Consider the following 72,089-nt stretch of genomic DNA (forward strand, 5'->3'; position numbering starts at 1 on the left):
TGATGATGATGATGATGATGATGATGATGAGGATGATGAGGATGATGAGGATGATGATGATGATAATGATGATGATGATGATGATGATGATGATGATGATGATGATGAGGAGGAGGAGGAGGAGGAGGATTTATATTTATTTATGGTACTACATCGAGTTGAAATGTAATTATGATTAACCGCTGCTATTGTCTTGATCTACTTGTTCTGCTCTTGAGTCGCAGAAGTGGTTCAATGGTGTTCCATACAAGTATTACTCTTTTCAACTTGTCCATCATGCAAGTGAAGAGAATGCAAAATTCCCACTACCATACAGCATGCATAACAGTCTATTTTCGAAAATGTGGATTGAATTTTCAACACTTTTTTCATAATTCGCTTTGAATACTCGATTGTACTAAGGAAACTTGAGCATAATGATAACACCAAAAAAAATGACATCCACATGTATATTAAACGGTTCTGTTGGTGATTACTTTTGTTTCACATCCACTTCCTTTTCTGTTCAATCCAGCCACCGCTGTAAAGGAAGATTTTAAGACCACAATCCTGAATTATTAAAACAAAAAGCGTTATTTGTGGTCTTCAGAATTATTCACATAAACGTATCTCAGAATTTATGACTGTGTATTAAATAAAAAGAAATCATGTGAACTACCAGGCTTATTGGATTAGCTTATGAGTTGTATAGAATTAACTTCATTCTGTGTTTCCGTCTAGCCAGTTTTACTTAGAGGTATGGATCCAAGCGAGGCTACATTGTATTATATATATGTTTGTCCAAAAGATTGTGCGGAGCGATCGAATCCAAGAGCTAATAATAAAAGAGTGATCTTCTTAATCCTTTAGGCCTAGTCCATCTAATTATTCACACACAAAAAAAGCACACAGAGAATTGCATGTGAGTGAGTGTGTGTGTGTGTATGTGTGTGTGTGTGAGTGTGTGTGCGTTATGGTACATGAATGTTGAAACATTATTCCATAAGTATTTGACATTTAGAATATTTACAATACTACAATTTACATCAATAATTTATAAATTTATGGAATTAACGATGAAAATAAAAGCACTCACTTTTTTATGTTTGTAGTTTGCAATTCACATATATCAACACATATCTCTTCCTGTATTTGATTATGAAATTGTTACTTATCAAACCATGAATTGTTAGCAATACAAGACTTACAATTCCTGAAACACCAGCATTTGAAACAGGTAATACTGCCGCTTCTTTTCTTACTTTTTGATGATGCGATCTGGGTTACGGTTATATGCGATCTTACTTTTATATCTGGCAACTTCCAGTAAAGTCGTATGACCAAGTGTTTAGAGTTTTCGGATGATCATAAATTTCTGGATTCAATTTTTTAAAAAAACCACAACTTGCATTTTGTCCTTAAGTAAGGCACTTCATTTCACGTTGTGATAGTCTCCTCAGCTAGGTTTCTGGGGGCAGACCTTTCTTCCTTCCTACAGTCCTCACTTCATGGATATTGTGTATGAGGAAGACTGGAGGATGTGTAGGTTAATACATAAGCCTCTAAAACAATTTGCTAACGTATGGTAAATATTACCAAGTCATATTCACACACGAGGTCAGGGAGCCTGTACTGTTCTAGATTCCAGTTCAGGGATCAAATTATCAAAGATTCTGCTATATTGTGGCAGGCTACGGACACTTCTAACAATATAATTTTTAAAATAATTGGATGAAATACATATACGACGAACTTTTACAGTTTCTGTCTACCAAATCCACTCACCAGGCCTTGGTCGGCCCGAGTCTATAGTAAAAGACACTTGCCCAAAGTGACACACAGTTGAACTGAACCCGGAACCATGTGGTTGAGAAGCAAGCTTCTTACCGCACAGCCGCTCCTGCGGCTATATGTTCAATTATTATAACTTGTAGCTCAAACTTTCCTGCCTATCATCCAATTGTTTTAGAAATTACATTATAAATTATATATATTACATCATATATAATATAATATATATATGTGTGTTTGTGTGTGTGTTCTCCAACATCGCTTGACAAACAACCGATGATGGCTTGTTTACGTCCCCGTGACTTAGCGGTTCGGCAAAAGAATAACTACTAGGCTTACAGGGAGTAAGTCCTGGGGTCGATTTGCTCGAATAAAGGCGGTACTCCAGCATGACCGTAGTCAAATGAATGAAACAAGTAAAAAAATAAAAGAACACTATTTCATATATGTGTCCGTGTATTTTCTATGTGTGTGTGTGTGTGTGTGTGTGTGTTCGTGTTTATGCGTTTTGGTGAAATATCACAGAAAGAAACTATGTAACGCAGTTCGTGCTTGAATATCTGTTGAGTGATGATATACTTTGCATTAAATAAAATGAATTTTTTTTTAATCCATAAATAAATGCTAGGTGGTTAGACTGTTTCAGCTGAACCAGCACCTAATACACTTCAACAAAATTTCTTGAAAAGGTTATTGTTAACCTAAGTTTACTCTTCCCATGACCTCAAAATCTACATGACTTAAATTACAGCTGATATATATGACAAAAAAATTAGTGCGTTTCAATACAGTGACATGATCAAAGATTTTATTCTGATTCTATATTTACTTGACGAGGGAAATATGATGACGTTATTGCTATGAGAAAATAAACTTTAGAAAACATCAGTTACCTGCATTCAGTCTTATATTCGACAAAATTTCACTTCATTACTGTCAAATGTTCAGCCCTATCAAAATCCTTCCTACTTACAGATTTTTCAGAAAATACATTTCGTCAACTTAATTCTTCATATGTCATATCGTGCTGTAAAAGCTAATACTAGTACTGAAGTCTGAAACAGAATTTTACTTGTGGCTATAATACATTAATAGTCTATACCGAGGTCATGAATACAAATGCACTAAACTTTTAACTGACAACTGAATGGGTTCTATATTCGGTTGTCAGGATATTTTCTAATTCCTCCCTTTACGTTTCTCCCTCTGTAAATCAGAAAAAAATTATGCAATAATGTAATAAGATTGATATTTACAAGAAGTGTCCGTTCTCCACATTTAACTGGATTAATAAAGAAACTAAATAAAATCTGAACTTTCATTTTCCTCGTTGATACTAAAAACTGAAATTGGTTTCAGTAGTTTTATGTTTATATTTGTTCAAAGCGAGCTTAATAACTTGCTACATTGAGCTGACGTCTTACAAAAACGGGAATGCTTAATACATAAATGGAGTTCATGTATTTATCACGCTGCTAGGAATAATGGATAGTCATTGTTAGAATGATTATCAAGGGAAATATAAAAATTCAGAGACAAAGAAGCAGCAGAAAAAGGGCAATAAGAATACGTACAGGTTGCAGTCAGGTAAGAACATAAATCTTACAAATGCAAATACACTAGCCGAACAAAGCATTCAAACTTACCATAAATCGAAACAAAATGATACACAGCAAACCAGATTTAAATCTCTTATCTATCTATAGGTTTATGTCTCAACACCAATTATGGTATACGCAGTGCAATGGTAGCAACGAGAATAAATCTCTAATTATATGACGCAAGAAACAGAGTAACGCTAGACAAAATAGTCAATTTACACGGATGATATAACTCACCGTATGCTTTAGTTATTCTCAATTGCAAAAAAACGCTTTTAAAATCTCCAAGGAGAACGAAAAAGACACTGACTCTGAAGTATCTTCCGGATTGCAAAGCTTATGCTGTATACAATAATGGCTTCAAATATTGGCACATAGCTAGCAATTGTAAGGGAGGGGCTACGTTGATTACATCGACCCCAGTGTTCAACCGGTACTTATTTTATCGACCCCGAAAAGATGAAAGGCAAATAATGCCGATAAGCATTTTGTCCGGTATGATGACAATTGTGTTGCCCCACCACCTTCTTCGTACAATAATTCCACATGGATATAAATAAGTCTTATGTTCAGCAACAGTAAGACTCATTTTATATTGCTTAATTATTTCTATGTGGATCATCAAGAGACATTCGTCTCATTTTTTGTCAAGTCAGGGTGGCGTTACGTTATATTTTGTAAGCATATTTTGTGGATCATCCGACGATTTAATAAACTTGTAGTTTACGGTCTAGATTGAGTAACGTTAAGTAGTTTGTTTCACGATGTTGAAGATGAGAATTCGTTGTTTAAAGTGACAGTATTTACTTACGAAGAAGCTACAAAGCTGCATTGTGATCAAATACGTAAAACTATCTCTATAAATTATCCCTCGTTTATATAAGAGGAAACGCATATTTCTAAATCTAAATCGTTGTAAATCACACGACGATGCAGATAGAATCACTAAGGCAATGATGATAAATTTCGCCTTACTAAATACGGCTGAAGCTGGCGCTATAAATCTTATAGTAACTATTACTAACGTTCAGGTTAGACATTGGATATAACGAGATAAAGAGGAAACCGATACACATCTGCTGAAAATAGCAGCTAAATATCCCTTTAGTCGTATTTTTCTAGCTTAAAAAAGGAAAGAGGACATTGAATAGTAATACGAATTCCCTGAAATTAAATATCATATAGTCATTATTAGGATGTATGAGATAACAGGTTATTTCGATCAGAGTTACTGAGGGGCTAAACATAAAGAACAATACAAAGGTACAGCAAGCACTGAAACAGATTAGTGTCTGCTCGTTATTCCCAGAAAAAATCAAGAAAAATGTGTTTATTGAACCAATAAATGCTATTTTACGTATCAAGAATTTAAATACTTTTGAAGTCACCATAAGTAGAAGGAATGAAATATAAACGATTAAACTCTAATTTATTAAATTAGAGTATGCGGGAAGTATAAGAAAACTGAACAAGCAAAAATCTCAAAGTTTAACGGGTATACCTTCTAAGTGAATGTACAACAATAGATATGAATGCATGTCATCTCATGATATAATGGATATTATTTCATTATATCATCTCATGATATAACGGATATTATTTCATTATATATTCTTTTATACATTTTACTGGTCTCTGTAATTTTTCAGCGACTATGTCAGACAAGACCATAAAACAATTATATCTGTATCAGGGTCTGTCTGTGTGGTGCAATCGGTTAGCACATTCGGCTGTTAACCGAAAGGTTGGTAGTTCAAGCCCACCCAGCGACTGCTGAAATTTAATGGCGGTGCCACCGCATGGCCACAGCTCGTGAGCTGAAAGTAGATGAAAAAGAAATTACTACACGCACGCGCGCGTACACAACACATACACATATGTTTGCTTATCGTTTTTTCGCCTTTACTTGGAATGGGCCACGGTTGGGCACTTCATTGAAGTGCTTAGTTAATCGACACCGCTAATTAATTTTTCAAAGCTTGTTACTTATTATATCGGTCTCTTTTCATGAACTGCTAAGTTGCAGTGATGTGAACAAAACAAGACCAGCTGTCAAGCGGTTGTCGATAAACACACAGGCATACACAGGGATACATACATACAAACACACCCACACCCACATAGCTATATATATATATATATATATATATATATATGTGAACATGCATGCATGTATATACAGAAACACATGTACACATATGTATAGTGTGTCTATATAGAGATAGACAGATGTGCACAAACACACACACATATATATTCTCCCGAGTAATTACATAAAACTCTGCATACTCTTTTTAATTCATTAATTGTTTCAGTCATTTGACTGCGGCCATGCTGGAGCAACACCTTTAGTCGAGCAAATCGACCCCGGGACTTATTCTTTGTAAGCCCAGTACTTATTCTATCGGTCTCTTTTGCCGAACCGCTAATTGACGGGGACGTAAACACACCAGCATCGGTTGTCAAGCAATGCTAGGGGGACAAACACACACACAAACATATACACACACACTTATATATATATATATACATATATACGACAGGCTTCTTTCAGTTTCCGTCTACCAAATCCACTCATTGGTCAGCCCGCGGCTATAGCAGAAGACACTTGCCCAAGATGCCACGCAGTGGGACTGAACCCGGAACTATGTGGTTGGTTAGCAAGCTACTTACCACACAGCCACTCCTGCGCCTATATGTTGAACTATCTTTTTTATCTATTCGTGGAAGTCATATTAGTATACCATATGCAGATTTTCATATATGTTCTCCAGAAGCCGAAGAACTTTGACAAATAATAAAAGAAAACATAAAGTTTTTGACAAGTGCTTTGCAGCAGAAATTAAGATGTCTCAATATGTTTATAAATATATATCTGAAAACGCATACTTATCTAATAGCAGTGTATTAACTTACATAAACGTAACACTGAAAGCAAAACTATCTCTTTTTCATTTTAGTTTGTTTTTTGACATTTGAAAATTGATACGCTGTGATCTGTTGGAATGTTGTATAACATAAACAAAGACAATATTTTATATAAAGGAGAGAACTATTATATTAAGTATACACATTAATAAATATATCCATCCCTGGGATATTGTAAAAGTAAATGATGTACCATTGAATAAATGTAACAGAAACAAATAATGTATGAATGTCAAGAAATGTTCGTACAAATTCGAGAAAGTGAAGCCTGTCAACTAATCTAGGCATCAAGTATTTGTAAGACGACATACCGCACAAAAGACAGTGTTAAGAAATATAGGCAAAAAGTTTGCTTACCATCACAGGAAGAATTGTCTTCTATGGCTGCTCTTAGAAAGATATATTTAAGAAGGGAAATTCGAGCGTTATTCTATAGAAGAGTTGAAGAGTGAAATTGCATTTCAATTACTAAAGAGCAGAATGTTTGACTGCTGGTGTACGTGTTCATCAGATAACTAAATTGCCATATCTTAGTAGGAGGTAGCTGTTAGAAGTGTAATGATATACAATGATATAGTGGCAAACGGCACGCGGATATTCTTCGAACTTCTATGAAAAATCACTCGTTTTATAAGATTGTCTTTGCCGAAATCTTAGCACAAACAATAAGACAGAGGATAGCCAAAATGAATCAACAACTTGGCATTTAGTTTCAGAGCCATTCATTTTCATATGCCCTTTGTTGTTTATATATATTATATATGTTTACTGGATCTATCTATCTTTCTGTGTGTGTTGGTGTGTGTGTGTGTGTGTGTGTGCGCGCATATGTGTGAATTTTGGCCGGCCGTCGCTTAGATTAGAGTTTTGAACTCATAATCATAAGATTGTGGTTTCGATTCTTTCATCGGTCAATGAGTCGTGTTCATGAGCAAAATATTTAATTTCACGTTGGTCCAGACCACTCGGCTGGTAAATGTCACATGTAGGGGAGATTAATATATACACCACAATCCGGAAAACCGAACTTTTAGGACTATGACCTTTGATGTGTTTAATATATACATACTTGTGTGTGTGTTTCTGTATGTGTATTTAAGTACGAATGTATATAAATACATACATTTATTTATTTGCACACACACATTTACATATATGCCTGCACACATGATAGGATTGTCTACGTTTCCACATTTCCTCTAAACGAAATGTTACCCACATGACATGGTGCCATCCGGTGCTAGACTAGAAGCCACTCTACCAATGTGCACTGCAGTGAGATCGAATCCAGAAACACGTGACATTACACTTAAGACTTCGGCTAATAATTTCAGTATCATGGCCTTTAGTTTAAAAATCGCGCAACTTCATTCGACTATCGTTACATACGTAGAAGCCACGTGTACGATAATTAAAATACGTTTTAAATTTCATTAGAATTATAAAGCATGTGCTGAATCCACTTAATGTTATCATGTCATGTGTTGCTTCTTTTCAAAAATGTGTTCATTTTCATTATGCGTTATTAATATTTCTTAGACAAAATGGAGAATATTCAGCATTAACTATGCATAATTTATTCGTGTGCAGAGGAGTTGTATTTGTAATGGATATTTCTTGGTGCAAATTAGATCATTAATGAACAAAAGCAGCCCTGCTAAAAATAATGTAACTAATTTGAGTCAATGTGGAATTTTTGCCAAGTGTGCTGATTATAGATTTCCATATCGTATTTTGTTTGAGTTACTGAATCGCTTATTAAATATATTATATCACATTTGCGTGTATAATGTATTCGTGTGTAGTTCTGTGGTATATTTAAGAATAATGTGTATAGTATACTTCCAACTTTCATTTGATTGAATAGTATACATCGGCAGCCCATTAAGTGCAACAATATTGATGAAAAACTACAAACTCTACTGTAGGTTTTCAACATTTTTCTTTCGATTGTAATATCAGAGGATGATTAATATAGCCTAGCAGTATTTGTATTCAAATGATATCAGTTTCAACGTAGGATCAGTTGACTCTCTTTGGTTGTAAATAAAACAGTCCATTATTTCATAAACTTAAAATGCCACGTATGATTTTCTGTGCATGACTCTTTTCTATTTGATTTGGCATTCCAGATCATCAGTAACATATAAAGATATGTACATCTATTTCTATTCATAAGATAGCTGAAATGTAATAAGAATATTCGAATATTGTCGCTACAGTGACCAATTAAAATTGCGATGCTGGTGGTTATAGATAAGTTATTTCTATAAGTTTACATCAAGAATTATTATCCTTTAGGATAATAAGAATTTAACTGGTCAAAACCAAAGTTTTCCATAGAAGTACGAAACGAACTGTCCAAATAATGATATATAAAACGTTGGTTGTGTTATTGTATGAGACGGACTCGTTTCTCTTTAATCAGTTTAAGTATAATCATCTTAGTTAAGAACACTCGCTTTTCAGGTAACGTTGATTGTGTTTGAAGATATCTTTAGACAGATACAACTATTTAAACTTGAACAGACAAACAGGGAAAGCAGAACGACGAAGAAGCAGGAGACTGTTGTCCAATTTGTAAGAAGTAAAAGCGATAGATTTTCAAGGCTTATGAAGGAAAATGTCACCGAATAAAAGAAATACTGTTATCAAATTAGGATTTCCATTTGGAAAATACTATTGTGATAAATACGTCAATAATGTATTTATAAATCTATAGATGGTTGCAGCAGGAGGCAGAAAGTCTAGACTTTAATACAACATACATTACATTTCTTTTCATTTTATATTGTTAGAGACATTTAACAAAGTTATGTAAATACTTTTGGCGTTAGAATTTAGAATGAATATTATGTTATTTACAGTACCACAATACGAACGTAAAAGTTTCTCGGTATATTATTTGTTTTATTTAAGTTGTGATAATTTCGAAATATATACAGTAAGTTTGCCACATACTATTAAGTATTTAATCATTCGCAGTCTCACGGCATCCCGAATGACGTGGAATTATGAGATAGATGATGTGTAACGTGCCTGGAACAGTAATTATAACGTGAACAATAATTACAACACGTAATCATACTCATTAGTTTTACGATTACCCAAGAAAGAAGATACCTCTTTCCAAACAAACACAACAATCATACAGATACGAAGACAAGATTCACACATATCCTCGCACAAAAGCAGAAACACACACGCGCGCGCACAAACACACAAACACGTGCGCACGCAAGTACGCGCTCGCATACTCATACTCTGACACATACAGACACACACACACAAACACACAAACACATATATAAACACATCGATGTACTGATTAATGCTTAATACTATAAACCGCAGTAGCATCCAGTGTAAATTGGTATTATTTTTTAATCATTGTCTGAAGAATTTGTTAGGAGATTCTATACATTTTTTCTACAAGAGTAAATTATAACGCCTCTCTTGGAAAAATAGCTTATGTTGGAACATAACGGGGTAGAGTAGCGAGTGCCTTCGTTTGCTGTGCAATATTCTAAAACAAGAATAGCAAAAATCAAAACTTTGTATTTGCGTTATTGTCATTCTCTTTTCAAATATTGTCTTATTTCCACAGACAATTTATATCAAATCTCACCTTTTAAATTATAACATTTAATTACAAAGAAACAGAAGAAAAGCAACGTTGAAAAGGAAATGAAAAAACTGTACGTAAAGCAGCTGAATATGGAGGGCTATGGAAAGATGGGCCACACATCCCAGAACAAATGACGAACCCATCCATGTTCCACGTCGCAGAATAGCTGCAGCAATCTCTCTTCCTCGTAGGGATCACTCCTCAGACAGGTCGCTGCTATACCGGTTTTGCGAAAGAAATCGATAGTATGGGGCCCGAGAAAACCTACCATCTCGACGGCAACCAGCTGAGACTGGTAGCAGTCAGATTATTCTCTCCGCATTACGTGTATCCACACCTCGAACTGCAGCCAATACAGCAAGTTTGGAGCCGGAGAGTGTGTCGCTGTCCGTCGTGTTCCTAACTAGGAATATATCTCCCTCAAATGGGAAGAGTGACGCTCACCTTCTCTGTGGTCGAGTCCTACTGGCTCCATTTGAGACAGTAAGCCAACAGCGTCGAGGTTCCTTCTAATTATGTCCTTCAGAGACACGTGTAGGGGAATGCAGGCCGAATTCACCTACTGCCGCTCGACAACAACATTTGTGCACCTCATGCATGCGGAGACCGAGACGTTGATCCACTCAAATACGAGTGACCTCATCATATAAAAAGGTAACGGTTGATGGGGAGGGCACGTCTGGACCTCTAAGGCGGTCTGTGAAAGTGTGTGATGATGCAGTGCATAGCGAGAAAAAGAGATTAGAGTGAGCAAAACAATCCCTCACGGGAAAGAGCGCCGGTGCGCGCCATTGAAGCGCAATCCCTTTGTCATCCTGAACAAGTCCGCAAGTTTTCGAGAGAACTGGGGAGCCGAGAACGCAAACTGCATCCCTTGGTGTCAGTCGGGCCCCTGCCAAAACAGATTGTATACTGAGTACAGCGTCCAGAATTGGGCCTCATCACAACTCATATTTATTACCTCCCGTTTTGATCTCAATCCCGAGAAGCTTTAGGACACGGATAATCTGTTGAAGGTCACTTTGCAGCCGACCCACCCAGGGTCGTGTCAGCCTATCTTTTCAGAAACACGTGCGTCTCATTACAAAATGTAAATACTCTGCAAACAGGAATTCACCAGAAAAGTAGACTAGTTTGTATAACTCCTTCAAAAGGAAGCATTCGTACATTTGAGTCATGAGGATACATCTTGGATTATAATCCCTTCGATGCATACGTACGCATACACACACAAACACACACAAAACAAACAATGTATCTATATATATATATATATATATATATATATATATATATATGTATATATATATGCGTGTGTATATATATGTATTTGTATATATGTTTGTATACATATATATATATATATATAATATATATATATATAAAACTGAAACCAAACTATTAGAACACATTTTCTTTGTCTCTTGAATTCTTGTTGATGTTTTGGGAGGGGGGGCGCTTATTTTCAATATGCTACCTTCTTTCTCTAGTAATTTCAAGGCAGCAGCTTTATTAATCATATATGAGTAAACGTATATTAATTCTTATTCTTCATCCGATTTTCCTTTATTTGTAGGAAAATTATTTCTATTAGGTCGTCAAGTATGAAATTTGTAGAAAAGAAAAAATTTGCTAATGTTTTATAAATACAAGGAATAGCTTTATTCATCAAATTATGTCCCCATATTTTCAATACGCTTTTGCCATTTTAGCAGTAGCTTGTGCAGCCCGGAACTGAAAATCCTGGCAATCTAGAGTCAATAAAATCTTGGCCGGCCTCTTTTACAGCCTTAGCGGAATTAAATTTTTTCCTATCAAAAAGTTATGCAAATTATGGAAGGCGTGTTAGTCAGTGGGGACAAGATCAGGTGAGTATGGTAGATGATGGAGAACTTCCGACTCCAACTCCTGTAGTTTCGCCATTGTCATGTTTGCGATGCGTGGTCTGGCATGGCTTTGCAATAAGATAGGAGTGGGTCTGTTGACTACTCTGGGTTGATTTTTGTAAGTTCCTGCATTATTTGGTCCAGCTGGCTGCAGTATACTTCAAACGTGATTGATGAATCAGCTTTAATGAAATCATAATGGATCACACCTGCACCAGACTATCAAGCACACAGTTTCTTTTGATGAATTTTGCTTTACGGACTGTGTTTTCGTGGCTCATATTTGTCCAACCATTGTGCTGAACGTTAACAGTTGTTGCGTTGGATCGATTTCTCATCACATATTACAATTCGATCCAAAAATGATTAATTTTGTGACGAGAAAGTAGTATAATGCAGCCTTCCAAATATTGCTGTTTCTGATTTTCATTGAGCTCATGTGGAACCCACTTATCCATCTTTTACACTTTACCGATTTGAACTAGTGAAGTCAATATCGTTTGCCTACTAACACCAAATAACAGCGATAATTCACCTTGAAATGGTTCTGTCTCGACGATGGCTTTCTGTTCGTTATCCACCTTTGTTTCTATTCATTTGTGAAGTAAAAATTACAAGAATGAAATTTTGCAAATTCTGCTGTGTAATAACATTAGAATGAAATACTCCATTAATATTCCGAGCTGTCTGTGATGCTGTATTTCCAAGAAGGGAAATCCATCTTTAAACAAAAATAGCAAACAACAATTTATAAATACTTTATAAAGCGCACAATGTGGTAGAATAAAAAATAGACGTATTAGGTTTCTAACAAAAAAAATATTGTCCAAATAAAATAATGGCGCAAAGTGAGCAGCTTTCACAGTTTACCATATACCTTACTACAAATTTCATACCTGACGACCTGATAATTCATTATTAGCTTCTCTGATAAGGGCACTACTTTTACCTTGAACAATATTCCGATAGATTGTGCATTCTTGAATTCTGATAAATGATATTTTTTTCAAATCTTTCTAAAACAATTATTTTGATCTAACGACTGCATACATGTTGCAACATCTTGTTTTATTTACTGCTGCTGTGCTGTAGTTTACTGACTATCGCGTGTGTTACGTTCCAAAACCTCCAAGACAAATAATTAAAATCTAAAAATTATAAATGCGTATTGGCTGCAGAAACCCGGATACACTGTAGAACCTGCGATATAAATTTATATATATTAGCCAGAAAAATCTGCGATGTACTGAGTGCGCGATAGATGAACCGCGATGTACTGAATGTGCCGTAGGTGAACTGTAATGTAGCGAGTGATTATTACTGTATCTAGAAAACCATTACCCAATATAGAATTCCTTTACTTTTAAGGAAGTATGTTGTGAGTGCACTAGCATGACTTAGACAATGGTATGTTATCATTAGCAGAAGCATTTTTATTATGGTTTATAACCGTTTTTGTATCGGCATTTCTTATAGAATTCCAGTATGCTATTATGCACACTAATACGAGAGAATCCAAAAGACACCTATTGACACCTGAATAAGTATCATACAATATTCATTGAAACTAAATTTGTTTATGTTGCTTTCTCAATGTGTATTTAAGTTGAGAAAGGAAATTCTTGAATATATTTCAAATCGCAAAAAAATTAAACATTTCTTCATTTGATTTATTTGGGAAAAATATATACTTTCATATGTGCTTGTAGCGTGCATATGTGTATATATCTTTATGTGTATGCAAATGCTTTTGTGCCTGTCAATATACATGTGTATGCATTGAGATACGGAATGGTGTGTTTCCATAATTTTCTAGTTGTTTTATGGTTTTCTCCTACGTTACTACGTGTTTTATGCTTCCAAGTTATTGAAGCATTTTTTGTATGCATGTATAATCATTTTTAAATGTGTACAAATTTCTATTCAAAATTTCCCATTTACATATAAGAAATTTTGCATATACATTTTTCAGGGAATTGGGAAGACTTAAGCATATCAATCAACGTGTGTTGCATGCGTGCATTTGTATGAATATAAAAAGATGAAGTTCTGCTCGTGTCGATATGAAGTTCGTTTTGAAACAATGTGAAAAGTACGTTTATGTGTGTGCATGCAGATATGCATGCATGTGGGTAGGTGTACCAAGAAAAAATTCAAGAGAATTCGGTCTACGTTCTGATTTGGTTTGTGCCTCAGTGTGAAAATATATATTGATAATTAGTAGAATATTCCAATTTGAATATTCATAATGATATTATTATTGCTAATATTATCTACGGTAACTGTAAGTAATCGATAATACCAGCAACAATAATATAAGTGATTAACAGGTATTAAATAGCATTAAATAGTTATAATATTTAAAATTAGCGTTAAGCATAAGAGCGTTCACACGCCATACCCAGTAGAAATAGGAGTTACAACACCAACTAAACCACTGAAAATACGATAGAAATCGAACGTAAGCATGCGAACGGTTAAAGAATTCGAAACATACCTATGTAGATAATGTTATTCGGAAACCTAGGTACACGAATATCTTATATTATTGTTGGTGGTATGATCGATAACTTACATTACAGTATACACACAGGAACATACGCACACACACACACACCACACACACACACACACTCATGTATATATATATATATATATATATATATTATATATATATATATATAATATATATATATATGTATATATATATATATGTATTATATATATATATATATATATATATGTATATATATATAATATATATATATATATATATATATATATATATATATATATATTATATATATTATATATATATACATATACAGCCTTGTGAATGGACTTGGTAGACAGAAACTGATGGAAAACTGTCGTGTATGTATGTGTATATATATATATATATATATATATATATATATATATATATATATATACACATACATATACATACATACATACATATGTGTATGTGTCTCTGTGTGTGTAGGTATATATATTTGTGTGCGTCTGTGCCTTCCTGTCTGCGGTTGTCCCTACTACCACTTGACCACCGTTATCGGTGAATTTACTTCTCCGTAACTTACCAGTTTGTCAAAAGAGACTGGTTTAAGTACCTGGCTTAAAGGAAAATTAAGGACTGGGATCGATTCGTTCAACTAAAATTAATTGAGGCTGTGCCTCGACGTGTCCACACTCTAACGAATGAAATATATAAATTAGACTGATTCAGAATGTTTCTACAGGACGATTAGATAAGGGTTGCAAGTGTGTATGTGTTTCACGACCCATTATTCCATGATTCAATGAGGTGATGAGACATTGATCTACTCACCATTGTCACCGACGGAAAGCTTGTTTTCATGATTTCTACGTATGTCAGTATCCACGTATTTGTTATTATATAAGAATAAATGTAATTTTATAAAGAAAATAAAACATTTTTAATGATTATATTAATCTAAACCCAACTGTCCTATTTTCCCTACATATGTGAATTTACAGTCTATTAAAGGCAATATGTACATTCCATCAGTACCTCTTCCTTTAATACATTCTCACTCTCTCATTTTCCGTTCTGCCTTGGTTTGAATTAATTTGCTTATTTGTATAGTATTAATTTATCGCTTTATATGCTACTGAATTTATCGCTCAATATATTAATTTATCACTCTATGTCTTTTGCTGTCGTAAATATTTGCTTAAAAATAATTTATTAGGTAGGCACAAGGCTATGAATTAGGAGAAAGAAGAGTCAGTTATAACCGACCGGTGCATATTTTATCGATCATGGACGCATAAAAGGAAAATTTAGCCACCAAGAGATTTGAACACAAAAGTATTAAGCCGGAACAAATGCTACAACGCATGTTGCCCATAATGCTGACGTTTGTATGAAGCCATCACGCTACCTACATGAATTATTAAAATGGAATAAGATAGATTTTAATATATCGGAGCAGGTGTGGCTGTATGGAAAGAAACTTGCTTCCCAACTCCATGTTTACAGGTTCAGTTTTACTACGTGACACCTTGCGTATGTGTCTTCTACCATAGCCTTGTAAGTAAACTTCAAAGACGGAAACTGAAAGAAACCCATCGTGTATATGTATATATACATCTTTTACCTGCTTCAGTTATTAGACTACGGCTATACTGGGGCACTGCCTTGAATTTTTTAGTCGAATGAATCAACCACAGTACTTATATTTTTAAGCCTGGTACTTATTCTATCGGTCCCTTTTCTCGAACCACTAAGTTACGTGGACATAATCGCACAAACATCGGTTATCAACTGGTGGTGGGAGGACACAGACACTCACACACACACACACACTCCCCCCCATATATATATATATATATATATATATATATATATATATATATATATATATATATATATATATATATATACGACGGGCTTCATTCACTTTCTGCCTAGCTAATACTCTCACATGTATTTGATCGGCCGAAGGTTATAGTAGAATACACTTAGCTAAGGTGCCATACAGCGGAATCTTGCGCAGAAATCTTCATATATATATATATATATATATATATATATATATATATATATATATATATATATATGTGCGTGTGTGTGTGTGTATGTGTATGTATGTATTTATGTGTGTGTGTGTCTTTGTGTGGGTGTATATGTGTGTATGACTGTGTATGTATGTACGTATGCATATATAAGTGTGTGTGTGTATATATATATACACACATACATATATATGTATATGTATCTTTGTGTGTCTGTGTGTGTGAGTGTATGCGCTTGTCCACCAGCACCATCTGACAACTGGTGTTGGTTTGATTACATCCCCGCAAGTTAGGAGTTTGGCAAAAAGAAACCGATATTGTAAGTACGATGTTTTAGAAAAATAAGTACTGGTGTCCGTTCGACTAAAAAGTTCCTCACTAATAACTGTTTATCTATATATATATATATATATGTAGTTGTGTGAGTGCCTGTCCCCTTCGATTTATATTTCTAACTACTCCCACATTTTGCGGTGCAGTTTAACCAAATTCGGGTATCTTATAGTCGTGATTCATATCGAGCCCGTCTGAGTATTAGCGTGCGTCTACGATGAGTCCACGATTTTAAAAATAATTTAACATCATTTTTTATTCCATTTTAATGCATAATTTTTCGTGTGTCGATGGCGGCGGAGTTGGCGTCCATGCTGACACCTGCACCTGTTTGCTTCTCCCCCTTCTTCCCTCCCTCGTGAAGCTGTGGGAAAGGGAGTGTAAGGAAATCAACGTCATAAAGCGTTGTCAAGGAGACCAGCGTTCTTTTAGAACAACAACTTCATGGCTTGAAGACAGAAATGGCTAAGAAAGCCCGAATTGGCATCTATAAGGGAAGTAACTCTCTAAAAATGCGTATATAGTTATTTCCCTTACAAACCCGAGCAACGCCGGGCGATACTGCTAGTATAAAATATTGGTATTCTGTATAAAGTATCGGTATTCTTAAATAATAGAAACAAAATCAGATCTCTTTACCTATCATTACTCACCATATACATTTCAATATCAATTATAAAATCTATCACCAGAATTTTGTGAATTTTGTAAGATAAGCATGTTAACATCCAGAACAGATATCCTGAAATGTTTTGTTTTTTTTAATTTTATCTCGAATTATTTTTCTTTCTCTTACAGTGTCTTATAAAACGCTGGAACGCGGTGTTATATCTTGATTTGAATGTTAATAATTTTCTCCTTTTTTATCCATGATTTGAATCACAAACCATTTTCTTCATTTTTGTAATACACGTATACATACATACATGTATACATACATGAATACGTACATATTTATGTATGTATGAATGTGTGTGTATGTGTGTATCCTTTTCTCCAATTCCCTTTTTCTCCCCTTCACTCTTTTTTATCTGCCTCCCTCTCCCTCTTTCTCTGTTTCTCTCTCTCTCTCTCTCTCCTCTCTCGTTGTTCGCATGTGACCATCGTCCATCTTTCTTTTCCTCGCGGGATCATCTTTGTTTTCCTTCAGGACTGTCCTAAAGACTGGACGTATTCTATCCCTCTCTTCTATCTTTTCTCTTTTTAAAGAAAATATTTCTCCAGCATTCGCTATTTTACTCTCGCTCTGGTCCAACGACCTCACTGTTTATTTTCGTTCGGTTTCCTTGTATGTTTCTACTGTCCTGTTTTTGTTCTCAACCCTGACGTTCCATAAATCCAAAATTTTACTTTGGTAATTATGGGAGCAGGTATATTCGAAGACTCATATTGTCGTTCAATTCAGGAAATGAGGAGTAGACAGCCGAAAACTGATGAAGGATCGTTCTTTATTATACTTGTCCTGTTTTCCATCTGTCGCTCTCGTTGTTTGTGTATTCAATTAACTTGTTTCCGTATTTTCTGTTGTTTACTGTTGGTGACGTCCTGTACCTATATGTGCATATATATATATATATATATATAATATATATATATATATATATATATAAAATAATGAGGGAGACAAATTAATATTAATTTTAATATCAATTTAAAATTGATATTAAAATTAATATTAATTTGTCTCCCTCATTATTTAAATATTGAAATAAATACGTTCTCTAGTAGCAAGCACTAACCGCAGTGAATTATTTACTGCAGTTCTTCGCTTCAGGAATTCTTTAGCGTGCCGGAAGTAAGACATTTGAAATTTTGTACCTAATGTAATCGGTAAAACTAAGCACGTGTCTGTCTTGGCACAGAAAGCTGGAGTTAGTTTTTTAGATTGCATTTACACTGAACGATTGCACTGATGAAGCCACGGACATTTGAATTATGTAAGTAATTCTTTTGTTAAAGGCCGAAACCGAGGTATGCATTTAATTCTGTTTTTTTTATATAAATTTTCATCTGTCCTGCCCGCCAAATTTGGTTCTAGTGTTCGCTGAATTTTTCCTCTAGAGAATTTTCTTTGTAGTTTGATCGTTGATGATCTATTTCTAGCATACGGCCGACTACCTAGTAGTCTTGCCCTGCCAATATATACATATATATATATATACATATATATATATATATATTATATATATAATATATATATATATATATATTATATATATATATATATATATATATGTATATATGTATGTATACAGCCTTGGCCAGAAGTATTACGCCACCCAAATATTTTGGTGTCCTGCTAACTTAATGTTAATGAAACTCAGGCACAAGGTAGATTATGGTATATTTCACAATATACATTACTTTTAATATCTGGTTGACCCTCCTTTCGCATCAATGACCGCTTTTATACGGTTAGGCATTGAATCAACTAGTTTCTCGGAGGTGCTATGCGCAATTTTATTCCATTCTTCTCTCAACTGTTGGTACAAATGCTCTTTATCTTTAATTGTTGCGTTCTTGAGAGCTTTATCAAGAGTTCTTCATTGGTGTTCGATTGGATTTAGATCGTGACATTGAACTGGCCCGTCCATGGGAACAATAATTTGTATCTCAAACTATTGACGAGTATTCATTGCGGTTGTCCTGTTGAAAGATGACACTGTTTTCCGACACCCCTGGATGCAATTTAGCAATTGATGGCTCTAAAACATACGATAACATAGAAACATAGGTAGCTGAATTCATCTTTCCCTGATATAAATATATTTCTCTGGGTCCTGTTGCAGACATGCAGGTCCACACCATGATAGAACCATCCCCATGTTTCACGGCTGGTATCAGACAGTCAGCTTTAAATGCTTCTCCAACTCTGTGACGCACGAAAGTTGCACCAGATGCACCGAAAACCCGACTAAAAATATGAAAAATAATATTAGCTTTATGTTGGATGTTTCTTATGTATTTTGGGCAAGAAACCAATTACATTAAGTGTATATGCTTATATGTAATACATGTACTATCTTACCTCATAGTTACTTTCATTAGACCATATAACTTTCGACCATTTCTCACTGGCCCAAGTTGAGTGGTTTTGGGCCCACTGAAGACGTTTTTCCATATTCGCTTCAGAAACACATGGCTTTTTCCTGGCTTTACAGTCTTTCAGACCTTACAAACCTTCTTCTAATGGTTCTGGTTGATATTTGTGAAGTACTTGCCACGTTGAAGTGCCCACAGGGCTCCGATGATACTGTTCTCCTGTTTCTGAGCGACTGACGGATGATGGATCTGTCAACACGAGGTGATGTAACTTTTTTGCTACCTGTTCTTTGTATTGTCATCGCATCTTTTGTTTCTTTGAAGCGCTTGAGGGTCGTTTGTACCGCACATCGAGAACATTCCATCTTCTGAGCAATTTGCCTTTGAGACATACACACACACACACACAAGACACACATATATGTATATATATATATATATATATATGTGTATGTGTGTGTGTGTGTGTGTGTGTGTGTGTGTGTGTGTGTGTGTGTGTGTGTGCGGTGAGGTATATTTAGCAGCCTCAGCTAGTTGCTTATGACACACTTGCCAGGATGCAGTGTTGTCGTAGGTCAGTGGAGAACTAATACGTTCCCGGTAACAGCCCCTTCTATGAGAATAACAAGATTTGTTGTTGGTGGACCGACATTTGGAGATGCTAGGTTAAAACAAATTGGCAGCAACAGCCACTAAGGTATTAAATACTTCACTAACCTGCGACAAAACCACATTCTGTCATATGTGTCATCAAATGCAGCGAGCTAATATTTTCAGACATAGCTTTCACAGCTACGTAGGCGTAAGAATAATGAAAATAACTTAAGTCCTTCCAGACCAATAAGAGGCCTAGCATCTAGAAGCCATCTCAATTGTGTCTCATATTGTACTCTTTCTCTCTCGAAGTCTCTGAAGATCGGTTCGTTCTACAAGCCTACGAAACATTCTACACTCATGCGCACAGGCACACACGTGTATACATACATACATACACACACACAAACACACACACACACACACACACACACACACACACATACATTCAGTTAAACAGAATGCTCTATCATACTTTCTGACAAACACTGACAGACAGAAAGATTGACTAAACGACGTATTGACAGACAGACAGACGGACGGAGGCAGAGGGAAAGACGGAGAGACAGACAAACTTACAGATAAATAGAGAAATAGAAAACAGTAGTAATTACTTAAATCAACAATGTTCTGCTTATGCAAATATATTGCAATCATAACTGAGTGGCTAAGAAATTCGCTTTGCAATCGTTATATCCAGGGGTTCTTTTCTTTCTAATTTTCTGCATCTTGAGCGAGTTACTTAAAACATAGGCCTCTATTCAACTAAAATCCCCGTGTAAAAGTCGTTAGCCGTTAACTGTAGGGAAGCCTGAAAGGTGAATAATCAATGCAATTCAGTTATTCAGTCAGACAACTAACTGTGCCATGCTAATTTGGCCCGAGAACTCACCGGCACTTACACATTAATTTAGCAAGATTAGAGCAGTTCAGTTGATTGAACAACAGAATACTAATCGTCGAGACCGACTCAGACAACATCGTTTTGTATTTGTGTGAGTGTGCGTATGTGCCTGTAGTCAAAGAAAAAGGAGAGGGAGAGAGAGAATAGTAAATAGTATATTTCTTTTATAAAATCCACCGACTGTAATAATGTAGCCTTCAAGTTGACACTAACGAATTTAAATTCAAAGAAGCAGTAACATTTTTGCCTTTTACAAAATATTTAAATCTACTTTATATCAGTTTATAACTCATACATGGTATTATTATTTTAATTTTTTTAATCAATACGAGAACTAGGTTTGTCTCTCACCGACATCTGTGCCGTGTAGCTGAAAATTTAGGCCAGTAGGTAGTTGATTATTAACTCCGCATAATTTTCTTTTATCTTCAAGAAACATTTCGAAACTATCTAGAAATTATTCTAATTCAATACTGTCTCGCTCCACTAACTGCAGATAAATTGTAATAAATTGATCTGCTCAGCAATAGGAGATCATACGTAACTGGATAAATATATGCAGTTCAATGGTTTACAGTGCAGACGAAAAGGCATTTGCTGAGAGAGTATGCGTTAAGAAAGCAGTGGTGTTTATTTTATTGTTGTCCAATGTGTGAAAATAAGTCAAAGATTAGTCTGGATTTCAACTGAAAATTCTCTCTCTACTCTATCCCTGTCTGTCTCTCATCTTTATACACACACACATACACACACATTGTATGTATGGATGAATTTATGTAAGTATATATGTATGTATGTATGTATGTATGTATGTGTGTGAGTGTGTCTGTGTGTATAAATTGCACGCTGATGCTGTAATAAGAGCAACAGTTACAAATCGTAGAATGTTAGTATTTTATTTAGATTAGCATTTTCCTTTTTTGTATTTATTTTCAAGCCAATGCACTAAACAACTCTAGGTATCAAAGGCAATTATATAAGAGAAAACACAAACTCCTATGTTTGTGAGATATGAACTTGCAAAAAAAGGACGTTTTATCGAAATTTGCCTTTCATGTGTAGCAACTTAGTACTAGAGACGCTAGCAAAAACATCTAGATAGCAAGTCAAAGTGATAAAGCAAAAAGAAAGAAAAAAGTCTAATAAATCGATATTGAATGCACGAAGATTTCAAAGAGATATTTTTCTCCTACTCTAGAAGACAACTGGAAAATGTTCATACATGCTGCAGCAATTGCTCAATGTATAAATCATACTGTTTTACAGTAGTTATTTTGTCGAAGTTACTACAGCTTCCGGGTTTCATCTTCTATAAAGAATGCTATTCATGTTAATAGTGTTATACTTGCCCAGTGGTCATTACTTGAGTAGCATCAGTTGTCATAGTTTAAGCATGCAAATCGGAAGTGGATATATAAGCTTTCATTTTGGAAAAAAAAACAACTGAGACGCAAACGTAAGAGGAGAAGCATGTTTCATAATACAGATTAGGACTATAATACGAAATCGGTTTCGAAAAGCAAAGGCTTAAGCATGGAATCTTGATATGTAGCCGTTTATTTGGAATATAAAGTGATCCCTCATGTAGCTATGAATTTACATATAATATAATACATTTAACAGCAGAAATTCCTCAACACGGCTTCTTAGATCCGTGGTCCGGAATATGAAGAAATGTTTGAAACCTAACTCTCTCTCTCTCTCTCTCTCTCTCTCTCTCTCTGTATATATATATATATATATATATATATATATATATATATACGTTTAAATATTTATTGTGCTAGATTTTTTATGTGAAGTCGTGTGTTGAAACAGATATTGTTATATTTCGGAATGGTCATAATTAAGGTTAATGTAAAAAATAAATAACACTGAAGCAAAATAACACCAAATATATAGTGCGTGTGTTTTTATTGGCTAAACTGGCAATATGACCATTCCGAAATATAACAATATATATATATATATATATATATTAATTACTAAGGGTACTAACAGGAAGTACCGGCATGCTGAGATAGCAGTCAAAGTGACCACACTACAAGTTTTCACTTAAAGACAAAAATGAAAGCGGGCAAATGAATAAATTCTCTAAGAACTCCGTACCAATAACGAAAATAATCGAAAATTTGAAAGTCAGACATACCCGTATCACCGTGATATGGAACTTTAAAAAATACCCTTAGTTCGTCGTCTGACTTTTGAATTTTCTACTATTTTCGTTATTGAGACGGGGTTCTTAGGGATTTTATTCATTTGCCTGCTTTCGCCTTTGTGTTTAAGTAAAAACTTGTGGTTTGATCACTTTGACTGTTATGTCAGCATGCCGGTATTGCCTGTTAGTACCCTAAGTTATTAACTGATGATTTATACCTTTATAGGTTTTCTTGACGATTGGCACAGTAAAATATTGGAGAGACGAAACACAACTGCAACATCCCTACAGACCAACAGCTAGCACTATACAAACTTCAAAAAGACTTCAATAATCATAAAAGAAACTGACAAATGTAGCGCAATCATCATGGACAAACCCCACTGCAAAGAAATGGTCCTAGAACAGTTGAATGACAAGGTCTTTTACAGTAATATCAACAAATGTGAAGAAAAAATTAAGATGATTCAGAAGTTGACGAAAAAGTACCAAAATAACCTCACGCTAAAGGAAATCAATTACTTAACAAACTTTGAAAGGAAAACCAGCAATTTTTATGAATCACTGAAAGGTCACAAATCAAAAGAAATCCAAAACATCATAATAGTCAAAAATACAGCGTATATCGAATTACGAAAACCGACAGACTTAAAAATTATGCCTTGTTGTTGCTAGTCCAACTTCAAACACACAACGTCTAAGCAACATATTAGATATACTTCTGAAACTCCTATGTAAAAACGTGTCCACCTATATCAGAGATGATATGGAATTACTGAACTATATCCCCCAGAAAGTACGCCAATCTTAATCCCCCTTGATTATATTATATTATTAGAAAATTAAATTCATTAGAACTACCAGTGTAGATATTATTTTCCTTTTTTAAATATACTTCACCGTACCAAAGGTTTCACACATTTTCCAATATATATATATATCTTTACACACTCAAACACACATACATATACACAAACACACACATACACACACACACATGGATAAAAAAGAGTTAAAGAATGGAGTAAAGGATATTTGGGTTACATATGTTTCATACCGAGCGGAACTCGGTAGTAGTAAATATCAAGCGAGGTATATAAATATCAAGGAAGTTATCTTGATTCAATGAAGTTTATATTGCCGTAAGGAGGTACATGTCAACACACGGTTAATTCGATCACAATGTGTCCCAACTGATAGCAGAAGTGCAGTGGCCAGGCAAGTCGTGATAACAAAAGCCAACTTTTTCACGGACGTCGATGCTTCATTGGCCCAGTAACTGAAGTCAAAATGAAACTTCCTCAGCCATTTTCAGACACTAACAACGCTTGGAGAAGTAACCAGACAGCAGTTCTGGATACAAAGACTTGGGAACAACAATCTTCCAATTGCATGGTGCTCTACTGCTCATAAACTCCCACTTGGCTTATAAGCACCGTGAATTCAGTGAGAGATAACTGCCAGAAGAAACAGAACACAATAAAAAGTTACTTTGGATAGATGTCCTACAAAACCGTCTCAACTACCTGTAAATATGTAGAAGTAGACCATACGTTTTGACGTTACCTCCTATAGCCGCTGTTGCCTAAAATCTGAAGAACAAAAGATCATGAATTCAATAAAAACGCAAAGAACTGTGTAAAGAAATAGGAAAGAGTTACATAACCATTAAATATCTAGGAATCGTGAAAAGAAATCAGAGAGGATAAAACGTAAATAGAAAAACTAGTCTGAACAGGTGCATGTATTAATAAACGGACCCATATATTCCACGCTGGTGGCACTACCAAAATACAAGCCTGCTGGTCTTTCGGGACAGCTTAACATTTTACAGCCATGGGAGGGTCAGCACAGTGCATAGTGAATTGCCCAACCTCATCAGCAGTACCTCACAAATGAAATTCTATTTCTCATGCACTTCTTGGCATACAAAACACATAATTTAGATCTTCACATTTGTTTCATTTTCTATATAGATTTCTAATTGTTTACTTTTGAATATATATATATATAAATGTATGGGTGTATGCGAATGTCTCTATGACATTTCATAGGCATTCTTTACAAACAAACTTCCAGTTCATTAGCAAATTAATTAGTTAGAAGCATTGCACATATAATTATATAATTATATTACAGATATACATTCTTACATATACATACACACGCACGTAACACAGACACAGACACACACACATACGTTTGGATTTCAAAGACGCACATGCTACATTGTTATTTCCCGTTGTTAGATTTTCTTGTATAATTATATCAGAAAATGACAGTTAATTAGAGAAAGCTAAAATAATGAATATATATATATGAAATGCATTCATCTTGTCCAACATCTACTTTCGAATGTATTGGAAGTGTATTCGAAATATGCAATTAGACATGTTGGTGGTCTCACAGTTTGAACATGTATATACATATGCACACATACAGATATCTATGCATATATATATATATAATATATATATATATATATATATATATATATATATATATATATATATATATATATATATATAAGCATGTGTGTGCATATATATATATATATATATATATATACATGCACACATATATACGTGCATACGTGTGTGCATGTATGTGGTTGTCTATGCGGGCGTACGCGTGTGCGGTACAATAAAATGTAGTAGTAAATAAGAAGAAAATCCAAAGTAAGACTACTAAATTAATTTTCATATGAAGCTAAATCTTATCGACGATTGACTTAAAGACATATGTTCGTGAATATATATGTAACTATGTACGTTTAGTTCTATGATTGAATGCACTGTTGACTTTCTAGATATTAGAATTAAAATTCGTACATAAATCTAGTTGGTCCATTGATATATTCTTATCTCATTACACGTAGATTCATACTAAACACAAATGAGAAATAGTATGGACTTACCTTCATGCTATTTTCGGTCTAAAGGCTGCGCCTGTGCTAGGGGATGCCAAGGAGGGTGTGACAAAGATAAGGAAATTTCCACGACCGTCAGCTTGTACACGCCGAAGTTCAGCTTCCCGGGGTGTCAACAACCCTGCGGTCGGCCCTGCCTCTCACTGTTCTGCCAACTCAGTAACTTTGGCTTCGAATCAAGAAATATCATTTCTCATTAGGTATGTTACTAGATTAGCTAATATTAATAGACATATGTGCATATGTACATACATAAATGCATACATACTTTTATATATATATGTGTGTGTGTGTAAATATATAGATAAATGTATAATATATATATATATGTATATGTACTTACACACATGTATATACGCACACACACACACATATGCATACATGTATACGCACACACACTCATACACGCATATGTGTGTGTGTGTGAGTGTACTTCTGAATATTGATATTTGAAATTAAATTTCAAATTGAAATTTAAATTATAACGCACCAAGTAATTTACTTTGTTTTTTTCTCTTTGTGTTCACATAATATTACGCCACTCACATAAGTGTGCGATAAACATTGTGACAAATAAGATCATAATGGAAACGCACTATTTTAACATTTTTCCTAAACGATCTTACCAAATTCGTAAACAATTCCCCGAACTCTGTACTGTAGTCATGCGCGCGCGTGTATATGGGGTCTTCTGCATGAGTCTTTTTGTGCATGGAAGTCCTTTATTTCCAGAACTCAGCGATATGAGAAACGTATGTTCATGCAGTTCATGTAGATTGATCTCCATTTCGTGTCTTCAATGACATAAGATTCACTTCCGATGCTATATAAATCCCTAATCCTTAACTTGTCGTTCCTCCTGCAAGCATATTCATTTTTCTGCGACTAATTTTCGATTAAGTTTTGAATATTCGATCTCTCCGAATTCTTCAATTGAAGGTGGATTTCATATCAGATTTTTCCCCTCTTTATGTATTCTTAAAACTAACAACCTAAAATTGTTATTTATGGGAATACATATATTCGTACGTACATACATACATACATATATGTACATACATACATACATACATACATACATACATACATATGCTTGAAAGTGGAAGGTTGAATCTAAATTTTTCTATTTACATCACTCTTGAGCGTGATTCGGTGAAAACTATATGACTGAGTTATATAACCTTGAAAACTCTCACTCAGCAATAGGGAAAAGGGAAGACAGAAGGCATACCCGTTCCTTGTCAAAAGACGATCAAACATATACATATACCTCTGTCTAATTATCTGTCTTTTTATCTATCTATCTATCTACTATCAATCTATCAATGAGAAATATACACACAGATACACACGTACATACATATATATATTCATGCATAGGTGCATGTATACATGAAAACATGATGGCTGCCCCCTCGTTATCAAATATGACCATTGCCCGAAGCTCAACTGTTATTGGTGCTGTGATCGAATGTGACTTTTATTTGCTTTTTAAGGCTACAGCCTGCCATTCAGTTGAGACTCACAGCACTATCAACAATCATGAATAATGTCATCGTGCAATGCCTGTGCAAGAAGATTTTTTTAAAGTGAGGAAAGGCTGTACACTGAGTCAATCCCACTCCCTAAGCAACATCAGCCATAATCCGAAAAGAAGAACAAGTCGACATCATCGGTAACCACCGAGCCGCAGGTATTATGTCGCAGTTATCCCAGTTACCTGAGTTACCTTCTCCTAGAAGGATGCTCTAACAAAGGCTAGGAGTCCTTCACTCCCAATGGTTTAACCGCGCGATCGGGTATTCAGTCCAATTATTTCTATGTCCCCGCGCCTGTACAGCCTTAAGCCATAAGAAAAAAAAACATACAAACATACATACATAAATATCTACCTACCTACATACACACATACATACACATACACATTTTATGGTTAAGGGTGAAATGGAAGATATCGAAGTATTCCCAATGCAGGGTTCAAACCGAGCTCGTTCCTACCTACACACTTGGATTGCATTCTCAAGGAAAATAGTAATTTGGCTACAATAGAAAAATAGATGCAAGATCGGAATTTCGATATTGGGGTTCAAGAGAAGAAATTATACCGCAAATAAGAAGACACCGAAAAGTTTTAATACATTTTTAATGACCATTTACGGCATTCCCCGCAGAGATACTGTCTGTTGTACCTTAAAGTGACGAAATTACTATAACCCTGCTGCTTCCTGTGAGTGTATAATGTGTGTGAATTTATATGTGTGTGTGTGTATATATATACTTTTATTCTTTACGCTCTTGCTGGTTTTAGACAAAGGTTGGGCCCATGATGGAGCACCGCCTTTCAGTGTTTTGGGGTCTCCTTTCTATACTGGGCTTTTTTTTGGGGGGGGGGGACGTGAGTTGGTTGGAGCTGCTCTTCTTTGTGTCTCTTACAGCGATGTGAGTTTGTGTCATATCATCCTATGGTCAAAAGCCTTGGCAAAGTCAAGATATATCACATTCTTATTTGAGTGGTTGAGCTATTGTTTCAGTACCCAGTCCTTCTGTTGTAGTACCTGTGTGAAACAGCTCCTGCCTGAGTATGTGTGTTTGTCAGCAAGTTATTCTCTTCCAGAAATGTGATTAATCTCCTTCTGACAATTCATTCCATGACCAGGTAATATGTAAAGTCAGAGATAGACCTGTAACTTTTAGCATCTGCTCTTCTCCCTTTTTTATGGACAGGACATATGAAACATTCTATGGATGACGAGAGGATTTTATGTTCACTTGCTATGTTTCATTAATCCTTTCGATGTCTTGTTTCGATTTTCACTATTTCTTTCGTCGTTCACCCAACAATGTCGTTCACCCAACAACGTAACGTTAACGCACATTTATTTATGTCTTTCCTACACGATATAACCATTCTAATTTTGTTGGTCCTTATACTTTCTTTCTCTCCTCCTTCACTCTTGTTCTCATGCAACGCGAAGGCTTTGTAAAGCTCAAATTACAAATTACGCTTTCTGTGTCTCTTATAATTGTAACATGGATCAATTTCTGTACGCTATAGTAACCAGAAGTTTGGTTGCCCACCTCTAACCTCATTCAGTATTGAGGTGGAGGGAAAATCTTTCTTCTGAGCTCGCACATTTAGTTGTAGCGCAATTCGGTATATCTACCTTTCACACTTGGCTTTGTGAAACATCGTATATCTCACAGCTGAAGAAGGATTGAGATGCACCCGCATTCCGATTGTAATTCAGTTTAGCTGAGTAGAGCGGAACAATGAGGAATGCTTTGGCTCAAAGACACAGCACGACGTTCAGCGTAGCAACTGAGGCTGCACTCTTATGTTCGTGAGGGCAACACTGAACCACTGTGCCAAGCACCTTCACACCTGCATGCGTTCGAGCAGACACATGACGCACACACATACACAAAAAGTGGGAAAGAGAGAAAAGAGAGAGAGAGAGAGAGAGAGAGCGAAAAAATAGACCTAATTATAGTGATTTAGATCAGAATAACAAAGACTAATATGAATGTTTAATGAGCAAATTATCGCATATGCAACTATCACAGTTTCGTATTTTATTGACTTAGCATTGTTAAGACCATATTGTATAACATTTAACATAGCAGGATATTCAAATAGCTATATATTTAAATATTATTGTAAGCAGCTTAATGTTTTTGCTTTGTTTTTCGTATTTTGTATTACTCGGCTTTAAAATTTTTTTTCTTTGTTTGGAATTTCTACTTAATATTTTGCTAACCTATCCTCACGGTTATTTAACCTCAATTTTGTTGGATAATTATCATAATTTTTTTTACTTTATATACAGCAGATGATTGATTTACAATTCATTTGGAATTTCGAAATAAATGAGAATTATTAAAGAATATAAAAAAAGAAAATACGAAAGAAATCTTTATAACCAAGAACAGCCTGGAGGTATCAATTAGTGACTTAGCGGGAAATAAGCAAACTAATTAAGCAAAGGAAGAAGAATAATTACTTTATTTAAGCAAGAATCTGCCCCAAAGAAATTTTGCAAACATTGACAGAGACATAATTTCGTTTTGAAGATCGTATTTTGCCAAGAAAATTTTATAAAAAAGTGTGTAGCAGAAATGTTCTTCTCTAATTATTGTTATAATTTACTTGAAATATAGTATCACGAGTATTGTATTATAATATATACATATACATATATATATATATATATATATATATATATATATATACACATATATATATATTATATGCATGTATGTATGCATGTTATATACACACATATATTTATATATTATATACATATACGTAAATACATGCATATATATATATATATATTCTTATACATATATATATATATATATATATATATATGTATGTATGTATGTAAGTATGTATGTATATATGTATGTATGTATGTATGTATGTATGTGTGTGTGTGTGTGTGTGTCTTTGAGAGTGTATGCATGTGTATTTAAAGAGATTGCCTCAGAAGTACCTTTAGCGTTAAAATTTACATATATTAATGTTTGTTATTACAATTTCATTTATAAGAATATGTACGCACGCACGCACACACACACACGCATATACACACACACATGCACACGCACACACACACACACATAGACGACCACACACACACACATACACATACACACATAAATGTAATATTACCCCTGCTACTTTGTTGCGAATGCTCGCGAGTATCTATTGGCATATATGCTATTTGATTTATTCTCGAGAATCGTCATTATAAAAATACGAGAACATATTTATTGCCCTAAAATCGCATTATGTATTGTTAATTTTGTCAAATTACAGATAAACATACTTCAAAAGACCCGAGTTGGTTCGCACGGCTGGCATTATGAATGGTTGTGCAGCAAAAACACAATCCAAGAGTCTCTGAGCCATGACAGACAGTGAGGTGTTCGCAGTTAGGAGAGGCAAGGAATTATCTGCATAGGTTGGTAAGAGCTAAAGAGGAGACAGGAGTTGTCTAATGGAGGGGAAGAGAGCAAATGACAAGGCAAAATTTAAGAAGCTCAATTAACCTCTATGGTTGGGAAATGACTTCGGTGCTTGGAAGACAACCCTCTCACACACCTTATGTGAGTATATCGATGCTAAAGGGATATTTGATTCACCGTATATATACATGCTTACACACACACACATATCCATATATATATATATATATATATATATATATATATATATATATATATATATATAATATATATATATATTATATATTATATACATATACGTAAATACATGCATATATATATATATATATCTATATATATATATATATATATATATATATATATATATGTATGTATGTATGTAAGTATGTATGTATATATGTATGTATGTATGTATGTATGTGTGTGTGTGTGTGTGTCTTTGAGAGTGTATGCATGTGTATTTAAAGAGATTGCCTCAGAAGTACCTTTAGCGTTAAAATTTACATATATTAATGTTTGTTATTACAATTTCATTTATAAGAATATGTACGCACGCACGCACACACACACACGCATATACACACACACATGCACACGCACACACACACACACATAGACGACCACACACACACACATACACATACACACATAAATGTAATATTACCCCTGCTACTTTGTTGCGAATGCTCGCGAGTATCTATTGGCATATATGCTATTTGATTTATTCTCGAGAATCGTCATTATAAAAATACGAGAACATATTTATTGCCCTAAAATCGCATTATGTATTGTTAATTTTGTCAAATTTACAGATAAACATACTTCAAAAGACCCGAGTTGGTTCGCACGGCTGGCATTATGAATGGTTGTGCAGCAAAAACACAATCCAAGAGTCTCTGAGCCATGACAGACAGTGAGGTGTTCGCAGTTAGGAGAGGCAAGGAATTATCTGCATAGGTTGGTAAGAGCTAAAGAGGAGACAGGAGTTGTCTAATGGAGGGGAAGAGAGCAAATGACAAGGCAAAATTTAAGAAGCTCAATTAACCTCTATGGTTGGGAAATGACTTCGGTGCTTGGAAGACAACCCTCTCACACACCTTATGTGAGTATATCGATGCTAAAGGGATATTGATTCACCGTATATATACATGCTTACACACACACACATATCCATATATATATATATATATATATATATATATTATATATATATATATATATATATATATTATATATATATATATATATATATTATATATATAATATATATATATATATATATATATATATATATATAGGGATGGCATTATTAAAATACCATCACAAGTGGTAAGCGAATTATCAGCCGTACAGGCAAATTAATAACATATATACATACATTATTAGATATGTACATATATACACAAGGTTACTACATGAGTACATATATCGCCAAATATAGAAGTCAAAAATACTTCTTTACACCGAATAGGTACAAATCTATTACATGCAAGATAGGAAAATATATCAGTGAACATTGATAATGTCTTATCTCAAATGGGTCAGAACAAGTAAATGCTGGCCAACCTGGTACCAGTTTCGAAATTTAGCGCCACCGAGGCGCGTGATTTTTCATCAGCCAAAGTCCGCCAGCTAAATAATTACCATTCTCCCCCATCATGCCTGCGAAAGTTCGTTTGAAGTGACCAAGCCCCGTACGAACAAAGGAAATGCATAAAATCATTTATAAATAAATATAGGGATGGTAGTATTAAAATACTATTATTAATATATATATATATATATATATATATATATATTATATATAAAAGGGCTTAGTAAAATAAATTACTTTGCCGCATACTGAATTCATTAGAAGGGACCTTAAATGGTCCCTTTGCATACTGAATACTTGGTGAAATTGATTAATTAATTAATTTTACCCTCAATTATTGAAATATATATATATATATATAACAATTTTACTCGTTTCGGCCATGCGGCTAATGTCATGCTGGAGCATCAGCGTGGTGCTTCTGATTTCTTCTGTCCCAGCTGTTGGCTCATTTGGTGTATAAGGGAGTTTGATTCTGCTGCCCTCGTCTGCACCTCACATGCTGCTGGTTCATTCGATATTGTCTAGTTCCTTTTTTAAAACATCTGCTTCCACCTTATGTAGATTTCTTAATTTTTGTGGCGGAGCATTAAAGAGCTGTAGGTCTTTGAACCCTAGACTATTGCAGTACTTAGTCCTAAATTTAGATGGAGTGGCTAGTGCCTTTGTTATAATACTATGGCGGCCAGTTCTGGCATTTGTATATCATCCTATGCTGATATTAGGTATTAGCCCTTCTAAAGTTTTCCATATGGAGATTATTGCATATTTCTCGTGCCTTCGCTCCAGGAAATGAAGTTGCACTTTTCTCAGCCCATCCATGTATCTCATCCGCTGCACTTTTTCAATCTCTTTAGTATAGTGGCGTTGGACTGCTTCAAGCTCCGTTGTTGGTTTGGTACCATGTGATGACCATAACTGGGAGTAGTATTCCAGGCGGTTGTGAACAAATCTTCGCCACAAGGTCAATGTAGTTTCTTGGTCTTTTGTCTTGAAGTATCTCAGTATCCATCCTGCCAGTTGTCTACACTTTGCTGGCATCTTGGCAATGTGCTTATAAAATGATGCATCATTGCATATACTGATACCCAAGTCTTTCACTGCCTGTGACTCTGGGATTGCAGTGTCTTCGGATCCTATATATGCAGGCTGTAGTGCATTCGTGAGTTGACAGTACAGTGCTTAAAATTTCCCGCATTAAACAGCATGTTGCTTACTTCAGCCCACTTGCATATCAAATTCAGGTTGCGCTGTTAGCTTGCGACATCATCTTGGATTTTTATTGCCTGTGATAATTTTGCATCATTGGCATAGCTAGTGACATTGGCTGAGTGACCGTGGGCATGTCTAAGACGACTATTATAAAGAATAATGATCCTAGAACAATTCCCTTGAGGATACCACTTGGGACTTGAATTTCCTTAGAAAGGGTACTATTGGTTGCAAGTACCTGATGTCTATCTTTAAGGAAGTCAAACAGCCACTCTCCCTGTTTACCAACAATGCCAAGGTCTCCTAGCTTATAGCATATCATGCTGTAATCTACCTTATCAAATGCCTTCGCAAAGTTAAGGTATATCACGCTGTGATCTAAATGGTTATAGTATTGTAGGAGTTGTGTGAAGCAGCTTCTTTCTGGACGGAACGTTATCAACTTCTTTATTAGTATTTAATGTATATATTAAGGTGAGATCATTACATATTTTAAAGAATCGTTAAATATCATTGCTAGAAAATAAAAACATTTGGAAATAAAGTAATATTAAATTATGTTAGTTGTTAGGTATTTATTACATAAATTATTTGCATTTAACAACCAATCACCTATGTAGAATATATTTATTCATTCATTGAATGAGCTTCTTCACTTTCGTTTCTGTCTTCATTTATTGAACTCACGAGGGCTGCCATTGCATTCCTCAAGCGATCACGAAACTCCACAATTTCCTGGTGTTGTAGTATGATCATATCCTATCGAAGTGGCATTGCTTGCAAAATACAGTTGTCTCTAACATAGACGTTTCTGCATAATCGTAAGATATTTCGTCATTAGTGTGTGCTTGGCCATTTACATTAGACTCTCTCATTTTCTTCAGGACATTGTTCAGTGATTTTTTTCACACCCACATTTGTTTGGTTGGAAATCGGGTGGTTTCAAAAATATTTTAAACTCCAGATTCATTCTCTGGTTCTCTGACTTCAGTAGCACGCTTTTGTTAATGTGCCTGCTCGAACCTGATTTCATACACTTGCGAGGGGAAAATGGCATCTTTAATGGTAAAATTATGCCGGAAATCGCTTATACTAACATTATTATTCATCATATTCATCATGAAATCATTTCTGTAGAAACATTTTAAGTTCCGAATAATCCCTTGGTCCATAGGTTGCAATAGATATATCACATTCGGTGGCAAATAGCACGCAAAACATTCCCACACGATACCACTAATTTTGTCTCGTGAGGATGTGCTCCACAATTGTCTAATAGCAGCAGGCACTTTGAATCAAATTTACGTAATTCGTGAGAGTGCTTTTGCACAGCTGGCAAAAATTCTTGTATGAACCATTCTGTGAGTAAGTGCAGATTTATCCATCCGTTCATCTGGTAAAAGTGAAACTCCTTTCAATGCTGGGGGGCATTTACCAATGACAAGAAACTCGAGTTTGTGAGTTCCAGAAGCATTAGCACATACTATCACTGAAAGTCTCCCATTACAATTGGAATCCTTTTATTTTCTGCTCCTCTGATCCACCTAAAGGTTTTGTGGGTAAGCACTTCCAATTTATATCAGTTTATATATTATCTGGTGTTAAAGCATAGTCCTCAATTATTTTTCTGAATTTTTCACAATAAGTTGATGCTGATTTGTGGGACAGGGTGTAAGTTGTATCCTTGAAAAAGATACATAATTTTTGGTCGTTCCAGCCTACTCAGAAATAAATACCGCTCGACTCATGGTGTTGCTTCAGATGTTACACTCTAGATGTTCTGTTAGGATATCTTTTAAGGTATTTATATTTGTTCAAGTCAACACAGGAATATAAAACATTTAGTGGAAGCGTTGTCGACGCTAATGAGTGACGGCTTTACTTTTCACATCTAAGGAGATTTTAGAAACATTCGTAGCAAAATATATCGTAAGAATTTAGAGTTGGATTCAGTGGGAAATTATGTAAGAAATCGAAATTCTCTAAAAAGAACATGAGATTCAAATACTGTCCGTTGAAACTATTTATATATATATATATATATATATATATTATATATATATATATATATATAATATATATATATTATATATATATATATATATATATATATATATATGTATATATATATGTATCTTTTAAATTGCACTCATATATATTTGGATCACTTCAACTTTAGTAAGGGATAACGGACAAGTGACAGCATAAAGGGCAATTTTTAAGCAGCCTCTTAATTCTGTTTGATTTGCGTTGCATTTATGTATAGTATATTCATCTTTCACTGAATGCTTCAAGTAGGAGACATCGAAACATCCACCACAATTTGATTATCTTATGCGACTACGATAAATTCCAGTTGAAACCTATCACTACCACCATATAGAGTGGTGGTGGTTGTGGTTATTTGGGCTAATATTATTTCGACTAAATGACGAAAAATGTCTCTGTCGAGACGTTGAAGTATTATGCGTGTTAAATTATACTGAACAATGCTAGAAACATATATAAAAACGACTAACGGATTGTTTATTGATTCAGAAGTGGTTGGTTGATATTAGGAATAGAATAACTTGACTCTGAATCAAAAGCTGAAGATACAAGCATATATTAAATTTAGATTGTATACTCTTTAGGTTGACGTTAGAAGAATACTGTGAGACTAGGAAAAAGTCTGAAGTATTTCGAGAGGGATACAAAGCAATCAATGCAATCAATATAATCTTTTATATTTCTAGAGATCATGAACGTTTTTGCCGAAATATATACAAACTCTTTAAATGTCATTTGTTTCTAACGAGAGAAACTTGTCTGCCATTTACAACGTTGAACTATAAAGAAAATTGTATAGATTACTTTTGCAGTAGCATATTCTCGTAAGATTTCTGAAGTATAGTAATCATTCAATTGGCTGCTGGAAAATTTCTAAGTTCAGGTTATGCTCTTTCGGTTTGTTTATTTCATCTTCATTTTGTATCAAAGTATTCTAGGTCTCTTTTAAAACATTTCCAATACATTAAAAGATGTTTTACTATAATTAATTGTAAACTAACGTGTATTTTGTTGGGTTAATATATATGGTAAGAGTAGAATAAGAGAGGCACTAACGTATATTGCATATTACAAATAAATAAAAGTCAAGCTAACACATATAATTATAATATTTAATCTTGCATAACTCAATGTTGAAGCGATCTCAATATCGATCAACATAATAGTTTGAACACAAGTTTGAATAACATTCCCTGATCACAAAAAAATAATACGAAGACTTATATGTACCCATCTTTCTTTCATTCTCTTCTTTCTCTCTCACTATATCCATATATGTGTGTGTATGTGCGTGTGCGTGTGCGTGTGTGTGTATGTGTGTGCTTGTGTTAAATAAAATGCGACAACAAAGCCAGGGTTGTGTGCAATATTCAGGACATTTATAAAAAGAAAGCCATCCAGCTGTTTCTGGGATATTAGGGATATCACTGTATCAAAGACGGTGTGAGATCGTTAAATAGAGGGAAACAGTAGAGTTCATTATAAGAAATTATTAAGGTAGAGGATGGAAATAAGACTATAAAGGAAACTAAGAAAATAAAAGTAAAAATAAAAATATATGTACGATGTTATAGATGCAGCTCCACAGCACTCACATAACCTTACCTGTTACCTTGGTTCTTCTGGATACCAATACCTCTTACATATATATATATATATATATATATATATATATATATATATATATATATATATATATATTATATATATATATAATATATATATTATATATATATATATATATATATAATATATATATATATTAGCAATTAAGGACAACTACTTAATAAGGAAAACTTAACAAGAAATTGTCAGGTAGATAGCGTGAAAACCTCATAAGAGAAAAAATTTCGAAAATAATTATTTCTTATTGAACATATTAATTTATATATAGAGGGCATTATACATCCATGCCAGATGGCATTATACATACATGCCACACGCTAAGAGGGACATTTAGTCATTTCTACCAAAAATATTACTAATCCCACCGAATGCAATTTTTCAAAGTAAGACATTTAAAAAATATAGACCTGTATCACAGTGATTTCATACTTACGTATTCATCAGCAGGCCTGGATGTATCATACATAAACGACCCTGCCTCGCTTAAGCCGATCAGCTAACTGATCAACATCAACGAAGTACATGGGTGAGTTTACATATATTACATCCTGTAAATGTCGGACTTTTACGAATTGCATTTCGGGAAAGGAAAAGTTTTTTCGGAATAAAAATTTAGCAATTAAGGACAACTACTTAATAAGGAAAACTTAACAAGAAATTGTCAGGTAGATAGCGTGAAAACCTCATAAGAGAAAAAATTTCGAAAATAATTATTTCTTATTGAACATATTAATTTATATATAGAGGGCATTATACATCCATGCCAGATGGCATTATACATACATGCCACACGCTAAGAGGGACATTTAGTCATTTCTACCAAAAATATTACTAATCCCACCGAATGCAATTTTTCAAAGTAAGACATTTAAAAAATATAGACCTGTATCACAGTGATTTCATACTTACGTATTCATCAGCAGGCCTGGATGTATCATACATAAACGACCTGCCTCGCTTAAGCCGATCAGCTAACTGATCAACATCAACGAAGCACATGGGTGAGTTTACATATATTACATCCTGTAAATGTCGGACTTTTACGAATTGCATTTATATATATATATATTGGGCTGAATGGTTCATAGTCTGACTAGGACCGTGAAATCTTGCACGCATTAATTTCAATCCTTCAGATTAACATCTGCATTGCTTTCTTCTAGATAAGCAGCAAAAGGGTTTAGCCTACAAGGACATCAATACTGATGTGGTTGCTACATTAGGTAACAGCGCTCCAGTTTTATCAACAGTGTAAAATTGGGCAGATGAATTTAGGAGAGAAAAGGAGTGTGTTGAAGATGACCCAAGGCATGGATGTTCTGAACTTCCATCACCGAAGAAAACATTGATTGTGTCCACTACATGGTGATGGATGACAGACTAGTGACTATAAATCAATAATCAAAATTATTAACATATCCCATAGGAGATTGGACGATATACTGCACAATGAACTTGGCATGGTGAAGTTTTCTGCTCGGTGGTGCTACATCTTCTGACAACTGATCAAAAGTGCACCGAGCTGATCACATCACGGGAAATTCTGTTATTGTTTGAGGCAGAGTATTGAGTTCATCACTTTGAACCAGAAACAAGGAGATATGCAGTAGAAACACCCCGCCAAAGGACGCCTCCAAAGTCGTTTCTCCTGAATGAAAGGTGATGGCCTCAGAATTTTGGGATACAAAAGGCATTGTGTTTATTGACTCTCATCAAAAGGGGTACCCCAGAAATTGATAGTACTTTGCTAACTTGCTGAGCAAGATACGATAGACCATGAAGACCAATCGTCCAGAAAAAAACTGACGAAAGCATCCTGTTTAATCAGGAAAATTCTCCAGCGTGACTGAGTCCCTCAAATGGTTGATCATCGTCCCTATTCTTCTTTTCTGACCAACAGGATGAAAGCTTCTTTACCTAACAGTGATTGTGACTGGCACTGAAAGAGAAGCGGTGATGATTTCAAAAATTAAGATTAATTCCAAGTAATTTACACGTTTTATGATATTTCTCAATATTGTAGTATATTATAGTGTATCAAAATGTTTCATCAGATATCTACAGCCTGATCATTGACGCATAATATGTTAGCATATGATTTTGTACCATTATACCGGGAATTAGCCTTAATTTAGTTTTTCTACAACAAGCAGGCGTCTTTGGCCTGATGTTCGATATTTTGTACGAGTTAATAATTGCATTCGTTTTCCTTTCAAAATCCATATAATGCAGTATATCCTCCTCTCTCCTATATGCCAATATTTTTATTTTATATTCATCGTACTGTTATAAATTTTCAACTAAATTTCAAACTATTTTTCAGTTCCAATGATCAAGTTGTTTATCAAATTAAATACATTTCCATTGATATCTTTAATTATTTGCTTGCCCCGTCCTTTACGTTAAACACGACCCAAGTTATTGTAGCCAATTCATTGCTAAATATCTAATCGATCCAATACAAAACGATAAGCATAAACGCTCGACAGAAAAGCTACTGCGCAAAACAGGGAAGGGAACGAGCAAGACGAATTTTAAAAATGTAATTCATAACCACCTTCAAAATGTTCAGCCTCACCTTACTTATGAACAGCAAACTAAAACTATTCATATGGAATTAAATATCGTTAAATATATACGGATGAATCTATCCCATTTACGGTAGTCTAAATGATGTACCTCTTCCCATAAACCTGTATGTTACCATCCACTTATCCTTAAAAAACTTAATATATGAGAAGGAAACACCACAATATTATCTGGCGAAGACGTTTTCGATACTGGTTCATTTTAAAATGAAATCCTAAATGCAAGCATGGCTTACAACATGAGCTGAATCCAAACCAGGAAACAAAGTTTATAGAGTGAAAAAGTGAATGTTGTCAGTGTTTAAGTGTAATGTGTTACTGACAGGTAAGATTTATTTAGGAACATTTCCAATTTGTTATAATCTATTATAACTGACTTAATTTAGCATCAGAATGTTTCATATTATTCACTCATATATCTAAGAATTAATGCCTTTAGATGTCTACATGTACATCATACTAGAATGTGTATACATATTCTTCATCGTACGTGTAATTTACACATGAAATATCGTATTTGATTATTCTGCCAACGTCTAATTACATGACGTAATTTTCGAGGAAATATTAGTATGACTAAAACTCGTTCTTATCGTTGGAACCTCAAAGAAATATTGTGCAATGATTCAACAACGGTTACAAAAATTTTCATATGAGCTACTTAATTAGTGAAAACGGAGTTTCTTTGCTAAAACCATTTATCTTTACACGTATAGAATCATCTTTAGATTTCTGCACTTTTGATCACTGATTAAAACTTTCTCGAACATATATATGTCTGTGTATGGAATGTTTATACATACACATCTATATATATATATATATATATATATATACAAACATACACACACACAAATACACACATACACAGAGATAGATAGATAGATAGATAGATAGATAGATAGATAGATAGATAGATAGATGGATATATATATATATATATATATATAATATATATATATATATATATTATATATATATATAATATATATATATATATATATACATATATATATATACATATATATATACATACGATCTCTGGCCAATGAGTATATGAAAGGTTGCCTTAGTAACGAAGCTAAAACACGCACAATGAAGCCGCTTGGCACAGATTGAACTCTGCAGTGCATGCGCACTAACTTTTAACGTTTTAGCTCACTTCTGTGGTCTACAACAGTGCTTTGAAGGAAGGTATGTAGCGTGTCATCGTCGCATTGACCATGACAGAGAAAGTTGTCATGGCAACACTTGCTCTAAGGCCTACGCAAAATGCAGAAAGTGTATGGAGATAGATATATGATCCTCACACAAGTGAACAAGTGGTTCAAACGTTTCCAGGATGGCCGAACAAATGCCGATAATGACGAACGCTCTCGGAGACCCACAACCATCAGAACTGAGAAAAACGTCACAGATGTGCGTGCAGCTGTGAGGGAAAATGAGTTATCAGAGGATGTGCAGATTAGTCACGGTTCAGTTCAGTCCATTATCACTGAAGATTTTCGTATGAGACACATGTCTCTAAAGTTTGTGCCAAAACTGATTTCAGCTGACCAAAAAGGCAATCGAGTTTCATTTGCACAAGATCCTCTTGATTGTGTTCAGAACGATGAAAAGTCTTTGCAAACTTAGCGTAGGCTTCTGAGGAGGTATGGCCAAGCATTCGGCAAAATTTGATGCAGATTCTCTGCTCAACTTTCTCAGTCATTGTGAATGCGACGATCACACACTACACACCTTCTTTCGAAGCACTGCTTTACACAGCGAAGTGAGATGGAACGCTCAAACTTAGTGTGCATGCACAGCAGTGTTCAAGGTCAACTTGTGCCAAGCAACTTTACACTACGTGCTCTAACTTCGATATTATGGCAACAGTCTGGATACGTATTGATGAGTCCGGATACTTATTGATCAGATATATGCTTGCATATGTGTGTGCAAGTATGTATATATGTATATGTGTGCGGCTGTATTTATATATAGTTCAGATATTAAGACACCTTTTAAAATTACTAAGTTGTGCAAGATAAATTATTTAAAGAAACCCCAATTAGTGGTTTGCATCTAGTAATTTATAATAACCGTATGTCCCGTTCAGCAAAGGGTAAGGCAACAGAGTCTCTAATCAGATGTTAAAATTGTACGGTTTCGTTTTACATTAGAAACATAATCTGGCACAAACTACGTTTTAATTATTTGGATATAGGGTAGATGTAATTTTTTTTTTCTTACTCCCTTTTCTTCTTCAAGTCGTGATTATCTGCTAAACGGATAAAACTAAAATGCTTGAAGTAATTTCCAGTGAGGAGTTTCATAGTCATACAATGTGCTTTTGTCTCAGTTTTTACAGTTACCTGATTCTATGTAGATATATTAGCGTAAAGCAGACGAGGTATAGCATTGTAAAATAAAGGACCTCACATATCAATAATATTAATACGCTTTGTATTTTTTACGTACCTGGGTTGTGTGTCACACTTCAAAGAAGTGGCAAAGCGAGAGAGAGCGGAACAGAGAGAGAGAGAGAGGGAGAAAGTGAGTGAGAATAAGGGAGAGAGTGAAATAGACAGTGAGTGGTGACGGCGTTCATTGCAAGAGAAGTAGATACGTAGATACGTATACACATTGTTAAATCAAAAACGGGAGAGAAGAGGGACACAAAAGAATTGAAAATAGAAAGAGAGCAGAGACAGACAGACAGACAGTAGATACTTAAATCAGTAGATAGTTACACACAGTAACTTTTGGATGTCAATTTTACTTTTGAAGACAACTAAAACAATTCCAGTCAGTAGCAAAGCAACAGGTAGGGAGTGAGAGAGAGAAAGAGAGAGGGAAGAGAGAGGAAAAAATTTCGTTGTGGACTGTTTGTGTATAGGTGTGCACGTATGAGTGGCCCGCTGGATCTCTATTGGCATAACCAGCAAACCACAAAATCACACCAGCCAGAATCATCACTACCGCCAAGCCCATCATATATATATATATATATATATATATTAAAAAATATTAAGTTATATCTTGAGTGACAACAACACTCAGGATATCAAACGGACTGGAAATAGAAGTGCTCCAATGAGCTGTATTCACTTTTTTATCCAAGGGGAGGCAATAGGAGCAACAACCACTTGGAATAAAATAAAATAAAATAAAATAAATTAAGTGCTGAAGTGAAATGGGCCAGATGGCGCTACGTGCATACAATTTCCTATGACGACTGTATCGAATGGTTTGCGTATAAAGTTCCATTCAGAATCGACGTAAACATATTTCTGGGAGTACGTAAATATCGTGGTCTGAGAATGGCCGGTATGTGACTATGTATTTATGTATTTGTGTATTTGTGGTGTTTGTTCATGTTTTATGTGTTGTATAGGACATCCTGACGAGGGGAATGCCAATTTTAAGTACTGATATGTCTAGTATTGATTGGCACATCCCTGAAACGGCCCGTAGATGATGGACTTCTGTATATCTTGTATTTTTGTAAGCTTGTACGTGTATTATATTTTATGTACTATTCGCCGGAATTTTACTCGTGTCTTGATATGCTATATTTTTACTTTATTATCACTATATTTATTCCTCTTATTCTAACAGTTTTAAGCGTGTTATATGCAAAATTTATATTTATATTTATATTTATTTTTATATTTATTTTTTATGTTTATATTTGTATTTATATTTCTATTTGTATATGATACTTATATATTACTGAATTTTAAATTTCTAATATGTCGGACTGTATAGATATAAACTAGTATATAAGATTCGCATGTGTTTGGTCTATCTTTGAATTTTGTGGTGCTCCTGTGGTTGTTGCTCCTATTGCCTCCCCATATATGTATGTATGTGTGTGTTTGTGCTTGTGTCTGTGTTTGTCCCACCACCACCATCGCTTCACACCGATGTTGGTGCGTTTGCGTCTCTGTAATTTAGCTATTCAGCAGAAGAGAGACTGATAGAATAAGCACCAGGCTTACCGAGAATAAGTCCAGGGGTCAATTTCTTCGACTAAAGGGTGGTGCTCTAGCATGGCCACCGTCAAATGACTGTAACGATTAAAAGAATACAAGAATACCAGAAAACGTTCCGTACCACTAAACCAAGAAGGTTCTTTGAATATGTATGATGTATTTTAAGGTTAAATGGTAATTCCGTTTACGTTTGTATAACTGAGATATTTTGGTTAGATTATATAATCATCAGTGTTACATTACTTTATATGTATTCTAACTGTCACAATATACTTTTCTAGGACTGAAATTTTTGTGAGGAGGGGGCCAGTTGATTAGATTGACCCCAGTACATAACTGGTGCTTAATTTATCGAGCGCCAAAGAACGAAAGATAAAGTCGACCTCGGCAGAATTTGAACTCAGAACGTAAGACGGTTATAATATACAAACATTTCTCACGGCACCAGTACACTGTTTACAGATGCTTATATTTTTTGTTTTCCGTGAATTTTTCACGGGTCCAGCTAGTACTTAATTACTGCCAGGTACCAGGTGAAATACCAACTATATTGGCAAATTTAAAGAAAATCATTAGAAAAATATTTTTATTTAAAAAGCTGTACTGTATTTATTACTATAATTCATTTATTGTTTTGCACAGTACATTTAGAAATTAAGTTTATAAATTTTGGGTGGAAACAGACACAACTTCCAAACATAAAAAAGGATCCATTTAACTCTCAGACATGTTATTGTGAGACTACATAAATCCTAGCCGAGTAGTTCGCAACCATCGTTTGGCAAATAAGCCCTTATGTTACTTATTTTACTCGGATAGACCCGCAAAACCATTCGATAATTTAAAAAATCCTAAAACATTTAAATATTAGGAATTGTGTTAAAATTGTTAAAGTACTTTGTGTACTGTAGACGTATAACTAATAAATTGCAAATAGATTTTGAACAGATTCTTATGTGGATCCCGAAGAATCATATGGATCCGGGTTCAAAAACACTGTTCTCACCCTTGTATGAAATAGATATAGATTAGTCGCTGGGCACTCTACTGAATGGACAGGCAAATATCATACATGCATAAATATGTATAAACATATAGAGGCGTACATGTACATAGAAGTATGTATGTATGCATGTAAGAATATATCAGTAGAGACAAGGTAATTAGCATTGGCGGAAACATAATACCTTAGACTTCTGTTACCACATGGTGTAGTGTCGTGGGTTGGTATCTCAAATAAGTAAGTTCACTTTAGACTTTGATCTGAAAAACGAGGAAGAGATTCAGAACTATAAATTCATCGTAAAGAGAGTATGTAGATAATCAGAAATCGGTAGATGAAGATGAGGTTGGTGAAGAAGAAAAAATAAGGAAGAAGGGACAAGAAAGATGAAGAACAACAAGTAAAGGAAGAAGATAATGATGATGATGACATTGATGATGATGATGTATATGTATCTATTTATCTACCTACACACCTACCTACCTATCAATATATCTATCGATCTGTCTATCAATCTATCTATCCGTTTATCTAGTCCCCTTACTCTTCAATACAGGGAACGTCTCTGAGATATCTTCTATTTATATTTTCAAATATCCGTTATAGCCTTTAGTTATAGTTAATACCTAACTGGACTTACATCTCTTTTTCTCAAAAGGATAAATATAATCTCTTAAATAATTTTTGAAGTAACAATTAAGCTCTTCCACTCACTGTATGCATACAACAAAATATTTCATTATAAATGTTTTAATCTGCTAAGAAAACAACTCCAAAATACACTCCCATATATATTTCTGCTACTATCTATAAAACCAATTATTCATTGACTTTTCACGCAACTGCTTTGTGGAATAGAATAGCATAGAGAAGGATATACTATATAACTGCATGCCTCAAGCACAAAATTACAATATACCTAGAATGAAGAAGAAACCTTCTGAAAACCCTTTATATTCTATATATTTATGCCTTTTGAAACATGAAATTATTATACATATTTATCTTCTTCATAAAGAAGCATAACCCATGCACCACAAATTAGAGCATCACAAATCATGCCAAACCTTACTGCAGTAATATCAAAATATGAAACCCCTATACAACCAAAACAGGAAATTCTGATCAGGAATAATACACTTAATAATCAACAGTCGGCGTGAATTTCAGCGTTCCGGCACAGAATCTATTAAACTTAGATATTCTTACTGCCATAATATATTCGAATCAATAACATTTGCATTAATTTTAATTTTCCTTCAGTCAACAAAAATACACTATAAAACATTCAGGAAAAAGAATCCCTTTTATGTTATTACCCACACCATTTTAGAATCATTTTTGCGTAAATTACGTAATAAACTACATCCATATGTAGTAACACATGTCATTAAAAATTCATACGAATTTTTATAAAGAAAATTAAGATTCAGATATTAACATGGGCTGACTATAACATAAACAATAAAATTTATGAATAAACTTCAATATTGAATAAAATAAACACGTGTGTGTAAATGAATTAAGGAAGAAAACTAATGTTTGAAAATAATCAATTAGACTTCATAATCCGCAATAACTTTTCGTACGTTCGATTATAAATGCTATATCATATATAAAAAAAATAAGATATATTCTTATTATTTTTTGAATGTTTAAAATATATTAAGTTTTCAATTATACGCAGTAAAAGGAGCTTTGGCCAATACATATGAGGATGATTGTCATGAAATCTAGATAATTATTCGCATGAGTTTCCGTGCCGGTGGCACATAATATGCACCAATCCGACCGTGGCCGTTGCCAGCCTCGCCTGGCACCTGTGCAGGTGGCACGTAAAAAGCACCCACTACACTCACGGAGTGGTTGGCGTTAGGAAGGGCATCCAGCTGTAGAAACATTGCCAGATAAGACTGGAGCCTGGTGCAGCCTTCTGGCTTCCCAGATCCCCGGTCGAACCGTCCAACCCATGCTAGCATGGAGAACGGACGTTAAACGATGATGATGATGATGATGATGATATATATATATATATATGTGTGTGTGTGTGTGTGTCTGTGAATGTACAGAAACTCACACACATATATTCATGTATTATTCTCAATCTATAATTTAATACATTCGTACAAAGTATTCCTTTGTTCTTCTTCATCTCTTAGGTATACAACTCAAACTTGAAACAATTCTCACCTCTACAACTTGGTGGCTTCTCTCGTTCCTTAGCGATTCAATTCTGCTAGATGTATGTGTAGGTAGGTGAATTCAAATAAAACTCCTACAATCACGGTGAATAAAACGCGCAGTATTTTAGCAAGTGAGTTTTAGTTGCTTTCTATACACACACACACGCACGCATATACACAGCCACACACATGCACACACCTACACAGGCATATACATAAACGCACACACATACAAGTAGGTACCTCTACCTGCGCTCGCATTTATGTAGGTGTGTGTGTTTATTACCGTTGATGAAATATAAGGATTTACTTCTCCCGTCAAATGAAGTAACTGCTCCAGAATTAAAGCGTGACTGAATATTCCAGAGGCGCATGTACAGTAAACATGATACGGGGACAGAATTAACGGGGTAAAATGTGATTTTTAATCCCACTCAAAGTATGAATCAAAAGGACGTTAAAGATTTGCTCAAAATACCACGCAGCAAGAATGAAACTGGTGTCTTGTGGTCTTGAAGCGAAGTTTGTAAGCATCAAGACATACCGCCCCAACACCTGTGTTCAATATCCTATAAACTTCGTTTTATATATATATATATATATATATATATATATATACATATATATATACATATATATATACACACATCCGTATCGATGTGTTTGTGTGTATTTGTGTGTGTGGCAGACAGAGAAAGGGAGAGAAATAGGCGGATATCTAACTAGCTAGCTGGGAAACCAACTTGCGAGATAGACAGGCTGATAGATAAATTAACACAGAGAGAGTATTTGTGCGTGAGTCGCTGAACGTGTAAATTAAGCATCTTTGAATTTCCGATTGGAAACTTTAGTAACTTGTTTAATCATCCCCATTTTCTCGTTTGCTTCTTCATTTTGTAAACAGCTGTGAGATTATTTCGCGAAGAAACGCGTCATGAGAGTGATGAGAATGAAGTGTGTCAGTTCCCCAGGTGGTATTATATTATTGTCAGCCCATTACTTTTGTAGAGGGAGAGAGAGAAATGGAGAGGGATGGAGAGAGAGAGAGCGATAGTAAAGGGGTGTTAATAAGAACAAACATCATTTATTCAACAATTAACATGGTGACCTTTCTCAATGAAAACTTTTTCGGATAACGAATGTTTAGCGTAATGAAATGACGTTATTTTACAAACATGAGCCCTCACTAACTAATTAGCTATTAAATTCTTAGTGATTAGCCGATAGTAAAGTGTCAGAACTTCAATTAGGTTCTTATTACAGGTCATGGTTGACAAAAGCGTTAATTTTCAATTTATCAAAGAGCATGTGTTATTGGAAACGGTAAATGTTTAAACTCTTACATCCGCGACACAACATGTAGTCGAAAATACTGAGAAAATGAGGTGAACTCAAAAGCATGAGAAAAGCCACCTCAAATGGTCATTAGCACGCAATACTTATTCTCATGTATCATTCTCATCAGCAACACAACCACCACGATCACTACCTCTATCACCACCACTATCACCGCTACCAACATCACCACCATTACCACCACCACCACCACCACCAACACTACTACCATTGCTGTTGCTGCTGCTACTACTACTACTACTACTACTACTACTACTACTACTACTACTACTACTACTACTACTACTGCTACTACTACTACTACTACTAATGATAATAATAATAATAATAATAATAATAACAACAACAACAACAACAACAATAATAATAATAATAATAATAATAATAATAATAATATGCCCAGATGCAGTACCAGGCAGTGGCTCTCATGGCTTCTGATCTTAACTGATTGGAAGTGTTATTATGTACATTGTTTGTCTTGGTATAAAAGATGGGCTACAGCAAATATTCTGCTCAATACCACAGATTTGCTTGTCAGTTGTTTGACCTTAATCAGTTGAGCATGTCCCTTAGTGGCTGACGATATGTGCATCTCTGATCCCGAGCAGAATTAGTGAGGTAGCAACATAACCATGTATTGAGAGAATTCTTTGGGATTTGAATAATTCACCTCTGGAAACATTGGTGTTTCGTTCAACATCCATAAACAAACCTTATTCAGGGACCTTTTGAGCGGAATGTGTAACTCGACCAGAAGAAAATTCTAAATGAGCCCCAACAGCAAGGTCATGCGCTGTTTATTTTGATATGAGATCACCATGTTGCGTACATATGGTTGTGATGCATGTACCTAGTGTACTCTTATCAGACAGGTAGTCATGATGGGTATACTGGGCTTCGTATATTTTACCCCACTGTCACTTTGATGTCATGCACTGCTCTCTCACTCAATAATAATAATAATGATAATAATAATGATAATAATAATAATAATAATAATAATAATAATAATAATAATAATAATAATAATAATAATGCTTATTGATCGACATGAGCATCCCCTGTGATCATAATATCTCAGCGAAAGAGTTTGACAAGCTCAGAAAATATAAAGACCTACTCATTGAAATTGAGAAAATGTGGCATCTCAAGGCGGTTACAATACCAGTGATCGTAGGAGCACTAGGAATGATCAAGAAGGGAACCGAAAATTATATGAGAATGATCCCTGGCTTACCATCCCTGCAAGAAGTGCAAAAGATTGTCTTAACTGGTACATCACACGTATTGAGAAGAGCATTGTCGATGTGAGAACTGTTGCTGCTCATGTATTTTAATTTAACTTAAAAAAGAAAAAAAAAATGAACGAACTATTGAGCCTACCAATGTATACTATGAGTTTCTTTGCCCTAGGAGTCGGGAAGACACTCGGCAAGAAATGGAAGCAAATTTGAAAGAAGAAAAAAAAATAATAATATTAATAATAATAATAAATAACAGATAAGAGCTCCGCGCTGAATAACATCATGGATGTGCTACCCCGTGCTCTCCATTCAAAAATAAATTTAATCTAATAACATCGGTGGAATGGGATAAATGAACATGTGGAAGACTGGAATGAAGCAACCCTTTAACGAAAATAATCACAAACAAAATTTTACTGCCACACAAAGCACAGTTTCTCCTATGCACGATGTCTTAGTGCAACATGTGCGAAACATACACGCGAAATCAACATAGGAAACTTTACAAATTATAAAATATAAATGGAACAAAACAGTAAGTACATAGATTGATGAATTACACATACACTCGAATTTCTACACAATCATATATACATTTTAATACACATAGGACTACACATACATCACAATGCTTACACAACTACGTGGAATTGACAGGACACACATACACGCATATGAAAACACGTGTCACAAACGAAGCAACAAAACAAAAACAAAACACTTTCTCTATTTTTCGAACTAACACAGAGTGAACAATTCATAAGTTTAAAACTCCACAAAAACCTTTGCCCGGAGATAAAGCTATCAAAAACAACAAAAATGTACAGACGAATATAGATCTGTTAGCCTTAAGAAGCTACGTTACGAGCAATGTTTTCATTCAGAGAACTCGGAGGCGGTGCTGATTCAAAAAAATTAACCCTAAACAGACAGATCCGTCCCCTAATGTCAACGTCCAAGCTCGTCGTGCCTCAATGATAAAAAAGCAAAATACAAAACGGATATTCAGTCACCAGGATCATCAAGGACCGCGTACTCGAATGATGAACCAGGGTGGGTGCGAAAAATCAGATACTGGTTCAAGTCTTCCCGAAACACTACAGCAGGAAGTACTCCACAACCGGAATATTCCAACAAATGGCCGTCCATGCTCGTCATCAAATAGCCAAAAGAAAGAGAATGCAATATGGTCTAGGAGAAATGATAAAGAGGCTCTTATGGCCTTCTATCATGCCATGTATTTTCCCCAAAATAAATCTAATACTGTACAAAACTACTTAAACTGGAAGCAGAAACATCTTGAAGTAAGACTCCACATAGAGAGTAACAAATTTAGAACTTCAGAAGAAACATTATGGAAAAGAAATTACTAACTGAATTAGAGATTAACGAAATGAAACAATCAATAAGGGATAAAAGGAACGAAGTTGCAGCTAACGAAGATGCTACAGAGTAAATAATTATAGAACAACCCAGGTGTCATGAAAATACAATAATGACTGAAAGAGTTAATGTAACTGATAAGCAAAGTGAAATACTCTCTGACACAACCATAAACACTAAGGCAGATGAAAATCAAATAGATGAAGAAAATCACACAGAAATTGACACAACAAAACTACATGATCTAAAAAATCAAATCATGATTGAATGGCTGAAAAGTGAAGAAAACGGTATGAATGAACGCGACACTCTCCCCAAAATTTGCACTTCTAACCAAAATCTGAAACTCATTTGTAAATTCCACCTAGCACTTAAGGATAGAATTTCAGCTAATGATGTTGATATTACAGATCCCAGCCTCCTGTAATATGCATCTGCGAAAATCTCAACGGTTCTATGTGGTGAAAAGATGGGAAAACGTCAACATTCCCACAAAAATCATATTTGGCAAGAGCGTATTCAACACCAAATTCAGCTACTTTGGTGTACCTTAGGTTTGACAAGACTATAATATGAAAAACCATACTTGATATCGATACCACCATAGAAACTCCCAAGCAAAAGGTATGTGCTAAAGCTGCCCGCATAGCAACATGTTCAAAAATAATACACAAAATTTTTACAGGAAGATACCAGTTACAGTAAAGTCTTTCCCATCAGAAGATGAAGTGCAGAAATTTTGAAATAAAATTTGGGCAGAAGAAAAAAACCCACACAATGAAAAAGCCCCTTGGATTGATAGAATATCTACTGACTTAGACTCATTAGAAAAGCAAATGGGGGAGGGTAACATGGTAGAGGATGTAAGATCTGCTCTCAGGAAACCACGCAAATGGAAGTCTCAAGGAAAGTTTAAAATTCATAACTTCTGGTTGAACGTTTTCCCAGAGAGCTATGAACTGCTAACAAAACTTTACAACTATGTTTTCAAAAACCTAGTATGATTCCCTCTTGGCTAGATAACGGTGTAACATTCCTACTTCCAAAAATAAAGAAACAAATGAACCAAAAAATATAGACCCATGACTAGCTTAACAACAATGTAGAAAATACTAATATCTATCTTGACTGAATATACCTTTGGTTTTTTAATAGAAAGTTACATATTTCCTAATGAGAATAAAGGATGAAAACTTGTGTCCAATGACTGTAAATATCAGCTACTCATCAATAAGTTGATCTTGATAGATTATCACAAATGACACAAAAACTTGTGGATAGCCTGGATCGACTATAGAAATATTTGTTATAGTCTATCTCATAGCTGGATTAAGAAATGTCTGGAAATGTATAAAATAGCACCTACTCTGCGAAACTTGTCTGTGAGTATGAGATCATGAACAATGAAACTCCCAATGCTGGGGATGTAAGAATTTCGTGTGGCATTTTCCAGAGTGACTCTCTCTCACCATTCCTCTTTTGTCTAACCTTAATGCCTTTCACGAAATTGCTCGATGATGTACAATACAGCTATGAAAGGTTTGATAAAAATATAAATCATCTCATTTTACATGGATGATTTAAACCTCTGCAAAAATTGACCAACAACTACAGGGCTTACTAACTATTTTTAAACAATTCAGTGATGATATCAAGATGCAATTTGACCTCGATAAATATGCAAAAACCGACAAACGTCTAACGTTGATCTTGACCATCAGAATGTCATAAAGGAGTTAGAACCATCGGAGAGCTACAAATACATAGGTTTATTTGAAGGGGAAGGAATCAAACATTCCGTGATGAGGAAAAGGGTCAGAAGAGAATGTCATCGCAGCGTAATGGCAATACTCAAGACAGGGCTGAATGCAAGAAACAGTATCGAAGTGATCAATACTATAGCCATACCGGTCGTGACTTATAGTTTCAATATCATTAACTGGGCAATTACTGAAATATGTAATCTTGATAGAAAAATACGAACATTGTTGACAATGCATAGAACGCACCACTCTAAGGCAGATATACAACGACTTTACCTGTCAAGAAAAGAGGATGACCGTGGACTTTTAGAACTGGAATTAACAATGAAGATTGCCGCAATTGGTGTGGATACCTACCTGAAAAATATCCAATGACTGGATATTAAAACTTGTCTGAAAGCATGAAAACAATAAAGCATCATACTCAGTAACAAAACATGCAAAGGAATATCTAAGTGAATTCCAAATACAAACAATTCCAGGATTAGACGAATTATAATCAAGCACAGAAAAAGCTAAGCTTATGAAAACCCATGGTAAAACTACTGCCTTAGATATTCTTACTGATAAATGACAAGAAAAACCTCTCAATGGCAAATACCCAAACAGAGGTAATAGTGCTGATGCTGACAAAGCCCTTACCCATCATCGGTTAGTGTCTTCAGGCTTAAAATCAGAAACAGAAGGGCATATCATAACAGTCCAAGATCAATGTAAACCTACATGGAACTACCAGGCCAGTATATTAAAGAACGGCAGTAGCCCAACATGTCGGGTATGTCAGCAACAAAATTAAACCATTGATTATGTTGTCTCCATGTGCCGTTTTCTTGCGCCTACAGAGTACCTCAACAGGCATGATAGAGCCCACAATATATTTACTTGGTAATTTGCAAAAACCTGGACCTGCCCCATGATAAAAACTGGTGGGAACACAAACCACATCCAGTGCTTCAAAATAATCACATCTCACTCCTCTGGAACTTCACCATTCCAACTGACAGAAAGATAGATGTAAATAGGCCATACGTTATATTGAATGACTCCAGGTAAAATCATTCCTCCTCATTGATATGACTGCCCCAATCGATATATATGTATCTGTCAAGACCTACCAAAAACTGAGCAAGTATAAAGATCTTGAAATAGAAATTGGTAAAATGTGGAACCTCAAGACTAAAACAATACCTATTGTCATACGTGCCCTAAGAATGATGTAAAATTTTTAGATATTGACTTAGATGTGGAATGAGATAAATTTAAACCCTGCCATAAGCCTAATGAAAAACTATATCATATTAAAAAAGAGCTAAATCATCAACCCGTTGTACTCAAGAATTTTGTTAGTAATATAGGAAGGCGCATATCATACGTATCCTCAGATGTGATAGCGTTTCAAAATTCCGCGCCGCATTATAACAATACGTTAAGGATTCTCGGAGAAGATCCAGTATAGTCAAAGCACTACTAGCAATAATAGAACTTGTAGAACTAAAGCTAGACAAGTTTTATGGTTTAATCCAGAATTTAACTTTGCAGTAAAAACTAATATAGGTAGAGAATTCTTGAAACTAATTTCTAGGTTCTTCGAAAAAAAAAACATTAAGTTCTAAAAAAAATTTAAATAAAAGAGCGCTTAAGATTAGCTATTCTTGTTGCAAGAGCTTTGCCTCTTTAATCAAACACCACTACACGAAAACTACTAGAAGCAACCACAGTGTCGAAAATAAACAGAAAAATTGAAATTGTAAAGGTCAAGGAAGCTGTCCGTTAGGAGGAATTTGTGTAGAGAAAGGAATTGTTTATAGAGCTATACAAGAATACAAAACATATGCAGGAGCTTCGGAAAATTCCTTTCAGACTAGATTATATTTCCATCGAAATTCATTTCGATACCCCGAAAATAGGATAGCAATGAGTCTTGGCAAATATGTCTGTCATTTAAAAGAAAATGATACCTGTCCTTTCAATACCAGCTGGACGATCTTGGAAAAAACTGCACATGGAAAATATAGACGCCCTATGAGGTGCAATTTGTGTCTGAGTGAAAATGTCTTCATCCTGTTCCAGGCTAAATGTGTATTGAACCAAAGACAGGAGCTTATGAATTCCTGCAGACATGCTACGAGATATACAATGTCGAGTGGTAAAATACGATAAGGATAATATTTGACTTTCGCATGTAGGACTAACTTTCTCATTATAAATGTGCTGAAAATTCCACACAGCCTTGGCTTTACTGTCTCATTTATTTCATCGTTAATTAACTTATTCTGGGTATATATATTTTTCCTTCTAACTACAGTTATTTTTGAAATTTTGATCATTGATTTAAGGTTTTCTTCGGTTTTACATAATATGATTTTTAAACCTATAATCAATGATTAGAAGAAACTGTTAGTTGAAAGGTCCAATGAAAATCCTCTGGGATCGCTTCACTTTACACTATGCAGTGCTTTCTTTTATATTCAATTTTAGAGAAACTAGTAATCTTGTTGTCAGAATTTTGGTACGATAGGATGTAACCTCTGATCCATTTTTAGAATAATAAGGACAATATAGGTCCTATTGACAAAATAATAAGGGTAGTGGGATACATGCAACGTTCTTTCTAGAACTGAATTCAGACAAAATTTTAGAATTAAATGCAATGAACTTCTTGCAACTAACTGTTGAAGTCAATCTACAAGTGATATACACAAGTGTTAATATCTGTACACCCACCACCTACATCCCCTATCCATATGTATACTTATTTATATATATATACTCATCAGCATCAAAAATATTCAGAATTGAATATTTATATAGATATTATTATTGTTATAATTATCGAAGTCAATACAAATATTTCCTTCTCGAGTCATGCCAGTCTCATAAGAGCCGTTTCCCGGTTTTAGCAGAGTATAAATTCCCCACCTGGACGGGACACCAGTCCGTCGTGGGATTATCTATTTTTACAAGATGAGTGGACTGGAGCAACGTGAAATGATGTATTTTGCTCAAGAACGCAACGCACCTCCCGGTCGAGGAATCGAAACCACAATCTTACGATCATGAGTCCAACACCCTAACCAGTAAGTCACGTGCCTCCACAATAGTCCACAACAACAACAGTATTAATATAGGTGGTTGCAGACCTAAATCAGTGTTATGTATTGCTATAGAATTAAAATTATATTAATAAAAAGACACATGAAATTGTCTACCCGCTAGAAATAAGAGTTAAAACCCTTATTTGGACCAAAATTACACTGAAAATAGCAGTTACAACAGTATACGGGCGAGCTAACGGAAAAAAAGATCACTCACATACCATTATAGCATAAAGTTATATATTCAATGGAACCGGTATATATGTTGACCGGTTTCTGGATTGACACAAAGTTCTTAACTTTCTCAGCACATCTTAATCCTTAGAAACGTTCTTCCAGTCCGCCACGTTGAAATCTGTGGACAGCTGAATAAAATCAATAAACTCATTTGCCGAAAGCACTATATTAGGATGCATATAACTAAGCCGTAAGAACAGAACAACTAGTATTTTTTACCAACTCCACCTCGTGCGCCTCCAGTTTTTGCCATCACAAGATATTTAGAAATGAAGAAATACTGACTAGGCAGCTGCAACCTTTCACATGCACTCTATGATCAATGATATCTTATTATACTGTGCTATTCACAGACAAATGAGTCAATTGTGAACTGGAACATAAGATTTGATACTGTGTTAGGATGCTCGATAAGATATACATAAATTTTCAGAAGAAAGCAGCGTCTTATATAGTCAGTTTTATATCGTACAGAACATTTTTTACTTGCTAAGATACATTTCTAATCCCGTGAAAAAATTATTTTGAAATATTTATATTTACAAAGAAAGAGTACCTCCCATAATTCACATAGCTCTTATTCCTTCATCTCACATGTGAAAATTACATATCAAAGACATCGAAATCATCATATACGTTCTCTGAAAGAGAAACCAGCTTTAAATGAGAACGTCTGTGCGAGGACAGGTCTATTTCACTAACGTTCTCAGTAACACGATAACTAAATAAATTAAGTCGAAAAACACGAAAGGAGAGGCATCTGCTTAACTTTAAGATAGTCACGATAAGCAACAATCCTCTTCTCTTTTAAGTTCTGTTTAATTTTCAAACTTAAATTTTCTTAAGTGAATGCAAAAATAAACAAACCAAAATGTTCAATACCATTAGTTTAAAAGTAATTTCGATACTGTTTATTTATATATTTTTTATAAATTTGGTGCTCTTAGTCATGGAATGCAATTTTTTTCTCGTTATTTCCTTCTTTTATCAATCAAGTTAATATGAAACAGGAATATACTCCCTCTGATGTTCACTCCCAATTTTTCTTTATTTCTGATTTATATATTTTTTGACAACAAGAATGGCATTCAATTTTGTTTCAAACATTACGTGCATGCTTAATGAATGATGAAGGCGTGAAGAAAACATCTGATGAAAATGTGCTTGTTAATGTTTTCTAGCGGCAACTATTACATCTAGTGACTTGATTAATTTTCAGGATTTCAGACAAAACAACCGGCCATATTCCAAATTTACTAATATGTTTAATAAGATAGTAATACAATATGCATGCAAAACTTTATGCAACTGTTTTAAAATGAAATATTTTAATATATGTACTACCTCTACCATTATCTCTAATTGCGTCAGGTTATCTGATCACTACCGCGACAAGTTAACGCACCTGAAACATTTCTTCTACGCTACAATACTAAAACAAACTGAGTACAGAAAACTTGAAAACGATCAAAATCTTTTTAGTACCTTCATCAGGGAATTAATGCCCAATTTACGTCTAGGGAGAGATTGGCAGCATTTAGCTACGTATAACCGTGTTTAGTTAAAGTGACCCCATTAAATAGCTTTTGAATAATTTAAAATAAAATATAAGGTGAACCTCTGTTGATGAAACAAAATAGAAAATTTTATGGGTGCACCAAGATCTAGCACTCAGTGGACAGAATTGTTAGCACACCGAACAAAATGTTTAGCAGCAATCCGTTCATCTTTACGTTCCGAGTTCGAACTGCACCTAGCTCGATTTTGTTTTTCATCCTTTTAGGGTCGATAAAATAAGTAACAAGTAGAGCACTGGCTTTGTGCCTAAATTTAAAGCTTATGTAAATTCTTAGTAATGTTAGCTTCATTAGATCAAATTTGATAAACCATTGTTACTGTTTATTACTGTTAAATTCCAAATTCAGTCCTGATTGGGCCCATTAACTGCTGTCAAGCGGTGACAAACCACTAACTTTATATATATATATATATATATATATATATAACAAAAAGATATTTTATACCACATGGGTAGAAATATAGGAAAAATAAAAGTTGAAAATGCACTGAGAATAGTTAGAATATTTTTTATTAAAATATTTGAAGCTTTAACCGGTTTCACAGTTTACACGGATTTTCAAAGAGTTTGAAATGGAAAGATGTGGCTAATGTCGCAGCTGTGTTCATGGCTCAAATTAGTATATGTTTTGAATATGATTTGATTCATTGAGGATAGTCACATGACTGGTCTTAGACATTTTTGTAAGGCTCCCCGCTACATCTGTGTGTTAGTATCAAGTAACAATATTTGGCGTCGTAACGTGAGGCTGACACGGTTCACTGAACAAATCCAAACAATCTGTACTCTGAATGTTTTCTGGCAAGTAATTGTAGAGAATGAACACATGATTAAGTTTATAACCTTTTGTACGTTTCTATTTTGCGCTTAAAAAAGAGGTCCGGCACGATTTAATCTGTCTGGTGGGAAAGTGAACAGGAGTCGTTTGTATGTATTCCAATGGTTAAAATCTAGGTTGTCAGTTGTATAGCTTCCTCATGATAAGTGCTAGAATTAACTTTGTGTGTGAATATTTATTGGTTTATGTACCTTGCTAAAGTTTGTTAAGCCTTGGTTTGTACGTTTGTTTGAAAGTATATTCTTTGTCCGTGCTTCATCTGTAGTGTTCGCTGAACAAAAGTAGAGTGGGGAGACCTGAATTTTAGGAGATTATATTTTTACACTTATGTCTATGTCACCATTCAGTGGGATCTGTCTAGTACTGGGGTCTCGTATTTGTTGTAGGTGAATGGTCAGTCTATTTCTTAGAGTAAGCTTTGTCTGACCTATGTAATCTTCATTACATCCTTGACATTTGATAGCTTATATTACATTCCTTGAAGAACATGCAAATTCATTTTTTACGGTAAAGGTCTGTCCTGGTTTGAATTTGTATGTCGTGACTTCAATAAGTTTTATGCAGGTCCCGTAGTTGGAGAGACCATATCTTTTGACTGCTGGGGTAGGAATGGTGGAAGGTAATTTAGCACTAGTGAGTAATTTTTTGCGGGACTATGACTGTCTTTTACTTTTAGTTATATTGTGGATTTCGAATGCTTTTTTCATTCTTGGGATTTGTGTTAGTAGTGGGTTGCACTGGTTATTAATATTATTTTCTACTCTAGCGATAAGGCTCCACATTTGGGGGGAGGGACCAGTCGATTTGATCGACCCCAGTACGTAACTGGTACTTAATTTATCGACCCCAAAAGAACGAAAGGCAAAGTCGGCCTCGGCAGAATTTGAACTCAGAACGTAAAGCCAGACGAAATAACGAAAAGCATTTATCCCGACATACTAACGTTTCTGCCAGCTCGCCGCCTTAATTTTGGGGGAGAAGGATGGTCGATTTCACCGACTCCAGTACGTAATTGGTACTTATTTCATCGACCCCGAAAGGACGAAAAGCAAAGTCGACTAGAGGGAATTTGAAGTAAACATTTAGCGACGGGCGAAATACCGCTAAGCATTTCGTCCAGCGTGCTAACGATTCTGCCAGCTCACCGCCTTGTTCTGGTGAATAATATTGTAAACCTATATGTTTCTTGGGTTCTGTGTTGTAATAAAGGGTAGATTATTGGACGCATCCGGAGCGTTTTTCGTAGTTTATCGATATTTATTGCTTTTGCCCTTTCTATTCCGATGTCTATTAGTATTAATGGGTTTGTCATTTAAGTAGTACCTGTTTTAGATCCTGAAGTATTTTATTGTGATTTTCAGGATTTGAGATAATTGTGCAGATTCTTCTTGCTAGAATGAAGGGGATACTATACTTCGTATGTTTTGGTTGGCATAAGGAAAATAGTAAGTATTGTTTAGAATATGTTTCAATGAATTTATCTCGTTTAATAGTTATTATATCGAGGAATAGTACTTAGGTTTTACTGTACTGCATGGTAAAGTTAATAGTGTTGTTTATGCTGTTGATTACATTTTTGAAATCTATACGTTGTTCAAATGTGTACGTCTACAGGATTAGGCAATCATCTGAGGAACGTTTCCAGTTTTCTAAGATATTTTTAGAAGTTAAAGCCATATGTTACATTAGATTGTTCAAATATCTGGACCTCCATGTCTGCTACTACTAGATTGGCGTACGTCGGGGAAACTTTTGTCGCCATCGCAATCCCAGATATTTGTTTGCGGATATTGCCATCGAAGTAAAAAAAAAGTTGTTTGCAAGTATAAACTTTAAGCCTTCAGTGATAAAACTCTTTTCAACTGTGTCCGGAATTTCATGAAGGAATTTCTCAAGCCAGAAATGTATTGCCACAAGTTCATATTGGTGTGAGATTGTGGTATATATATACATGCATATATACATACATATATATATATAATATATATATATATATATATAATATATATATATATATATATATATATATATATATATATGTATGTATGTATGTATGTATGTATGTATGTATGTATGTATGTATGTGTGTATGTATGTGTGTATGTATGTATGTATGTATGTATGTATGTGTGTGTGTGTATGTATGTATATGTATACGTGTGTGTGTGAGGTGCAATGGCTCAGTGGTTAGGGCAGCAGACTCGCGGTCGTAGGATCGTGGTTTTGATTCCCAGCGCGTCCGTTGTGAGTGTTTATTGAGCGAAAATTCTTAAAGATCCACGAGGCTCCGGCAGGGGCTGGTGGCGAACGTTACTGTACTCTCACACTACAACTTTCTCTCACTCTTTCTTCCCGTTTCTGTTCTACCTGTATTTCGAAGAGCCATCCTTGTCACACTCTGTGCCACGCTAAAATCTCTCCGTGAACTACGTTAAGACTATACGTGTCTGTGCAGTGCTCAGCCTCATGCATGTTAATTTCACGAGCAGGCTGTTCCGTTGACCAGATCAACTGGAACCCTCGTCGTCGTAACCGACGGAGTGCCATGATGATGATGATATATATATATATATATATATATATATATATATATATATATGTATGTATGTATCTATGTATGTATGTATGTGTATGTATGTTCATACGTGTGTGTGTTTGTGTCTGTTCATGTATGTGTATATGTAATTATATGAATGTATTCATACACACACACACGCCAAAGCATACACAGATGACACACAAAATCGTGTATTTAGTTACGGGACCTTCTAAATGTTAGCTTTTGTATATATATATATATATATATATACACAGACAAGTTATTGCGGCATTGCCCGTGTGTTAAGACCTAGAGCCACATTGTATTATTTCTTTCTTTCTTATGAGCAGAATCGTCACTCGTTGTGTATGAAGCAAACAACTCTTCTTTATAAACCTGTTTTTCGGTCATTTTGTGATGAACAATGCTTAAATTCTTGACAAGAAGAACATGTAGAATGGCAGCTTAGATCAGCATGAAATCATAACATTGCTCCGAAAATGACCAAAACTTACGGGTTTAAAGATTTGGATAACGTATAAAGACGTAGAGGTATCCGTATTGCAGCAAGTAAGGTACATGGAAAGAAAGCTGCTTTATTGTGAAAAGCATCATCGCTAATGTTTGGGCAGACTGCACACTTCAACACATGTTAGATGAATCCGACAATACTTCTGGGTAAACTATGTTTTGCGTAAGTCAAGTGTTGATACAATAAATATAAAAATCATCCGCACTGCTTACTTGAGAGCATGCGACATATAGTTGTCCATGAGAAAAGTAGGGTATTTGTAAATTGAGACCCACAGTTTTTAAAGTTTGACCCTGGGCTTTGTTGATTGTCATAACGAAGCACAATCGCACTGGGAACTGGAGGCGCTTGAACTGAAATGACACATTTGACGGAATAAGGAGCATGCGTGAAATGTATTGCCATTGTAGTTACAGTCAATGTTGTACATTTGCATAGTCATAGTGGGTGGAAATTCCTCAAGAGCATGATAGGTGTACCTTTCTTTGGGAACAACTAATGCGGTGGCAGTCCTCTGGATTGTAGAGAATTGCGAAATTCAACAAGATGCTCAACAGTGGAATGTTCGTCGATGGTAGTATCAATGTAGACAGACGTTGAAGCATCTCCAGGTAGAATGTGGAGGAGTTCATGGATTTCTTTATCAATGCTTTCATTACATTTCATTTGAAGTTGTCTTGCAATGTGGGAAATACCTTTTCTTTAAGCTCGGTCAATGTGGACACCATGCGCCTACATTGTAGTACTTACTGTTGCAAGGTATTATTCAACAGTAAGGCGCCATTTCTAATTTTCAGAACTTGATGAAAGAATTCCTCAGCTAAGGAGTCATTGCAGAGATGAGCTCGCATATTGCTGCTTAATGAAATCTGACGAACAAACCTTCACAGAGATGAAAACTCTGGTATGACTGGTAATATTTGGCGGAAATCCCCTGCGAGGACAACATTTAGCCCCCACCCTAACGGCCGTATTGTTTCTATCTGGGGTTTCTAGTAAACCACGGTGTGCCATCGTGCATTCATCCCAGACAGTATGTGTAGTTTAGAGAACCTCTGCCATTGGTGATCGTTTTGAAATATTACACATTTGGGCATCGCTGAAGTGAGTTATATTGAGCACGAATTTGAAGCAGTCTTCTTTGCGGTTCTTGCTTGTGGAGATAAATGAGAATGTCTTCGTTTTGGTGGCATGGCTGAAAAGAGCGAACGATTGAGGAACATTTAAGATGGAAGACATAGCAATTTGAAGCTGTGCATTGCATAATTTGATTTTTTAGTAATGAATGAAAAGATGTGGAAAAATCCATATGCCAAATTGTATACTGTTATTATGAGAAGCGGTAAAGTATGAATGATTTAGCTATGTTCTGTCTTGATAAGCATAATGCATTCTGTTAGCTGATATATAGTGGAATGGATTATTGGCGTAATGGAAGTTATTGTTTGTCCAGAACTGAAGTGGGGGAACAATTTGCATGAAAATGAGATAATCTTTCAGTATACTGTGTTTAAAAATATAAATAAAATTAAAGGGGAAATAACAACTAGAACATACATAGGGTATGAATCATCAGCGTCTGTCTCTTACCCTATCCGTCTTTCAACTTTTCCTATAGAAATTTGCTTTCTGTCTCTGTTTCTTTCTTTCGTCTCTCAGCCTTTTTCTCATTCTGCGTTTCACTCGTTCACTTCGTAAAAATTAATTTCTTTATGCTTTCAAGAGAGCAGAAATTGAAAGAAAAGAGAAAGCGAAAAGGGGAGAGAGGGTAGAAAGTGAAGGATACGAGAAAGTGAAAGATGTATGTGTAAATGAAATGGACATATGCGTGTGTATCTGTGAGTGTGCGAGAGAGACAGCGACAGAGAGAGAGAGAGAGAGAGAGAGAGAGAGTGTGTGTGTGAATGTTTGTGTGGTGCTGATGGATAGGTACACACTCATGTAGAAAATGTGACCTCATCGTTGTTGTGGTCGTATAAAATTTTAAAATGTTTGTAATGCAAATATGTTAATGAAACTAAAATTACGTTGGTAGCCTATATAGAACTGAATCATTTCATACCCCATACGTCGAACTCCGCAACTCGGATTCGGAATGAATAAGGAACATACGCATACACACACACACACACACAACACACACACACACACACACACACATACACATTCTCTTTTATATATGTATATACATATTCTTTTACTTGTTTCAGCTATTCCACTGGGAGCATGCTGGAGCACCACCTTTAGTGGAACAAATCGACCCAAGACCTATTCTTTGTAAGCCTAGTACTTATTCTTTCGGTTTCGTTTGCCGAAGCGCTAAGTTACGGGAACGTACACACACCTACATCAGCTGTCAAAGGACGGTGGAGGACAAACACAGACACAAATACATACATAGACATTCATATATGCATATATATATATATATATATATATATATATATATATATGTGTGTGTGTGTGTGTGTGTGTGTGTGTGTGTGTGTGTGTGTGTGTGTGTGTTGTGTGTGTGTGTGTATTCCGAAATAGTCATCTCTTTCTTGCAAATAACCACAGGCACTATATACTCGTTCTTCATTTCTCCTTTATTACTATTCTTATTTTAATGTCTGTATCTGATATCTTTCGTTACACATCTTAAGACCTCCTCACCAACTCTCCATCTCACCTGCTCCTCCTGTCCAGTTTAATCTGGACTAAACAGGATTAAACTGTGTCCGTGTGTATGTATGTGTACGTGAATGTGTGTGTATGGGTGTTTTTCTCTATGTGTGAGTGTGTATGTATGTGCATGTGTGTTTGTGTGTGGTGTGTGTGTATTACGAGTATAGCTGTTAAATTCACGCTATGAAATGTAAATTAATTTGCTTTTAAAATAATTGTTATTTCACGGTTTAGGAAGTAATTTTCTATTCTCATATGAATATAAGTAATTTTGTGGCTAAGCTATAAAATAATACACTGAATTCTCATAAACGTGCGAAATTTATGAATATATGCCTAACTTTCTTTACAATGACGAAGACGTAAAGAGATCCAGCCGTATTTTAGAAATCCTATACAAAACTAGTACTTTGGACAATACAGATTTTCATTTGACACCAACTAAAAATATGTCATAGAAAAATTTACCTATCAAAATGTTGGCATTGTTTTAATCATAATATGTATACGCCAATGATACATCTACATCAATGCAAGACTAAAACTTTGTATGCATATATTCTAAAGCCTCGCTACATTTTGAAGGACAGTATATAAAAACAATATATTTGAAGTGCTAAAAGTAAGATTTAGATATTTGAATTAGATATTTTCACTCTATGCTTTGATGCAAGTAAGGCATGCCATTTCTCTTACATCTTTAATATAAATCTTCCCAGTTTCGCAGTTATGGTTCTGTTGCTAAAGGAACAAAAATATATTAGTTTATACAGTAGCATCCACGCTAAGCAGTGAAGAGGAATAACGAAAATTTATGCTACTTAAAATATAGTTGTAACATATTTTAAATTCTATAGGCCAATTCACTACAGCTTCTCTGGAGAGGAAAATTCTCTCTTACAGGAATAGGTGAAAAACGTATCCACTGTGTTCCTCTAGAAGACTCCCAGACACTCCTCAACATTGTTCATTAGGCGATACTGACGAGAAACTATATTTCCTCCTTTACTGGTTTTCGTCATTGAATTTTCGACCATGTTCGACACCGACATCGGATGTTATAACGACTATTACCATTTAATTCAATCTAGTAATTCTTTTATAGAAGTTTATTTCACGAATGGTTAGCTTTGTTGTGAAGAGAACACACGACCATATAGAAGAATAATGTGCATATACAAACATGGTCACACACGCACACACATACACACTCGCTCACATACACGCACACACGTACTCTCGCACATAATCACCACACGCAAACACATCATGCTCACAGACGCGCATACATACCTTTATTTGCATAAGATATTTCCCTTTCGTGTTAAATAAAATTTCTCAAATATGTTTTTTTATGAATACCTAAGATCTCAGGGTTGTTTCCTGCTTGTCTTTCTCACATTGTTTCTAATCATAATAAGTTTAAGAGAAAAAAATGTGATCACTGAACCCTAAAACTCACAAAATAAGAGAGGTATCTCATATGTTATACAATTGTTATAGATGTTCTTTATCCTAAAATATACGTTTCTGAGTCCTGATAATACCAACTGAATTTTTGCGACAGCAATATACTTTTACTATAGTATTTCAAGTTAACTTCTCGATATACTTTTCATAAAATTTATGTTTGACACTCTATCCAGGAGGAACAATAAAGCTATAAAGTTATATTGCAGATGCTTATTGCTACCTTTCTGTTGGAATATACACAAATATAGCAGTTCACTGTTAATTAATTTAAGTTTTCTTTAATGGTTATGAAGAACTAGCATCAGTGAGTATTTTAGTCTATGACATTGATCCCAATACTTTTTCAGCCTGGAATTCACATCCTTTCAGTTCATATATTGACGAATTTACTCTTTGAATACAAAAGCGGCACTCGACGAATGATTTGTATCGGCATCGAAACACACATATATCTGTATGCAGATATACATAAAATAACACACATACAAACACACACACATACGCACGCACAAACACAAACACAAATGCACACTTACACGTACAAACACGCATACACACACAGAAAGAATCCTCAGAAAAACACGCGCACAAAATAACGCAATCAACAGGTAAATAAATTCACTAATAATTTAGTATAATACATAATATAATACCTAATATCTATCTATCTATCTCTATATTGTTTGCGTATGTATGTATGTATGTATGTATGGGTGATGGTAGTCTCTCGTAGTCCCGAAAAAGATGACTCTGCAATTTCTTGCAGGAATAACCTTCACACGTGCACAAAATATCATGTACCAGTCGTCGAAGTGATATGTGAGCAACGCGTGACGAAATATTTTGCTAAAGAAAACAATACGCCATCCGGCTCATTGATTGAAACCACGATCTCGCGTTCATGAAGGCAACACCCTCACCACTAGGCCATGCATCTTCAGATACTTAGACACATATATATTATATCATATATGTGTGTTTGTGTGTGTGTGTGTGTGTGTGTGTGTGTGTGTGTGTGTGTGTGTGTGTGTGTATAACACTGGGTGTTGAGGCAGTTACTCAACAAATCAAATGTGGACGTAATATACCTTTATTTTGCAAAACCTTTTGGCAAGGTGGATCACAGCGTGATATGTCACAAACTGTGTGATCTCGGCATAGCTGGAAAACTTGAAGGGTGGTTACATGACTTTCTGAAAGATAGAAGTCAGGCAGTAGTGGCTAATGGAGCCACCTCTATGAAAACACAAATAGTGAGCGGTGTTCCATGGGGCACTGTTTTGGGACCACGGCTTTTTATAGTGGCCCTCTCAGATATGCCATCAAGTGCCCAGATAGCCACCCTTGCAAGCTACACAGACGATACGAAAGTCTCGCAGAAAATACAGAAACCCAGCGATGTTGCACATCTGCAGCAAGTGTTGGACTCAATATACAGATGGGCTGAGGATAATAATATGCAGTTTAATGCTGAGAAATTCCAAGCCCTGCGCTACCAGAGTCCAAAACTGAATATGAAACTTACAGGATACACTGGTTCACAGGGAATCTAAATCCCAGAGCCTAAATCAGTGAAGGACCTGGGTATCGACATGAGATGATACATCTTTCTAAGTGCACATTACGAGGATGGCGACAAAGTGCAGACAACTGCCTGGATGGATCCTGAGAACATTCAGAACCAGGGTTAAGGAAAACATGATGGTCCTCGGAGGACATTCGTCCTCAGCCGCCTGGATTACTGCTCACAGCTATGGTCACCCAACAGTGTGAAATTAACAGCGAACCTTGAAGCAATCCAGAGAAGATCGTCTCTTTGCAACTGCTCAGCTACTCTACTCCTGGAGAGAAAGCGGGAGAGGTATGCAGTTATATATATCTGGAAGATCCTAGAAGGAATTGTGCCACATTTTGGTATTGGAATCTACACCAACGCCAGGACGGGACGACACTGCATAGTGCCAAAGATCCCAGCAACGCCATCGCGCTTCAGGACCAGTTACAGCAACAGTCTGGGTTTCAGGGACCCAGAGCTTTTTAATATTCTTCTAAAGAGCCTGAGGAACCTGCACAAAGTAGATGTGGGAGTTTTTAAATGAAAGCTGGACCTCTTCCTGTCGAGAGTCCCAGATGAACCTACCTCACGGCAAGAGGTGCAAATGAGTGTAGCTACACCAAACTCCATTCTTCACCAAGTGTCACATATTGGAGGAGGTTGTCAGTAACAACAGTAGCAACTCAGAGCTGAAACTACAGAAAAAAATCATATATACATATGATTCTTTTATACATACATACATACATACATACATACATACATACATCACCGTGACCGACCAGGCTATCAGATATTGCTACACATCGCTGGTTACAATGCGCTTCGCAGTGTTTTAGCCCTCAAATGACGCCACCTTGCAGGCTAAGCGAGCAAGCCAACAGAAGAAAGAGTGAGACAAAGTTGTGACGAAAGAGTACAACAGTGATATGCACACACACACACACACACACACACACACACACACATATATATATATATAGATAAGCAAAAATAAATCTCTGACCGAGATATAAACAGTAACTGCACGACAATATGAGGTAGATTTGCCATCTCAATATGGCTAACCATTAAGGGTGGGTGTTACTGTAGCTTGTAGCCCCAGGAGAACATCTCCTCCAGCTGGCTATAGGCACACTTTCCATGCCGTCTCGGTATTTGCAAGGGGAGGTCATCCTTCCCTCTCAGCCTAAGTGATACGCACAGACTGCAGTTTCTGGGTATTGACCCGTCATCAGCGTACGAAAACAGGTGATTGTCGTACGCTGATGACGGGTCAATTCCCAGAGACTGCAGTCCGTGCGTATCACTTAGGTTGACGAGGGAAGGATGACCTCCCTTTGCAAATACCGATATGACACAGAAAGTGCGCCTATAGCCAGCTGGAGGAGATATTCTCCTGGGCTACAAGCAACAGTAACACCCATCCTTAGTGGTTAGACATATTGTGATGGCAAATATACCTCATATTAATATATATATATATATATATACATACATACATACAGTTCACAATGATGAAGTAGTGAGTTCGATATATATACATATATATATAATATATATATATATATATATATATATTATATATATATATATATATATATATATATATATATATATATAATATATATACATATATATATATATACATATATATATATATATATTATATATATATATTATATATATATATATATATATATATATATATATATATATATATATAAAAGTTGAGTTGTGGGGTATCGCACGAGTGGGATTATATAAGAAAAAAGGTTTGAAAATGCAATTTAAACGATGTTTATTTACCTAACCGGTTTCACTCTTTGGTAAAAGATTGTCAAAAGTTACATTTAAGGAAACATTGAATGTTTCCTTAAATGTAACTTTTGACAATCTTTTACCAAAGAGTGAAACCGGTTAAGTAAATAAACATCGTTTAAATTGCATTTTCAAACCTTTTTTCTTATATATATATATATATATATATATTAATTTTCCACAAATTTTTCAATACGTCTTTTACTCACAATTATTTATATTTACTATGCATATGCGTGTAAATTTATGTTTATATTTGCGCAATAACAAATTCTCATTTGCCTACTAACTATTCGATTCTATATTATTTTACGATAGCATTAATTAAAATACTATTTACTTTATAATATTAATAACTAGACGTAATATATTACTACCTACATTCATATAACATTCACAGTTACTTTTATGTGATACTTAATTATACTTTAGAGATATATATTTTTTATTACCATATCTTATCGTTTATTTCTATTTTCATTTTTATAATAACTTCTATAAATGTACTACCCCCACCCTTGTAAGGTTTATACCATGTTCTTTCTACAACAAATTTATCAGTTTGGGGATTTGTTCGCTACGCTCAACTCACAATAATATGAAAATGTAAGGGTATATCTTTTTTCACCTCCGACGAGATTCAACTTTAAAATGTTTTTAATTATACTATTTAATTTCTAATGTCTTGAATCGAAATAGCTATCAGGGATGATGTCCAATTTTGTAATTAATAAATAATTATTTATTTAATTATCTCTATTTTCTTAGAAATATATATACATACATACATACATATATATATATATATATATATAATATATATATATATATATATACATAATAAAGGGCCAAACCCTAAATGATTTTTACCAAGTGGTCAGTACGAAAATAAAACCTCGTAGATAAATTTTATAAATATTTTATAATTATGTACATAATTATGTATCGAACTGGCAGAATCGTTAGAAAGCAATATTTCATCTGCTCCTATGTTCTGAGTTCAAATTCCGCCAAGGTCGACTTTGCTTTTCATCTTATAGGCGCAGTGGTGGCTGTGTGGTAGGTAGCTTGCTTACTTCCGGTTACCCAGAATGCAACACTAGTTGGTCTGGGATGTTACAGTGACAAGATGTGAGATTTTTTGGGCTACGTGAATAGAAAAAATAACAAAAAGAAAATTGTTAATTATGGCTCGCTATAGCTAGCAAAATACTGGGATCTTATCACCGTAACGGTGAATTGAGAATTTTGTCTTGGAAATTATTTTTGTAAATACTAGTGGGCGTATCACGCCAGAAAAAGTACAAATTTTCCGAACTTCAAGAATAAGCCATTTGGATTACCTTTTTGGAGTATTATACAAATGATTCCCTGTCTGTGCTATTTGTGAGGTTTTTCTTTTACTTTTCACTTATATTTTTTCTTTCTTTCTAAATTTTGGTTCATTCTTTTCATTACTTTAATTTCAGTTTCCTTCCCTCCTCTTTTATTTTGTTTTATTTTTATTCGACTTAATTTTTTGGCAGACTGTCTTTTGAATTACTTTTGAACTGTTTTTTGACATGGCAGAGAAGGAACTTAAAAAGAAAAACTATGTCTTAGAGTGGGAAATTAACCCGCCTAAGCAGTGGTTAAAAGATATGGAGGAGAAGACGATGGTGCTTAGAACTTATTCTAAAGTTCTTAATTCCATCACCGTCTACCCAAAACAAGTTATAAGAAATGAACTTGAAGACTATTTGTCCTCTTTAAAATATATATCCCGTGGTGTCAAACATGCAACCGTATGGTTGCTGTTTGACAACGGGGAAAAGGCTCGCCAGTTTGCGAGTCAGCCTTTAGAAGGCAAGGAAATTCTGTTCATATTGCAGGAGGAAATTAATAAGAGCCTGGGTATGTGGGTTGCCCCCAGACACCGAAGCGGATTGGATTGAATATACCATCCGACGGGGACTGGGGGATGGCGGGCCCAGGCTCTTAAATGTAAGGGTATTGCCGGCGGTCGATTGGGAAGGGTCAAAAGCAATTTTGACCATGTGGACCCCATCAGCCGCAACAGATCTGGTTTCTCCAGATTTCTTGAAAATGGATGGCTGCAGGTATCCGGTGATACTTGAGGGACGTCCCCCCAAGTGTCACTCGTGCCTGCAGCCAGCCATATTAAAAGAAACTACCCCCAGGACCATGGTAAGGTCCTGGAACAGTCACTAGATGCCACCTCCCCTACCCGGTCAAAGGGAGAGGTGGATGTGGTCGAGGGGGCTTCAGCCTCCTCAACTCAAAAAGGATTAAAAAGGAAGAAGGCAAGCAACAATAGTTGCCCGCCGAAGGAACCCAAGGCTTCGGAAGGCGGGGGAGAGTCTCCGGACAAAGCGGAAGAGCTCCACACTCCCGAAGTCAGGAAGAAAAGAAAAAAAAGAAGGAAGAAGAACGGCTCATATCAGCGGGGAGATGATGTGCCGTCTGTATGTCCCGAAGTTGTGCTA

This window comes from Octopus sinensis, linkage group LG2 (assembly GCF_006345805.1).
Source record: "Octopus sinensis linkage group LG2, ASM634580v1, whole genome shotgun sequence".
NCBI classification, from domain to species: domain Eukaryota; kingdom Metazoa; phylum Mollusca; class Cephalopoda; order Octopoda; family Octopodidae; genus Octopus; species Octopus sinensis.